The 72089-nt window shown below is 41.1% G+C and overlaps 2 protein-coding genes across 2 annotated transcripts; both read left to right on the forward strand.

Annotated features, from left to right (window-relative positions):
• Nucleotides 1-26014: 26014 nt before the first annotated feature.
• Nucleotides 26015-27412, forward strand: LOC127101396 (uncharacterized). Its single transcript, XM_051038798.1, has one exon. It carries the CDS (start codon nt 26015-26017, stop codon nt 27410-27412), a length of 1398 nt encoding a protein of 465 aa, XP_050894755.1.
• A 32763-nt stretch (nt 27413-60175) lies between these two features.
• Nucleotides 60176-60895, forward strand: LOC127101400 (uncharacterized). Its single transcript, XM_051038811.1, has 2 exons — nt 60176-60375; nt 60532-60895. The coding sequence occupies exons 1-2, from the start codon at nt 60176-60178 to the stop codon at nt 60893-60895; spliced, it is 564 nt and encodes a 187-aa protein (XP_050894768.1).
• Nucleotides 60896-72089: the final 11194 nt, after the last annotated feature.

Genomic DNA, 72089 nt, shown 5'->3' on the forward strand with positions numbered 1-72089 from the left:
GGAAAACTCTGGTCGTCTTCTCCGATGAGCTCTCATAAGAGTTTCATCGTTTGGTAAATTCAAGACATGGGACCGCCACCATTGTGATCCTCTTCTCATCCCGAATTCAACCTCATACTCCAAATTCATTTATATGAACTGAGCAAAGGGAATTTCAGAGAAGTTTCATAAACAAACAAGCCATAAAAAATTAAATTAAATGGCGAACATAATTAATCAACACTAGATAAGTTAAGGGAAAGCATCAGAGTGTGAAGGACTACATTGTGGTAACTTGTTTGAGTTCAAATTATGCTCAGAACTACCTTGTTTAGATGGTGATCAAAAGTTGATGAAGCTCGATCGGGTTAGAGCACTTCAGAAGGTCTCTGAGCTTGGGAATTGTTACAAAAGTTTCAAAGGATGCCGATGGAGCTAATGGAATCAAGAAATTGGATTAAAACAGACTGAAACTCAAAACACGATAGTTAAAGTTTTTGGAAAAATTTCAAGTTGCAGCAGGGATTTCTTGGCTTGCCAAAGCTTGCAAATGAAGGCAATAAATTCCTTTATTTATAGGGAATGAGTTTGGATCCAAATACATGTTGAATGATGCATAATTCATGCAAAATGAATTTGATCCAAGTGTGTTAAAACCTGCAAAAGCTTGTCTTCCTGATCGAAATCAAGGTTAGAAGAAATAATAACAAGGAGTTTTTCATTAGTCTCCAAATAAGCGTATTTCAGGTTTTCAGGGAGCTGTTTCAGCTCTAAAGACGGGGGTTGCTCGATGGATGGAATGCTTGGGGCATCCGGGATGTCAAGAGCATCAACTGCAAAAACAACTTCATCGGCAACAACTTCACCTGTAGGAAATGTATCAGGCTGCAAGGCAGCATCAATCTTAGCACACACAACACAAAGGTTAGTGTCAGTACAATCAACACATGAGTAAATATCATCGACACCAGATAAAGATGAAAAATCAAGTGAAAATAAATCAGAACAAGTGTCCTCAACCAGCTCAGATATCAATTCCATATGAAAAACGGAATGCTCTTCCAAGGGGTGTTTCATGGCATTGAAAATGTTAAATTTTGCGACAATGTCACCAAATTCCATGGACATGGTTCCATCGTCAACATCAATTTTTGTCTTCGCCGTTTTCATGAACGATCTGCCTAAAATGATGGGAGCTCTACTTGTCTTAGTCTCTCCTTCCATGTCTAGAATGTAAAAATCTGCAGGAAAAATTAAATCGTTAACTTGGACAAGAACATCTTCCACTACGCCAGTCGGGTGTGCATTGCTCCTGTTCGCCAGTTGGACGATCAAACCTGTATGCTGCAAAGGACCAAGATTAAGGTTATTATAAATATAAGTAGGCATAACATTAATGTCCGCTCCCAAATCAAGCATGCAATTCTCGAATTTACTATCCCCGATGGTACAAGGGACAGTAAAAGTTCTCAGATCCTTATGCTTTTGTGGCAAGAGCTGAGTGATGGCTAAAACATTTTTCTCGCCTGTAACTTTTTCAGATGAAGGCTTGGGCTGAATAAAAGAAGAAATATTTCTTCCCAAGTTAACTCTCTCACTTCCTTTAATCCTCCTCTTATTTGTACATAAATCCTTCAGAAAATTTGCATACTTAGGAACCTGTTTAATTACGTCAAGAAGCGAAATATTTATCGCAACTTTTCTAAAAACATCCAATATTTCTCTTTCCTTGTCTCCCTCCTCAATTCTTTTATTTTTCATAACTCTATGTGGGAAGGGGACTGGTGGCACATACTCCTTTTCTTTAATTTTTTCAGATGAAACAGGTTCAGATGGAGTAGGTTCAGGCTCAGATGTTACCTCAATAATTTTTTTATTTTTTTAGGGGATGTTTCTGTAACCTTTCCAGATCTCAATGAAATCGCACTCACATTAGCATTAGAATCCCTTGGATTGACAACTGTTTGGACTGGAAGCTGGTTCGACCCTTGGGCTTGCATGTTATTTATTTGAGTAGCAAGTTGTCTCATTTGCATGTTCAAGGTCTGAATGCTAGAATCGGTCCTTTGTTGGAATTGGAGATTGTTGGCGGCCATTTGTTTTACAAGATCTTCTAAGGATGGTCCGGAAGGTGCAGGGGCAGCCACTTGAGGTGGGTTCTGTTGTGGGTTTCCATATCGAAGGTTGGGATGGTTCCTCCAATTGGGATGGTATTTGTTGGTGGACAGGTCAGGAGTATTATTGTACCTGTTTTGATTGTAAAGGTTGGCTGCATAAGCTTGAGGCAGCTCAGTAATGGACTCGTCTCTCAGAATAGGACAAGTATCGGTCGGGTGCTCATGAGAAGTACAAATACCACACAACTTTGCTGTTTGAGGTTTACTCATTGTCATTTGTTTCACTAAAGAAGTAAGCTCTTCAATTCTGGTTTCTAAAGCCTTGTTGGAAGAGGAAACCTGAATGTCATTCACACCTTTTGTTTGGACCATATAATTATTTCTGGTTGTGAATTGTTGGGAGTTGAGTGACATGTTCTCAATTAGGGCTTTAGCAGCAACTGGAGTTTTATCGACAAGTGCTCCACCACTAGCAGCATCAAGAATGTTTCTATCCATTGGTAACAATCCCTCATAGAAATACTGAATAAGCAGTTGTTCGGTAATTTGATGTTGAAGGCAGTTGGATACTAATTGTTTGAATCTCTCCTAATACTCAGCCAATGACTCATTTCCCTGTCTAATACCACATATATCTTTTCGGGTTGATGCATCCCTGGAGGCAGAAAGTATCTCTCTAGGAAGACTCTCTTCAAATCATTCCAAGTCATGATAGAATTCGACTCAAGATAATATAACCAATCCTTGGGAGCACCCTGTAGTGAAAACGGGAAGGCTCTCAGCTTGATGTGATCTTCGGTGATTCCTTCAGGTCTCAATGGTGTATAGAAAACAACCTGTAATTCCTTAAGATGCTTATGCGGATCCTCACCTGCAAGACCACTAAACCTTGGCAACAAGTGTATTAAAGCAGATTTCAACTCAAAAGGAATAGTAACATCAACATATTCAATACATAAACCATTGTAATTCATATCAGGAGCAACAAGTTCTCTCAAAGTTCTTTGGTCAGCCATATTAAACTCAATAGAATTTTTTTTAACAAACAATGAGAAAACACAACTAATTCAGCAATGCAGCAACAAATAGGAAAAGATCGACAATGTCCTTATTAAGTAAAAACAATTGAAATACGAAAAAAAACGATTAAAATAAAAGGAAAAAAAATACAAAAACATAAAAATTAATCTAATAACGTAAATTAAAATTTTTGAGAATTTATTCGGAATTTTATGAAACTATCAAAATAGAAAAAAAATCATAAAAAATAGAAAAATAAGGAATTTCGGGTTTTTATGATGACTTCCACTATTTAGTTTCAAATAAAGGCTTTTGATCCTTGATTTTTTCCTAGTTAATCGACAAAGATCGAAATAATTTGAGACGATTTTCTTAAAAAAAACAGATTTTTTTTTATCCTAAAACACAAAAACACCAGAACACAAGAAAGTTAGGGAAAAAATGTTAAAACACGACACCTATGACTATAATAATAGTTAGACTATAATAATGGTTAAAATCTACAAGAATCCCCGGCAACGGCGCCAATTTGATCCACTGTCGCGCGCGGATCATAACGAGTGTTTTTCAAAAACGTAGTACGGCGACAATTTTAACTCGGATATCGTTCTCACAAGGATTCTTGATTATTATTATCCAAAGGTAAATCGAATTAGGGGGGGTTGTTTGGTTTGGTGTTTGATTAAGAAAAAGTGATTATTAAAAGCAATTCTTGAAATAAGCTGTTATGAAATAAGTGATTAGGAATTAATTCAATCTACCGACTCAGTTCCTACTATCATCGCTTAATATAATTTTAATACCCTAAGCGGATTGTCTATTCCTATTTGGGTACAAACTCAATGACAAGCGCGATGAAGTTTGTGAGATGTATGATCCTATTGTCCGAATTAAGCAAACGAGATAAGTTTTCATGGATTAAGCAAACATGATTGATCAGACACAAAAACGAATTAAGCAAACGTGACATGCCTATGTTAGGATCATACAATCAACCAAATTGAATCAATATATTTCATGCAATCGAATTAAGCATACAAGAACACAAAATATCATTGAAAGGAATTAAACTAAAATTAACATTATAATAATCTCAAGTTTTGGAACCTGAATTACGGCAGATCGAATCAGAGGGATTAGTTCTCCATGGAATTCGTACAAGCTTCCAAATTTTCGTGAATAGTGATACCGTGTACTGTTTTCGGCTGCTTAGGTTATAGGAAAAGTAGAATAACCCTAATTTGGTCAAAACATAACCCATGCCCAAACTAAATAACCCAACACAAAATATAAATCTAGTGTTGAAGGCTTCAACGGATTTTTCAACCATGCTACATTCCAAATTAGCTTCTGACTTCTTCATGAAAGTCGTAGCTCTTTCTCTTAGCTTTCCAACGACTAGTAGCACGCCTCGATCCGATACTCCTAGCATTAGTTATGAATTTATTCTTACAGACTGAATTTGATCCAAGTGTATGAAAAGTGTGACTTGAAACTCACCAAAACTCAGCCAAATGATGCGTTTTAAGTGTCAATTAAATTTTGGATACTTGTTAAAACATATTTAGGACCAAAACACATGCTAATTTGGCTTGGAATTGAGATTAGTCATGATCAAATTGTAGGCAATGGTGATTTCTTCAGTTCCAAGTGTTGTACCCCAAAATTTACCCTCTTCTTTTAAACCCTAATTGGCTTATGTCTCTTTACCATACATACTCATGCATATCATTGGTTCTATGGTTATGGGATCAAGGTATCTTATTCTTTTGTTTTATTTCAAGTAAGAGAGAAGAAAGATAGGTACTCAAGTCAATGATGAAGATATTTCCTCAATCTCATTGTTCACTCAAGCCACAAGGGTTCCATATGCCTCAATAGGTTTAAAAATGTTCTTTGTATCCTCAAATGATTGAGATTGGCAAGGGATTAGAAGATGATCATCATTCTCCCATCTTTTGGATATCAACTAGGGTTGTTTGTCAAAGTTAGTTTGTGACTAACTTTTTGAGCAAAACTTATTTCCATAGTCCTATATATATCTCAAAGCATTCATGTGCAAAGTATTGGTCATTGGATTTAATCATAAGAAGTTCAATTGATCAAGAGAGAAGATGAATTGATTGTGTAGAACAAAAGTCAACTGTGCAACCAAAAAGTTAACTCCTAACTTTTTAAGGTTAAACTTGTGTCTCATGAGTCAAATATGGCCAATGGTTGATATTTGTCAAAGTGGAATCACAAGAATCAAGAAAATCAAGAGTTTTGTCAAAATTGCCTAATTTCGGAATTAGGATTTTTAAGAAATTGCTATTTTTGGCAAATTTTATGTGAATGATCAACCGTTTTCATTGCCAATTTACCCTATGATCAAGGTTTCAAATCAAGTTGGCCTTAGCAGGAAACTCTTTCTCCTTTTTTCAAGCTTTAAGGAGATACCATGTTTGTAGCATTTGGAGCATCAGGGTGCAAGTTATGATCATTTGAAGGTGGGTGTTTCAAATTCATCAAAAGTTCAACACTTAGAAAAATTTCTAAGTGTTTCTAGTCAGAATTGGCAAGCAAGTTCATGACAATTTTAAGGTGTGTTAGAGGCTTCATTTAAAAATACTTTCAACATGAAAAATGTTCCTTGGTCTCCCCTCTTTCCATTGGTGCCAAGTTTGTGAAGATTGGTTGAACATGCATCAAGTGGTGGTCGTGCCAAGATGGTTGCATGGTCATGCATCAAACTTAAGATCAAAACATGCATCAATCTAATTTTGCACATTTTTCTTCAAATGGCCAAGCAAGTTTCATTCCAATCACACATACCATTTTGTCATTTCCCTAAATGGCCGAAACAAAAGGATTTTCATGCATGACCTTATTCCCATGCCTTTCGCAAAAAGAAGGAAATGTTTAAGTGTGCACCATGTTGAATCCACTCCTCTCATGTGCCATCCTGCTCAGGATTTCTTCACCCCATTCCTTTTATCCCAAAATGCACCAAACTTTCCATGGAATCAACATGAAACTCAACATTGCACCTCACTCTCATTTTTCACTCAAACTTCCAAACATGCCCCTCAACAGATTTTTAACCTTGGTCAGCACTGCACCTCACTCCATACACTCTATATAAGACCATCGTGCTCCTATTTCACACACACACGCCATTGAAGAGAGAGAAACCAGATATGCAAATTGAAGCTCCCAAGCATTTTTTCCATCTTGAAGCTCTCCTCTCTTCATTTCTCCTACTTCATTCTTCTCATTTAAAGACCATAGAGTATTTTTGGTGGGTTTCTGAAGATGAGAGCAAGCACAAGAGGAAGTGGACCTTATCCACTAGGTAAGCTTCTCCTTTCTTCATCTCCTTCATTTAGGATCTAAACATGCCATGAACAGTTTACATACATTGCATATGGTTGGTTTAAAATGATAGTTTTGCTTGATTTTTTGGATGTTGGATGTTTGAAGTTGCTGAAACTTTTGAAAACATTTTATTTTGCTTGACTTTCATGCTAATTTTCTCCATGATTAATCCATATTTTTTAGACTTGCTTGGCATGGTTGTGTTCTACTCTATGAGATCTGCATTTTTGTTTTTTATTTCATTTGATTTCATGGATTATGGATAAAGTTGTATGGGTGTGAAGTTATTGGGTAGAGATTTCATGAAGCCAGGGTTTATGTCGTGCATGGTTTTGGTCCGAGGTTGAAGATGATGCATGTCATGGTTTGATTGGTTGGGCGTGTGTTTTGTCGTTTCTGACTTAAGTGATTGTGACCAATTGATATAAGGTTAACATGATTTATTTGTTTTATTTTAGTTTTCATGCTTTTAAAATCAGATTTAAGTGGAATTGGACCATTGGGCCATGCACATTCTCTTTTCCCACCCCCGTTTTTTAGCCCTTGTGTGTGTTTAACTTATTTTCAATTCATTTCCATTTTTACTTATGCACCCCCTTGCCATGTGACCTCATTTTATTTATTTTGTTTTTATTTTTATTTTCTGATTATATTTTAATACTTCTAATACTCCAAAAATTCCCCAAAAATTCATGAACATATTTTAGTATGTTATTTAATTTTTTATATTTTTTATTTTATTTTTCTAATTATTTTGGTATTTTATTTTAGTTTTACCATAAAATGTGTTTGGTATGACCTAGTTTGTGAGTTAGGGTTTAATTCTTCATGCTTCCCTTTGATTTTTAATCCCAACTTTTGCACACACTTAGGGATATGTATGTAGGACCTTTGAGATTTAATTGGATGGTTTGATAATTTATTTTGGTCCATGTTTAAACTTGTTTTTGATGCTTAACTTGTACGATCAACAATGGTTTGTGATGCTTGATGATTATTACCATTTTGAACTTGTTCTTGAGCCAATCTTTTGGGCATTTTTATACACCTATATGCTTAGGGTTTAAGTGTGTATTTGAGGTCTTTTGATGTCAAATTGATGCATGTCTATTGTGTTTTTTATGAGCCTCGATTGCATGCTTATTTATTAAGATACTTATGGACAATTGTTGATTGCTTGAGTTGCTTCTTGACCACACTCTTAGACATATGTTAGGAAATTTGTAAGTGGATAACTTAATTTTGCTTTGTTGATTTCTCACCTATTTTTGGGACCTCGTGGATATTTCTTTTGTATGATACAATGCATGCCTATTTGATTGGTTGTTATTTGCTTTGTTTTTTTTAGAGAATGCACTTGTGCAACCATTTAGGGTTTGGTGTTCTCTATTGTTCTTGATTGAGATACCATGAGGTAGAGCCCCTTTACTCTATTTGATAAGTCATTCCATGCCTTTTTGTTTGTGTTTACAATTGAGTGCCTCTTCTAGTATTTGTTTGCCTATCTTGTGATCTTTCCTTGAGCATACCTTATGTTATGGCTTCTTAATGAGTTTGTATGATTGTTATAGCATGCCATTTTCTTCTGACCTGTGGGTTTTGATACCTCATTTCCATGTTCCATTCTCATTTTGGCTTAACATGGTGCTTTGTTCCATTTAAAGGCATGTTTATGTTTCACTATGTCCACCTTTTGCTCTTACCTTTGAGTATGGTTTGATATGATACTTTGTGATGATTATAGGTCTTTTATGTATGATTATTCCATGTCTAAGCTACTTACCTCTCTTTTTTAATTTCCTAATTCCATTCCTTGTGCATTTTCTTCCTTGTTAGAAATTGTTGACTTGGATGAATGTTTGTTTACTTTGATGCTTATGCCTTTGAACTCAATTCTTGTTTCAATTTTTAATATGCCATAGTGTATCGGTAAATTCATGACCATTAAGCTATGGATAAACTTAACGCCAATTAAACCAGAGTCGCCACCTCACTTTTATTGTTTCCAAAGGAAAAGGGAAAAGTACGAACAAAACCCAAAAATAAGAAGTTTTCAAATAAAAAATAATAAAATGGCAGAGATTACAAGTAAAGGGGTTGGTTACACAGAGGAAAGGTGTTAGCACCCAAAGTGTCCTATGTACTACTAGAGTGTGGGAATGAGAAAAGAATTCATTAATTATATTTCTGTGTTTGACAAGACCTTTGGACTTGTGCCTACGTACCAACATAAAATGAGGGATCAAAACATCGTAGTTTATGGTAACAATTTTAAAGTGAGTGAATTGCTTTAAAAAAAATTAAGTTTAAAAGAGGCACAAAAGGCCTAAAAGAGTTTGAATGAGTGTTAGTTCTTTTTATCTTTTGAAATTTTAAGTCAAGTATGGTTAAGTTCAATTACAAGTTTGATTGAGAAAAATAAGTTTAAAAATGCAATGGCATAAGGCCAAAGTTTCTAATTTACAATAAAGTCTAAGTTTAGAAATCACAAGCAAAGAAGTTTTTTGAAAGGGGGAGATATTTGAAATTAAAGAAGCGGGAGGAGATGAAGAGACTAATCCTAAGCAAAAATTTAAAAGTTAAGAGTTGAAAATATCTGACCAATGGGATGCACTCCAATAGACAAGAATGTCATATAGAAACACAATTTTCCCTTGGACTTTAGAATCAAGCAATATAGATAAACAAATAGCAAGGTGAAGAGTAAGGCATCAAATAAAGATACCCACATCCAAGCTAGAAACTTCATGATCGTCTTCTTAAGCTTTCATGCATCAGATGACATACTCCTTGAATGGCTCAGAAATATGCATTAGACACAGGTTCAAAATAACATTTGCATTAAGACCATGTAGCAGATGAACTCAAGTGGGATCCCAATACTTGCTTCATATGAAAGTTCAATTCACAATGACTGGCTTCAGAAAAGTTGGCATTGGCCAAGTCCTTTTTGCATAGGGAATGTTGCCTAATTCTAAGTCTAATGTCTTAGATCAAATCCAACAGTCCACACAAATCTTTTTTAGGGTTTTTGTTGTTATTATGTACATTAAGGTCAAAAGACCACAAACACAAACAAAATACACAAACAAGTATAATCACAAGATATGGCTCAAGTGAGAAAAATGAGAATGGCATTAAAATAAACAAGTTAAATGGTATGAATAATGGAAAATGATAAAGACTTGAATTTAAAGTGCATAAAGTACATGACTCGAAATTAAAAGTTAGTCAAATGTTAGTTGATTAGAAGTTAGTATTTGCATTTGCTTTTCAATTGTTTAAATCATTCTTTGGAGGACACTCAACCCTATATTCACAAGCATGGATCCTTGAACCAAGTCATCTTCCAAAGGTAGGAAAAAAGGTCAAGTTTCCATACAATACCATGAAAGGGGGAGACTTACAATCTCACTTACTAGAATGCTATGCTTTTTGGTCAAAATTTAGCGCTATGTTAAGCAATCGTAATTGGACTTATGTAGAAGTCACAACTATTTGGGGCCGGAAAATAGAAATTTTAGTGTTAATGCATGTTAGAGATATGGTATAATGAGCCATACTCCTAAAACATACCACACTTAAAATAAAATGGCAAAAGGGTGGACCTAATCTCATCCATACTTATATTGGTTTATGAACCAATTAGCCTTAGGATATAGAGATATCATAGGTCAATGAAATGGATGGGATAGAAAGGGATTGAAGATGAAGAGGGAGGGGAAATGAGACAAACACAAATTGGTCATGGGAGGACTTTTATCAAATTAAAACCATTCATTCATTTTGGGAGATGAAATGTACATTTCATCAATCCCCTGAATCCAATGACTTTAATCCAACAAAGTCAAATCAACGTTGACCAAGGCCCAAACAACATAATCAAACTCAACAAGTCAACACAAATGGCTCAACACAATTTATTTACAATTAAACAATTAAAAATTAATTAAAAATGCAATAAATTAAATTATGATTAATCAAAATCCTAAAACCTCTTCAAAACACCAAATAAATGGCCAAGATATTTATCATAGGTCAAACAAGGTCAAAGGATCTTGGATACAAAATTTCATAATTTTTAGAAACATAAAAGTATTTTTAAACGATTAAAAATATGCACAAAAACAATTAAATCATGAAAAATATTAATATTGGTCCAAAAAATAATTTTAATTTAGAAAATGAAAGATAAAAATATTTGATTTTTTTTTGGTGAATGTCCCATATTTTTTGGATCAATATTAAAATTAATATGAATTAATGAAAATAAAGCAATTAAAACATAAATAAAAAAATACAAAAAAATGTGGACCACTTGATCTCCCTCATTAATTGAGGTGGCAGATCAAATGGATCAGAGCGTGCTATCCTTGGTGAAACTTAGTCAATGTTCCACATGCATGGTAATCAATTTAGATGCTCAAGATTAAAACAAAATAGAAGGATCATGTGGTTTGAAGACATGCCAACACATCGCCGGAGCCAGAGCTCCAATCTTCTTCTCCGGTGGACCTCACCGGATTGGTCCACCTTCAACCATCACCAAAATAAAAAAAGGAAGATGGGTGAGTTGTTCAACGTCATGCAAGGGTTCGCCTTGGGGCAGAAAGCAATCTTCGAGAGGTTGGAGAGGATTGAAAACTGGCTGAGAATGGGGGAAATACAGGGAAATGCTCCGTTGTCTGGAGTGAAGAAGATTTCTGGTAATGGTCAGCGCGAGAAGGAGGGTGAATCAAGTGAGGTGTATGCCCGAAGGGAACACGGTGGGGATCGTCACCACCCGTATGTTGCTATAGTGACTATTCCTGCTGGTGATCAATCTGTACAACAGCAACAACAGCCGCCTCAACAGAGAGCACAGAAAGCTGGGTGCCAAGTGAGAAAAGGGAAGACAGATCGTCAGTTTGACAAGCCACCCGTGACTTATGCCTTTCTATTTAGGAGGTTGAAGGATCTTGGATTGGTACAGCCAAGGATGTTGGTTCCGGTAGGACTAGGTCAGAGGCCTGCAGATTATGATGAGAACGTCAGGTGCGAGTTCCATTCTGGGGCACCCGGACATCACATTGAGGGTTGTACAGCTTTTAAGCATGTCATCCAAGATTTGGTGGATTCTAAAGCCATCAATTTCGCACCGACGCCGAATGTTAATGTTGACCCCGTGCCAATGCATGATCCTATGGGGGTGAACGTGATGTCAAAGTACAAGAGAAAAATGGAGGAGACGAATGCGGATCAGTTAAGAACTCCAATGTCTGTGGTCCAGAGACATCTGATGAAGAGTGGAGTTTTCCCTGGTTGTGATAATTGTTGTGCGGCTGTCGCTATAAATGGGTGTGCAATGATGAGGGAAACGGTTCAGAGAATGGTGGAGGTGGAAATGGATGGTGAACCATGTGAAACACCATGTCAGGCGTTTGAAACCGTCAAGGTGGAGAATGCCACTTTTGCTAAAAAAGAAGATAAAAGGCCATCCATTTCTTCTTACAAACAGGCCATGGAAGTGGTGAAGAATGGAAAAGCCCAAGGCTGGGGAAGAATGGTAGACATTGCGGTGAAAGCAGATAGGTTTGGGGTTGGCTATCAATCAGGCCAGGGCTTGTCTGGACAAAACAGAGGACGTCGTCAACCGTTCACGTTCATCGGTGCTGGAATGCTAGATCCAGATCGCGTCTGTGCGGTGGGTGAAGAGATCGACAGTGACTGCGAGCTTGACTCGTGGATAAAATCGTGCGTACCAGGGATGGAGGTCCAGAACTGGAAGGCCTAAAAGATCATCACTGTCACTCTACGTGAAGAGTAATATTTCTGTTTTTCAATTTTGTTTGCATGAAAGCCATATGTTTTGCACGAAACGTAATGGTCCATTGTAAGGGCCACCTCATGTGTTTCATTTTGCAACATTTTGCATCATTAATAAATGGATGTTTTTTGTAGTAAAAGCGGTGTTCCCTGTTTTTCATTTATTTTTGCAGTTTAAAAAAATAAAAATGGCAATGTTTGTTTTCATTTTCCTTTTAATTTTCTTCATTCCGGTTCTAAAAGCAATGCATGAATCAACATTCATGCAGATGCGATCATCCTCCGGATCTCAGTGATAACAATCCTGTTACACCCTCATATGACTTCGACAATACGATCTATCATGCCGAAGAAGAGGCGAAGAAGATTGTGAACTGCCGGAGGAATTAGCCAGGTTGTTGAATCCAGAGGAGAAGGTGATTCGACCGCATGAGGAACGAGTTGAGCTTGTTAACCTGTGTACCGAGGAGGTCAGAAAGGAAGTAAAGGTTGGGGCCGCTTTGGGGATGAGTGTCAAGAGCCGAAGAAGGATGGAATGGTGAGGATGTGTGTGGACTTCCGGGATTTGAACAGAGCTAGCCCGAAGGATAATTTCCCATTACCTCACATCGATGTGTTGGTAGATAATACAGCTCAATTCTCGGTGTTTTCCTTCATGGATGTATTTTTGGGCTATAATCAAATCAAAATGTCGCCAGATGATATGGAGAAAACAACGTTCATCACACCATGGGGCACCTTTTGTTATAAGGTGATGCCATTCGGTCTCAAGAATGCCAGTGCCACGAATCAGAGAGCTATGGTGACTTTGTTTCATGATATGATTCATCATGAAATCGAATGATATGTTGATGACATGATAGCAAAGTCCCAAACAGAAGAGGGGAATCTGACAGATCTGGCCAAGTTGTTTGACCGGTTGAGACAACTCAGACTGAGGTTGAATCCGAATAAGTGCACTTTCGGAGTGCGGTCCGGTAAGTGGCTGGGGCTTATTATGAGCGAAAGAGGAATCGAGGTTGATCCGGCTAAAAAAAAAAAAAAAAAAAGCAATACAAGAAATGCCTGAACCGAGAACAGAAAAAGAGGTTCGTGGTTTCTTAGGTAGATTGAACTGCATCTCACGGTTCATATCTCATCTAACAGCCACGTGTGAACCCATATTAAAAAAAAAAGAGATCAAACGGTCAGGTGGAATGATGATTTCCAGGAGGCATTTGAAAAAATAAAAGAATATTTGCAGGAGCCTCCGATTCTATTGCCTCCCATGGAGGGACGACCATTAATTTTGTACTTGACAGCCCTCGAGGGGTCTATGAGGTGTGTACTGGGGCAGCATGACGAGTCTGGTCGAAAAGAGCATGCAAATTACTACCTTAGCAAAAAGTTTACCGACTGTGAAACAAGATATTCACTGCTCAAGAAAACTTGCTGTGCTTTGGCATAGGCTGCTCGCCGACTGAGACAGTATATGCTGGTTCATACCACTTTGTTGATTCCCAAGATGGATCCGATCAAGTATATATTTGAGAAGCCAACATTGACCGGACGGGTTGCGAGATGGCAAATGATTTTGACTGAATACGATATTCAGTATACTTCTCAAAAAGCAATCAAGGGGAGTGTATTGTCTGATTACCTCGCCCAACAACCCACTGAGGATTATCAACCGATGAAGTTTGAGTTCCCTGATGAGGACATCATGTTTCTCAGATTGAAAGATTGTGAGGAACCAATCCCGGAGGAGGGGCCTGACCCTGAATCCGAACGGATTCTGATGTTTGATGGGGCCGTTAACGTGGATGGTAGTGGAGTTGGAGGTGTTTTGGTTATGCCGAAAGGATCCCACATTCCTTTTGCTGCTCGGCTAACATTTGAATGCACCAACAGCGTGGCTGAATACGAAGCTTGTATCCTGGGTATCGAACCTCGGTGCGTACATCTACTAGGGCAATGCCTTTCTCGCTGGTGTATAAGATGGAAGTTGTGCTGCCAGTTGAGGTCTAGATCCCGTCATTGAGAGTCCCGATGGATGTAATTGGAAGAGACTGAGTGGATAAGGACTCGGTATGAAGAGTTGAGCATGATTGAGGGAAAGAGGCTGGCAACCATTCGTCATGGGCAGTTGTACCAACAGCGAATGAAGCGTGCTTTGACCGAGAGGTACGACCTCGTGTGTATCATGTGGGAGATATGGTGTTGAAAAGGATCCTTCCTCCTCAGAACGATCGTCGGGGCAAGTGGACACCCAATTATGAAGGTCCATACGTGGTCGAGAAGGTTTTCTCTGGTGGAGCCTTGTTGTTGACGACCATGGATGGCGAGGATTCTCCGTCCCATGTGAATGCGGACGCAGTTAAAAAATACTTCATATAAGAGACCCGCTGGACGAAAAGAATAAAATAGTCCAGGCAAAAAAGGGCATCCCGGCGAACCAAGAGAAAAAGAAAAAGGTTCGGGCAAAAATTAGGGATAAAAAGAAAAAAACTGTACACCCGGCAAGTCGAAAACCCCACGAGGGCGGCTTGGGCAAAAAAGGGTATCCAGGTGGACTGAAAACCCGAAAGGGCGGTCCAGGAAAAAGAGGGAATGAAACGAACAACTGCGTTTGGCATGATCGTTCGTGCTTTGGATATGACATGGATAATTCCCGACAGAGATCGGTCGGAAGCGTCTTGTTCAGAAGGCAGAAAGCACGGAGAGTCTTGAGGACATATCTGGTGTAACCGAGTTGGAACTCGATGAGATCACGGGTTCACATTGCCATTAGGATAGATTTTCCTTTTGTGCGCAATTACCTCATTTCAGGGATTGCTTCCTGTGCTTCTCAGTTACGAGCCACCTTTTTCAACCAATAAAATGCATATTCAGTCAAATAATTTTGTTTTTGTTTTCATTACCGCTTTGATTGCGAAAACATCCGTTTATTTTGATAAAGAATCTTTGCATTTTGAGACATAGGGGTCCCTTCCAATGCATGTTCATAAGATTGAAAACCGGAAATCTTATTCCGGAAGGTTGAGTGACCTAGGTGTTGAAATTTTGGCACGCCTGGGGCACGTTTTTATCTAACGATCTTTTTTGCAGGTGTTGTTAGATATTTTCACTCACTTGCAGGTTGTGATGTGAAGCGTTTTGACAAGAGATCCCCGCAGAGTACAATCAGGGACGAGGGATAGAAGAACGGTGAAAAGACGACGAAAGAATGGCGACGATCCTAGAAGGTAATCAAGAAGACTCTTCAAAGTCTGAGGATTAGAGGGTTGGCCCGGATCTGAGGAGATCGATTGTCTCGAAATAGAGAAAAGTCGAGAATACAAGGCGATGAATCAGGAGAGACCAGATGAGTCTGAGAGCCCTCAAAAGTGGAAAGTTGACGTTGTGGTTGGATGGTGAATGCCAGGGTTCGACGAGTCGACAGGTGTTCCATGTCAATTTCGTACCTCCCCAGCAGGGTTGAGAGTGTTATCTCCCCAGCGGGTTCGAGATCGGTGTTTCCTCAGCAGCCAGGCTTGAGGTTGGTCATTTCCCCTAGCAGGGTTGAGAGTGTTATCTCCCCAGCGGATTCGAGATCAGTGTTTCCTCAGCAGCCAGGCCTGAAGTTTGCTGTAATCCCCAGCAGGGTTGAGAGTGTTATTTCCCCAGCAAGTCTGAAGGTCACTGTTTCCCCAACGAAGGTTTGCGTTGGTAGTTTTTCCCCAGCGAAGTCCCCAAGCAGATCAGGTTCGGTGGAGATCGTCCCCAGTGAGGATTATCATTTCCCCAGCAGCAGTGCTATTCCCCAGCAGGGTGGAGATTGGAGTGATATTGAGTTCCTCAGCAGAGTGGCTCGTGCAGCCCCCGGAGGGGGATATCTTTTATGCATTCATCATTTAGAGAAGCATAGCATATTGCATCATTAATTGCGTAGCATTTCCATGGTTATGGAGCATTACGCTGTAAAACTCATACATCCGCATTGCAAGCATTAGCCCCAAGCCGTGGTTACCATTCAAGGATTGGTTTAGCTGGTTGGTGAAGATGTTATTCCGAGGAGTTTAGCATCGCGACGTTGGGTCATCTGGTTCGATTTCAGAATCTGTTTCTCCAACATGGTCGAGAGGTTGGTGTGTCCCCAACAAGTGACTCCCTAGTTGAGTGGGTTTCTCTGCCGTTTCGAGAATGACAGATCAGCAAGCATCCCCAACAGTGCTACTCCCCACAGAGTTGGGAGATCGAATCGGGAATTGTGTGCCCAGCAAAGTGATCATTTGCTTTCCCAGCAGGAGTTTTCCTCCCCTTGCATCTTGTAGGCTTGGACCATTTCCCCAGCAGAGGTGGATCATTGTTCAACATCTGTATGGTACATTTGCAGCGGTTGCTCTTGACAGCATTCAGAATTGACAATCCCCAGAGAGGTTTATTTCCTCACCCGTTCGTGAAAGGAAAGCCTGATTCTCCCCAGTTTAGTCCCTGGCAAATGTCTGCCTTGTTTTGACATATATAGATGTCATCCTTACGATACCGGTGAGTGTCGTGTTGATCCCCGTGTGGGTCCTTTCTTTTGGTGTCAGTAGACATCATCTCTCAGTGGTCGATAAGAATCGAGTTTCTTCCCATTCATCCGTTGATGTCTGGTCGTGGTTTCTTTCTTCCCATTCATCCGTTGATGTCTGGTAGTGGTTTCTCTCTTCCCATTCATCCGTTGATGTCTGGTCGTGGTTCCTTCTATTCCCATTCATCTGTTGATGTCTGGTCATGGTTTCTCTCTTCCCATTCATCCGTTGATGTCTGGTCGTGGTTTCTCTCTTCCCATTCATCCGTTGATGTCTGGTCGTGGTTTCTCTCTTCCCATTCATCCGTTGATGTCTGGTCGTGGTTTCTCTCTTCCCATTCATCGAGAGATGTCTGGTCGTGGTTTCTCTCTTCCCATTCATCCGTTGATGTCTGGTCGTGGTTTCTTTCTTCCCATTCATCTGTTGATGTCTGGTCGTGGTTTCTTTCTTCCCATTCATCTGTTGATGTCTGGTCGTGGTTTCTTTCTTCCCATTCATCCGTTGATGTCTGGTCGTGGTTTCTTTCTTCCCATTCATCCGTTGATGTCTGGTCGTGGTTTCTCTCTTCCCATTCATCCGTTGATGTCTGGTCATGGTTTCTCTCTTCCCATTCATCGGTAGATGTCTGGTCGTGGTTTCTCTCTTCCCATTCATCCGTTGATGTCTGGTCGTGGTTTCTCTCTTCTCATTCATCGAGAGATGTCTGGTCGTGGTTTCTTTCTTTCCATTCATCCGTTGATGTCTGGTCGTGGTTTCTCTCTTCCCATTCATCCGTTGATGTCTGGTCGTGGTTTCTCTCTTCCCATTCATCCGTTGATGTCTGGTCGTGGTTTCTCTCTTCCCATTCATCGAGAGATGTCTGGTCGTGGTTTCTCTCTTCCCATTCATCCGTTGATGTCTGGTCGTGGTTTCTTTCTTCCCATTCATCTGTTGATGTCTGGTCGTGGTTTCTTTCTTCCCATTCATCCGTTGATGTCTGGTCGTGGTTTCTTTCTTCCCATTCATCCGTTGATGTCTGGTCGTGGTTTCTCTCTTCCCATTCATCCGTTGATGTCTGGTCATGGTTTCTCTCTTCCCATTCATCGGTAGATGTCTGGTCGTGGTTTCTCTCTTCCCATTCATCCGTTGATGTCTGGTCGTGGTTTCTCTCTTCTCATTCATCGAGAGATGTCTGGTCGTGGTTTCTTTCTTTCCATTCATCCGTTGATGTCTGGTCGTGGTTTCTCTCTTCCCATTCATCCGTTGATGTCTGGTCGTGGTTTCTTTCTTCCCATTCATCCGTTGATGTCTGGTCGTGGTTTCTTTCTTCCCATTCATCCAGAGATGTCTGGTCGTGGTTTCTTTCTTCCCATTCATCGAGAGATGTCTGGTCGTGGTTTCTTTCTTCCCATTCATCCGTTGATGTCTGGTCGTGGTTTCTTTCTTCTCATTCATCCGTTGAATATCTGGTCGTGGTTTCTTTCTTCCCATTCATCGAGAGATGTTTGGTCGTGGTTTCTTTCTTCCCATTCATCCGTTGATGTCTGGTCGTGGTTTCTCTCTGCCCATTCATCGGTAGATGTCTGGTCGTGGCTTCTCTCTTCCCATTCATTGGTAGATGTCTGGTCGTGGTTTCCTCGCTTTCCTTGGTTCGTCACCTGCAGAGTGCAAATTTTACGGTTCTTTTGGTATTCAATCCCTGTTTACCTTGACAGTATGATAGCCGTTGCTTTCATCCGTTCAGGTTCTAAGTTGATTGAACAGGGGCAGCTGTAGCACCTCAAATTTGCACCCCCCATTCATGCATTCATTTCATTTTTTAGGTCATTAACATTACATATTGCATTGCATCTTGGCAGTCAGCACTAGCATCAAGAGAATTCCTCAGTGCAAAAGAGCAAGTATTTCCTTGATATGAAGGCCACGTGATTATTCTAAAGAGCTTATATGAGCCAAGGTTCATTTTGAAGCAACTTTGCCAAGTGGTAGAGGTCCAAAGTCATCAGTGTATTCCCAGGTCATCTGAGGCCCATACAAGTCAACTGAAAGTCAACTAAGGGCTTTGAGTTGGGGAAGTGAGTGGAAGCATCTCATTCATGTTCATACAAGGCCTATTCATCATTACAAACATATACCTTGAAGATTTTGAAGTCAAATCAAAAGTTTCCAAAAATGGAAAGTGACCTGTAATTTCAAGTTTCCAAAAATGGCAAGTTTTTGGACCACATTCAACTTAACTTTCCAACATCAAAGAAGCTTCAAATGAATTTTTGGTCAACATGAAAGTTGAATATCTTTCTCTCCCCTTTTCAAAAAGTCAAAGATCATGATCATCTGATGAATGGTTGAGAAGTTATGGTCCAATGATTGCAAAGTGTACATGGAGGTTCAACATGCCATAACTTTTGATCCAAGACTCCAATTTGAGTCACTCTTTTTGCAAAATGCTTCTTGTGACCAATATTTTCCAAATCCATCATTGCATTGCATGAAATAATATCACATGATCATTTGGCCATGCATGAACATTTTGGAGGGAAATTGCCTAATTCAAATTTGGTGCATCATACATACAAAATTCCAAGCCAATTATGCTCATGAGCTGATTTTAAGTGGATATGAATCATAATATGGCACTGTTCACGTGCATTTTTGCCATGCAAGGGTGAATTTGCCAAATTGGTCATACACCTCTTTTCTCATTAAGTTTCCATTAGCCAAGCTTAATTTGGATTAGCATGGTAATTAACACAACATATAAAAGCTTAATTCTAACTGTTTTGCACAGATTACACATTCTAGATCTAGAAATTCCATTTCCCTCCAAAAACTCTCTCAAATCAAACTTGAATTTTCTTCACATAACTCATTAATTTTACTGCATAATCGTGTTCATTGAGCATCATTGAGTATGAATCGAGCATTGGATTGAAGAATTTGGCCAAGATTCGTGCACATCCAAAGCTTGAAGATGAAGATGGTGTTCTGAAATTTATCAAGATCTAAACCATCTCAGCTGATATTTCGTGCATAAAGCTTCACCACGAGGTTGATAGAAGAGATCTGGAGCATTTGAGGCCTTGGACACACTGTTTCATCACACTGCATAACAGGTTGGTGAAAATTCGAATCTCATTATTTGCCAATTCATTGCCATGATCTTGTAGTGCGTGCTCCACTGACGATTCTGATATGAATATTATTGATTTTGGCTGGATATTGAGTGAGTTATGATGAATTAAAGTTTGTATGCTAAATTTGTTCTTGCTCGATCCATGAGATATATGATGATTTAGAGTGAATTAGGCATGGATTTGGAATGTACATTAGATAAGCTTTGGATTGGTATAATTTTCATGTGTTTCTGGAAAATTTTGATGAATGTTGCCGTGAAACCGCCGGAGAAGACGGTGGAAAACACCTCCCTCCGCCGTCTGCAATTAATGGCTTATGGTTTACTGTTCACGCGCTAGCAACCTCTGTATCCTGAGTTCGAGTCAGTGCGCTAACATTTTATTTTCCATTTATTTCATTTCCCTTGCCAAACGGTGCGTTTTGAGCTAGCGCACTTGCCACCTTGAGAACCACGGTTCGATCCTGGCCTGGTTTATTTCCTTTATATTCCATTTGTTTTCTGATTAAGCGCTTCTTGTGACTTGCCTTGCCATGGTTCGATTCCTGCTGGTGTCATTTTGGATTATTTCATTTGTTTTGTGAAGTGCTCTTTTGACTGTACATGCCTTGGTTCGATTCCAACGCGTATCATTTTCCAATTTGATTTTCGTGCTTAAGCGCCTATGACCTTGATGACCTGGGTTCAACTCCTGGCTTTTGCATTGTGCCAATTCCAATTCACATTCCATTTTCCATATGATTTTCATTATTTCCTATTTTTTGTTCATCAAATTACAAAAACCATAAAAAATAGAAAACTTGTCCAAATTGAATGCAACTTTTTTCCACATGATTGTTGTGATGTCTATTATTTTTTTGATGCCATTTGCCTAATTTTATTGTGGCTGGATTTTTAAATGTGCTTGAGTGTTTGAACATGATACAAATTTGACATGTTGTGCTAATTGATTTATGAAATTCTCATTGTTTGTCCAGTTAACTTGAGATTTAACATGCTTATTCATAACATGTTGTAGGATTTTTGAGCTTTTGTTTGGCATTTTTAGCACATTCCATCTCTGTTTTAGACACATGAATACATGGTGTGACAATTTGTGTCACACATTTGGATGATGCTTTTGTTCATTTTTATTGACATGCCATTCGATCTCTTCTGGTCCTAAATTTTGACATGGGCATGTGTTTAACATGTTGATATCACATAAAAAAATTTATGATCATTGGATTCATTTCTGTTTTAATATGGAATTTCTCTTCTTGATGTCCAATTTTGATCACCTTTGCTTGCTCTTGCCTTATCTTGCTCACTTGAAGCCTTTGCCTTATGATTTGAGTTTGATCCTTTTTAGGACATGTTCTCATTTGATTAAATATGCTTCATGTGGAATATCAACTTCTGTTTTGACTTTTTGCTTTTCCTTTGACCCTAGTCTTTGCACTAGTGGTTTGTACTCACCTTTTGAGCTTTGTATTTAAGGTTCAAGCAATTAGCTCTAGTGGTTGATGTGACCTCATTACTTGGGATACAGGTTTGCTTTGTCCACTAACCTTTGTTGTGTTGTAGGTCCCTTGGTGATGAACTCACTTGAGTTGTTTACACATAGGACTTGTATTGTGTACATATTGAGGAACCACTGTTGATTGTCTGTTTGGTTTTCTGAATGTAAATATTTACTGTTTGGCTTTTGTACAGGTACATTAGTCGCTTTTAGCTCATAGCCTGAGCTTTGCTTTGCTTGTGGTTGGTTTACCACATAGGTAATCACTCTCTAACTCCATGTAGTCTGGAAGCCCTGTCGTTTCTTTTGGCAGGCATTTGGCTGAAGTCCTCCTTAAGAGGCAATGACTGTGATTGTTTACTTTTGTGCTAAAGACCTCCTTGTCGAGGCATGTTACTTAAGTCCTCCTAAGTGAAGAGGCAATTGGCAGATAAAAGGGATTAGCAATCAATCCCCTACTAATCGTTTGAGTCATTCATTATGCTCGCACTACGTGTTGATGCTCTTGAACCTAACCCAAGATCCTTGTATATAGAGTCAGTCAAGTGGAGTAGGGTCCCTCATTTTGGATCCCCACGTTTCCATTGATTCAAGCCCACCCAGGCCAGGGTTAAGAGCTATGAGGTCTTATCCTCATTACCTTTCATCTGCTCACTCTGATGGTCAATGTCAGCGGTTAAGAGCTCCTCAGCACACCCCTGCAGTGTTGGCTTGTTTGTCGAGGTTGATATGACCCCTTGACTAAAGCCCAGCCTTGTATGAGCCGCTTGTTTGCATATAGAGTGTGTTGCTTGATTGCTTGTTTGCTTATCTGTGAAGCTTTCATATGTTTGCTTTTCATGCATGTTTGTTTGTTTGAGGAGTCAGATGTAAGACCATCGATTCGCTATCTGTTTCCTGTTTTGTTTGTGGAGTTGGATGTAAGACCATTGGTTGGCTTTCTGTTTCCAATTTTGTTGTTCTCTTTTCAGACTTGCTTATTGTATCCCAAAGGTTTGCTAGACTTCGTATAGTCTCTCGTTTGCATGTCAATTAAGGTAGCACGGTTCCTCCGTCTAGGACTTTCTTTCTTGCGTGAGCATTCCTAAAACACAAACAAACTCTATCTTCTTTTAAGGACACGTTGACTCCTTCTACTACAGGTGAGTAAGTCTCCAAAGGTCGAGCATCCGGTAGATTGCGTAGTAATGTCGGTCATCTAAAAAACACAAAACAAACAGAAATAGCTTAGCCGAACTACGGCAACTCTGATTCTCATGTTCAGATGAGATACGTAGGCACGAGACGCGATGTCTTGCCGAGTTTGACTGACGACTAACAATTAATCCTTGCTGGTTTTCGCCCTCGTTGCGATTCTTTTCTCTCGCCCCCGTTGCGATCGAGACCTTCCTTTTCTCTTGCCCTCGTTGCAATCGAGACCCTTTTTTTCCTTTTCGTGTGTGTTTGGAGTTGGATGTAAGTCCATTTATTGGCATTCTGTTTCCTGTTTGCGTTTGTTTGTTTGGAGTCAGATGTAAGACCATTGATTGGCATTCTGTTTCCTGTTGTGTGTTTGCTTTGGCATCTCAGCGTCTATTTCAGCGTTCTGTTTCGGCGTGCGTTAGCCGAGCTACGAGTGCTCTGATTCTTACTCTGGTTAGAGAAGATACGTATGCATAGGATGCGATGTCCTAGCGAGCATGTTTCCCATTTCCCCGAACTACGTCGACTCTGATGTTTGTTTCTGACAAACTACGTAGGCCTAGGATGCGACATCCTGCCGAGTCCCCTTCTTCCGTCTTTCACTCGTGTTTTATTCCAGTTTTGTGTAGTTTTTGAGCAGTTTGTGAGCAACCTTATTCTATTCTTTTCGAGCGTGGATCCCGTCGAGTACGACGGACGTGAGGGGTGCTAATACCTTCCCCTTGCGTAACCGACTCCCGTACCTTGCAATCTCTGATCGTAAGACCATTCCTTTCCTTTCCAGGTTTACTTCAAGCATTTCCTTTCCCTCCTTTGGGATAAATAACGCACGGTGGCGGCTCTGTGTGCTTTTCCCGCCGGTTGTTTTTCGCGTATGCGACAGATACCATAGGGTTTGGGTTGCCGAGATCGTACTGTTATCCATGAAGAACCCAAAACCCGCAGGCATTTGCTGGGCGAGCCTGCAGCGAAGCTTCGCTAAACGAAGCAGCAGCGATCGCGACAGCAGTTGCTTTTCTGTTTGCTCTCATCCGTTTTGTGTTTGTCATGACATTGTTTTCTGCTGATTCCATCTTGTCTTCTCTAACCTGTTTGTTGAGTTTTTTGAGGGCTCACATGACTTTAGAAGAGATGGCTTGCTTGGTATTCCACTTTATTTGTGGGATACCATTTGGGAGATTTATTCTGATTGCCTTGCTGACTGGTTTCTTTGATGGTGCTAGCCTGAGAGATCTCTGGGTTTCTTATTTCTCTAATTGTTGTTGCTTCAGATCTTTATCCGTGTGGTAGATCTCTTGATCCCTTTATTTTTCCCGCATTTTTACCACTTTCTTAGTTGGAAGACCTCGATAGGAGGCAATGTTTTTGTGTGTTTACTTTTGTGCCCAAAGACCTCCAAGAAGAGGCACCAGTGCTAAAGACCTCCATGAAGAGGCAATTGACGGATAAAAGGGACTAGTAGTCAATCCCCCGTTATTCAATGCGTCGTTCTTTAAGATTACACTACGTGTCGATGCTTCAGAACAAAAGCTCAAGATCTTTTGTCCGGCCGGTCAGTGGAGAGGGTTCCATCTTTCTGAACCCCCACGCCTTGTCATGAGCTTACCCTGTCCAGGGTTAAGAGCTATGAGGTCTTATCCTCATCACCCTTTTGATCTGCTCACCCTGACGTTCATTGTCAGTGGTTAAGAGCCCATTTGATTACCTTTCCATGGCTTGTTTGTCGAGGCTGATATGACCCCTCTTGACTAAAGCCCTACCCATGTATGTTTGAGCCCCTTTGTCGGCGTGTTTACTTTATGCATGTTTGTTTTGTATGGTGTGATTGTCTCTCCATAGGATTGCTAGGCTTCGTATAGTCTCCCGTTTGCATGTCAAGTAAGGTAGTGCGGTTCCTTCGTCTAGGACTGCCTTTTTGCATGAGCATCCCTAAAACACAAACAACTCATTGATTTTTCTTCTCCTAAGAACACGTTTACTCCTTCTACTACAGGTGAGTAAGTCTCCAAAGGTCGAGCATCCGATAGATTGCGTAGTAACGTCGTTCGCCCAAAACACAACCCTTAACCCGTAGTTAGCCGAACTATGTTTTGCTCTGATTCTCATTCCAGATGAGATACGTAGGCATAAGACGCGACGTCTTACCGAGCACACATCCCCCTAACCCATAGGTAGCCGAGCTACGAAGACTCTGATTCTCATATTCATATGAGATACGTATGCAGTGGATGCGACATCCGCACGAGTCATTTTCTTTTGACCCGTCTCTTTTAATAAATGGTACATTAGATAAACCCACACCCTTTAGACAAGAACAACAAGAGTGGATTCCGTAGAGTACTACGGATGCGTAGGGGTGCTAATACCTTCCCTTCGCATAATCGACTCCCGAACCCAAGATTTGGTTGCGAGACATTGTCTTTTCCTTTCCTTTTCCCAGATTTACTTCGAGCATTTCCTTTCCCTCCTTTGGGATAAATAACGCACGGTGGCGACTCTTCTGTCTTCTCCTTCTTCGCCGGTTATTTTTTTCGCACTCCTGTTTTTTCGCAGGTTGCGACAGCTGGCGACTCTGTTAGGGAAACCGGGTCTCCCTAAGCGAGTCCCTCCTAGATTTTATAGGTTTCTTGTTTGTTGGGTGTTTATTCTTTTGTACAGTTATTTATTTTTCAGCACTTGTGTACATATCATTGCTGTGTCTGTTGGCTCTGTTGGGTTGTTTGTTTGTGGGAGTGGGATGTTCTGTGTGAGATAGGCCCAATACACAGGCCTGAGTGCACTTAGGATTAGCGTGGTTTCACATACCCTCACGTTCCGTCTCGGTCCGATGTTGGAATATGAAAACACAATTCGGATGTGGATCTTTCTAGAGAATTTTGTGTTGTGGATCTCTTACAGTGCTAGAGCAATCTGGGAGAACTGTTAAGTCTGGATGACCTTTAGGATGACCTTTACCTTACTTTCATGGGAACTTGGCTGAGACACTCCTCTTATAGTGGTAATTCCAAACCGGAAACGGTGGACGTATTATTACTATTCGGCCTGAGAGCCCGTGATATCAATGTCTCTACCCTTTAGCCTCCGCATGTGAGCTGGGTGGGTTGTTTACAGGTGTGCAGGAACCCTTGACCTCATCATACCCTGATATCTTATACCTGGTACCTGATCATCATGGTTCTATTTCCTGGATCCGAACTTCTGGCGTTGGTTTTATTTTTGGACCTGGACTGCCGACTTTTGAGGACTTCTTCACAGAGAACAGCCCGTGGTTCAGTATGTGGCCGGAGCCGGTCACATGTCCTTTGCATTGCATAACATCATCTGCATATTTGCATCCTACATCTCATGCTTATTCATTTGCAGGGTATCCCCTTTCTCGGTTTGGTTTGGCTGATATGTGCTTATTATGGAGGCTCCCAGGAAGAGTAATGTGACCTATCATTTCTTCGATACTAAGATCGGCCCATTGCGTCAGATAAAAGCTTTGATTACTCCTGACCATGTGGGTTTATTCCGGGACACTTATGGCAACATCTTGCCTATGGTTGAAGACTTGGATGCTTCTCAGAGGAGTTTAATACATACTTGCTTGCAGTTTTATGATCATCAGTTGTGTTGCTTCACTTTTCAAGATTTCCAGTTGGCTCCTCTATTGGAAGAGTATGCTATGATCTTGGGTGTTCCTCTACAGCATTGTGTCCCTTTCAACTCCGATATACCTCCTCCAGAGCATAAGGATATTGCTAAGGCTCTTCATCTGGAAGTGTTTGTTGTAAAGGAAAATCTCTCTTCTAAGGGAGGCATATCTGGTTTCCATCTGGATTTTTTGGTAGACAAAGCCGAAGAGTGTGCCGCTCAAGGCAATTGGGAGGCTGTGTGTGCTCTGTTAGTGTTAAGTGTTTATGGTATTATGCTATTCGCCGATGAACCGAAGTTCGTGAGTATGAGTGCTATTCATATCTTTCTGCTAAAGAACCCGGTTCCCACCCTTCTTGGTGATTTCTATTTTTCGGTGCACAATAATAATGAGAAGAGACGAGGGAGATTGGTCAGATGTTGCGCTCCATTGTTCCATAAGTGGCTCATGGGGCACTTTCCAAATGACAATGCTTTTCTGAATTCGCATCAAGCCAGGAATTGGGCTAGAAGGTTGGTTGTCTTGACTGCTAAAGACATCAGATGGTGTAATCAGAATACCAAAGGTGGCGATTTTGTGGTTAGCTGTGGGAAATACCCTAATGTACCATTGTTGGGTATGAAGGGTTATATCAACTATAACCCGATTCTTTTGAGAAGACAATTAGGGTATGCCTTGACTCACGCTCCTAAGGATCAAGATCTGGTGGAATCTTTCTACTTCCCAGTGCAAGATAATCTAGAATTGGTTAAGCAAGCTACTGGAGCTTGGAGGAATATTCAGACTAAAGGTGCTACTGTCTATGGAAGATGTAACAACATCTCTTCTTCCCAGTATGATAGTTGGTTGCGAGAAAGAGCTCAGATTACTCTTCTACCTTTCTCTATGGGAGAACCATTTGATCCGGTTATTGTTGAGTCTGTCAGTATGGTTGAGTACAACAGTTTGAAGCAAGAAAAGGGAAAAGCCGATAAGTTGAATGCGAAGCTGAGTGAAGGCCTCAGGAAAACTTTGTGCGATAAGAAAGAAGCTGAGAGAGAAGTTCAAAGATTGAATGAGCTGCAAAGACAAAGCAATGAGAGGATTGCTGAAGATGTTGTTTATATCCGTAAAGTCTGTTCAGGTGAGGATATACTGAAGAAAGCTTGCAAGGCTGCTAAGGAATAGTTAGGAAAAGCTGAATATAGGCTTATTGAGCTCCAGCAAAGGTGGGAAGAATTGTCTGATCGCCGGAGACAGGTTGAGATAGGAATCAGAGCAGAAAATGAACGGTTGAAGAGTAGGGAGAACGAGCAGCATGAAGCACTTCGATTGGCTGAACAAGAGATCGTCGAACTAAAGATTCAAGCAGGGGTCAAGAGAACAAAAAAACAAACAAGTATAGGAAATTGGAAGAAGCGGTCAAAACGAGGAATTTGTTGATTCAAGGCCTTACAGAACACCCTAACGACCTGGTTATAAAGGCACTTCTTAAGGAAGTTCGAGAAGACTCGTTTGGGTTAGGTGTTTGACTCCTTTTGTTTTTGTAGAGTTCACCATCAGGCTTGTTGATGGGTTCTCATTTCTTTGTTCATCGCTCCGCACAGCTTGTATTTTGACTATGACACCTTTCGAATGTTTCATGCTCTTTGATTATTTCGGTATTGTTATTTGCACGTTCGATTGCGGTCGTACACATTGTTCTGGAAGGTCAAGCCGGAATTGAGAAGGGGGGCCTTAAAATTGAATAAGCAGCACATCGCATACCATGCATATTAACCCTTGTTTGTTTTGCAGGTGTCACCACAGTGTCTAATGTTTGTTCCCTGTTTCAGGCATTATTGGTGCCAAGAGAGTCCACAGGTACCCGACAAAGGAAAATCGTCTTCAACTAGCGATGGACCAGGTACAAAAAGAGTTGGCTGATATGCGTGAAAGGATGGATCAGTTCATGACATTGATGACTGGTATGGCAGAAGGCCAGGAAAAGCTGAGGGAATTGGTTGAGCAACCGAGGCCCGATCTAGAGGTGGAGATACCAAATGCTGACGGAAACCCTGGTAACCCTGGGAACGCTGATAACCCTGTGAACACTGGTAACGCGGGTAACGCAAATGCTGATGGAAACCCGGGTAATGTTGGCAACACAGGGAATGTTGGAAATGGTATTGGCGGAAGGTACGATGTGAATCAAGGAATTCGGATTAACGGGCGCCCCGTTACTGAAGATTATCAGTATGATCAATTCTCTTTGCACGACGAAGCCCATGAGACCACTCGCCGTATGGATGAGCTTGCTGAGAAGCTCAAATCTTTGGAGTCTCAAAATTCCTTAGGTTTTGATGTCACGAACTTGGTCTGGTTCAGGGAGTAAGGATTCCTCACAAGTTCAAACCCCCTACTTTTGAGAAATACAACGGGGCTTCTTTCCCACACACTCATCTCCAATCTTATTTGGGATGGTTGGGAGCTCACACGGAAGATGAAAAGTTGTGGATGTACTATTTTGAAGACAGTCTAACTGGAGCTTCTCGTGAATGGTATTCTCATTTGTCTCGTACTACCATCAAGAGCTGGAAAGACTTGGCAGAGGCTTTTGTCAAGCAATATCAATACAACTTGGACATGGCTCCAAATCGGACCTTGTTGCAAGGAATGTTTCAGACTGCCAAGGAGACCTTTAGAGAATATGCTCAGCGTTGGAGACAAATTGTTGTGTCCATCCAACCCCCTATGTTTGAAAGGGAGATGGCGGACATGTTCATGAACACTCTTCAAGGCAATTATATTGAGAGATTGGCTGCTTGCCCGTCAATCAGCTTTGCAGAGATAGTAATTGCTGGAGAAAGAATCGAGAGTCTGTTGAAGATGGGCCGAATTCAAGACAATAGTGCTTCCAGCTTATCAGGTCCCAAGAAACCGTTTGCTGGTAACGGTCAGCGAAGAAGAGAAGGCGAGATAAGCGTTGTGTATGCCGACAGAGGCAGGGGCAGAGGACGCCTTAATTATTATCAAGATCAAGTGGCCGCAGTCACTATTCCAACACCTGCTCCTCAACAGCAATAACAACCGCAGTATCATCCGCAACAGCAACCCAGGTACAACAATCAACAACAAGGAGGTAATCCGGGTCAGCAGAGACACTATCAACAACATCCAAGGCAGACGGATCGGGTCATTGAGCCAATCCCAATGCCTTATTCTATGTTACTTCCCAGGCTGATTGACCTGCATCTGGTTACATTAAGAACTCTGGCCCCACCAATCGATCCCAATAATTTGCCTAGGGGTTATGATGTCAACGCCAAATGTGCTTTTCACTCCAACGCACCTGGCCATACTACAGACAATTGCAAGGCTTTCCAGCTAAAGGTACAAGATTTGAGAGATGCCCAGGCTATCAATTTTTCTCCGGTGCCAAATGTTATCCAAAACCCGATGCCAGCCCACGGCGGGCAGAGGATTAATGTTGTTGATAGTGGGGAAACTTTGAATTTGGTTTCTGATGTGACTAAAGTGAAGACTTCGCTATCAGTGGTCAAAAACCGACTCTTGAAAGGACAGATTTTCTCGGGCTGTGGGGAAGAGTGCAGAAATTGTCAAGCTGCCGAGAACGGATGTGATAGTTTGAGAAGGGGTATTCAAGAACTGATGGATGAAGGTTGTCTTCAGTTCGATCAGACCCGTCCAGTGAAGAATGATGTGTCGACAGTGACGATTTATTTCACTCCTGAAGAAATATATGTTCTCGAGAGACCCGCTCCGACAACAATATATTCCCTAGAAAGTACAGAACCAGCAACGGTGAACATCGAAAGCCCATCACCAATTATAATTTACTCTGACAGCCCTCAACCGGCTTTGGTTATTCCGGTCACCATCACGATACTAGGACCTGTTCCGTATGAGAAAGACAGTGCTATCCTGTGGCACTATGGGGCTGATATCTACTTCCAGGGGTGGAAAGTTGACGATGAAGACATTGACATTGGTAGCTCCACTGTAGACAATGTTGGAGGGGTTGGTGGCTTCACTCGCAGTGGACGCCTATTTGCACCATCAACATTGCGCACGAATACTGAAGCTGAGGCAGCTGCCAAGGCTAAAGGAAAATAGGTAGCCACCGAAGAGGTTACTACTGAGGAAGCTCCTCCTAAGACCGCATTCGAGAAGGAAGTGGATGAGTTTATGAGGATTATCAAGAAAAGTGACTACAAGGTAGTCGACCAGCTAAATCAGACACCCTCAAAGATCTCCATTCTCTCACTATTGATGTGCTCTGAGGCGCACAGAGCAGCCTTGTTGAAAGTACTGAATATGGCCTATGTTCCACCAGAGATAACTGTTAACCAGCTGGAGTCGGTAGTTTCAAATGTAAACGCTAGCCATGGGCTAGGTTTCACCGACTATGACCTGACATCTGAGGGCAGGAATCACAACAAGGCTTTACATATCACAATGGAATGCAAAGGGATGGTGCTTTCCCATGTTTTGGTTGATACAGGCTCTTTTCTTAATGTTCTTCCAAAGAAAACCTTAATGAAGTTGGATTGCGATGGCATCATCCTGAAGCCAAGTAATTTAGTTGTGAGGGCTTTTGATGGCTCTAAGAGATCTGTCTTTGGCGAAGTTGAGTTGCTAGTTAAGATTGGACCGCAGGTGTTCAAGAGCACCTTTTATGTGATGGATATCCAGCCTGCCTATAGTTGTCTGCTAGGGCGGCCCTGGATTCATGCTGCCGGTGATGTTACTTCTACTCTCCAGCAGAAGCTCAAATATGAACTAGAAGGTTAGGTCGTCACTGTCTGTGGTGAAGAGGATACTTTTTTTTAGCCACCTGTCTACATTTAAGTATGTGGAGATGGATGGCGAGATGCATGAGATGTTGTGTCAGGGCTTTGAAGCCGTAAACATCAGTGAGGTCGCGCCCGAAGCTGTCTTTTCACCTAAGTCCGAGAAGGTCGGGACTTCTATCTCTTCATATAAGCAAGTTGTTGAAGTGGTTAAAGCTAGTAATGCCCAAGGCTGGGGCAAATTTGTGGAGCCAATCATCAAAGAAGACAAGTTTGGATTGGGGTTTACTCCAGGGTCTCAGAAGAATGAAGCCGGTACTTTCTCCAGCGGGGGTTTGGTTTCTCCCCACATCGTCAATGTTGCAGATGAAGACAAGGCTGACAGCGACTGTGACTTAGATAGCTGGTTTCGCCCGTGTGTCCCGGGAGAAAAGCTCAACAATTGGTCGTCTGAAAAAGTCGTCCGGGTTACTCAACTGAAAGAGTAATTTTTATTGTTTTCCTTTTATTACATGCATAATAAAGTCTTACCCTTTGCCCAAGGTGTAATGACTCATCTGTAGGGCCATCCATTTAGTTACATTTCGCAATTATTTTCATCATCAATAAAGGACAGCTTTTGCAAACAATTTTGTGTTCTCTTTCTTTCAATTATTTTTACTTTTACAGAAAAAAACAAAAAAAATGGCAATGTTCCTTTTTCGTTTTTCTTTCCAAAAAAAATCTCTCGTTCTAAGGTAAAGCATGATCCTCCATCATGCAGAGATGATCACCCGGATCTTACTGCTAACGACACTGCTATGGCCAAGTATGACTTCGACAATCCTATCTATCAAGCCGAAGAAGGGGTTGAGGAAGATTGTGAATTGCCTGAAGAGTTAGCCAGGTTGTTGAAATAGGAGGACCAAGCTATTACACCTTATCAGGAGGTGATTGAGACCGTCAACATTGGTACCGAAGGCGACAAGAAAGAGATCAAGATCGGGGCCAGTCTACAGGCCAAAGTGAAAGAACAGTTGATCAGTTTGCTTCGCGAGTACGTCGACATCTTTGCTTGGTCCTATCAAGATATGCCAGGTTTGGATACAGACATCGTTGTGCACAGGTTACCGTTGAATGAAGATATGCCGCCGGTGAAGCAGAAGTTACGTCGAACTCATCCTGACATGGCAATGAAAATCAAAGAAGAAGTTCAGAAACAGTGGGACGCAGGGTTTCTCGCTGTGGCCAGTTACCCACCATGGGTTGCGAATATCGTACCGGTACCCAAGAAGGATGGCAAAGTACGGATGTGCGTCGATTACAGAGATCTGAATAGAGCTAGTCCGAAAGACGACTTCCCATTACCTCACATCGATGTTTTAGTTGATAACACAGCTTAGTTCTCCGTATATTCTTTCATGGATGGTTTCTCCAGTTATAATCAGATCAACATGGCACCGGAAGACATGGAGAAAACGACATTCGTCACACCGTAGGGTACCTTCTGTTACAAGGTCATGCCTTTTGGGTTGAAGAACGCAGGGGCAACGTACCAACGGGCTATGGTAACACTTTTTCATGATATGATTCACAAAGAGATCGAATGTTATGTGGATGATATGATTGCCATGTCCCGAACAGAAGAAGAACATCTGGACAATCTGCAGAAGTTGTTTGAACGTCTGAGAAAGTTCAAGTTAAGGCTGAATCCGAACAAGTGCACTTTTGGAGTGCGAACTGGTAAGCTGTTAGGTTTCATTGTAAGTGAAAGAGGGATAGAGGTAGATCCTGCGAAAGTAAAAGCTATTCAAGAAATGCCTGCACCTAAAACAGAAAGAGAGGTTCGTGGCTTCTTGGGCCAATTGAACTACATTTCAAGGTTCATATCTAATCTTACAGCCACATGCGAGCCATTGTTCAAAATGCTGAGAAAAGAACAAGAGGTCAGGTGGAATGATGATTGTCAAAAAGCCTTTGAAAGAATAAAAAAGTATTTGTAGGAGCCCCCGATTCTAATGCCTCCAGTAGAGGGAAGACCATTGATCATGTACTTGACGGTGTTAGAAAGGTCAATGGGTTGTGTGCTCGGTCAGCATGACGAGTCAGGTCGAAAAGAGCATGCAATATACTACCTTAGCAAAAAGTTTACCGACTATGAACAAAGATACTCACTGCTCAAGAAAACTTGTTGCGCTTTGGCATGGGCTGCTCGCCAATTAAGACAGTATATGTTGACTCACACGACTCTATTGATATCAAAGATGGATCCAGTCAAGTATATTTTTGAAAAGTCAGCGCTTACTGGAAGGGTTGCTAGGTGGCAGATGATACTCACAGAGTATGACATTCAATACACTTCACAAAAAGCCATCAAAGGAAGTGTCTTATCAGACTATCTTGCAGAGCAATCGATTGATGATTACCAACCTATGAGGTTCGACTTTCCCGATGAGGACATCATGTTTCTCAAATCGAAAGATTGTGAGGAACCACTCCCGGAGGAGGGGCCTGACCCTGAATCCAAATGGATTATGATGTTTGATGGGGCGGTCAATGTCAATGGTCGCGAAGTTGGTGCAGTGTTGATCATGCCGGAGGGGGTTCATATGCCATTTTGTGCCAGAATAACTTTTCCCTGCACCAACAATGAAGCCGAATACGAAGCTTGTATCCTAGGACTTGAGGAAGCCATCAACCTACGGATTAAAACCCTGGATGTATACGGGGATTCAACTTTGGTCATGAATCAAACCAACGGGAAATGGTATACACATCAGCCTCATTTGGCTCCTTACAGAGACTATACGTAAAGATTGTTGACTTTCTTTACGACGGTGAAGCTGCATTACGTTCCTCGTGAAGAAAACTGATTTTGCTGATGCTTTGGCTACCTTGTCTTCAATGATTAAGGTGTTATGTTGGAACTACGTACCCAGAATTGATGTATCTCGACTTGACATACCCGTCTATGTGTTTGCTGCCGATGCAATATCTGATGATAAGATGTGGTATCATGACATCAAGCGTTTCCTGAAGGGTCAAGAGTACCCAGTTGGGGCATCTTCGAACGATAAGAAGACATTGAGGAGGTTAGCCGGTAGCTTCTTTCTGAACTCAGATGATACTCTGTACAAGCGAAATTTTGACATGGTCTTGCTCAGATGTGTGGACAAGCAGGAAGCGAACATGTTAATGCAAGAAGTACATGAGGGATCTTTCGGTACCCATGCCGGAGGACATGTAATGGCTAAGAAGTTGTTAAGATCGGGGTATTATTGGTTAGCAATGGAGGATGACTGTTGCGCATACGCCCGAAAGTGTCACAAGTGCCAGGTTTACGCAGATAAAGTGCATATCCCTCCAAGCCCATTGAATGTCATGTCGCCACCTTGGCCTTTTGCAATGTGGGGCATTGATATGATTGGCAAGATCGAGCCGACTGCTTCCAACGGCCATAGATTCATTTTGGTCGCTATTGATTACTTCACCAAGTGGGTGGAAGCAGCATCCTATGCGAATGTTACGAAGCAGGTGGTAGCCAGATTTCTGAAAAGAGATATCATCTGCAGATACGGAGTTCCCGAGCGGATCATTACTGATAATGGTTCGAATCTCAATAACAAAATGATGGCAGAGCTTTGCCGGGACTTCAAAATCGAGCATCACAATTCTTCCCCTTACAGGCCAAAGATGAATGGCGTTGTTGAGGCAGCTAACAAGAATATTAAGAAGATTGTGCAAAAGATGGTGGTAACATACAAGGACTGGCATGAGATGTTACCGTTTGCATTACATGGGTATCGAACTTCAATTAGAACATCCACCGGGGCAACACCTTATCAGCTTGTATACGGCATGGAAGCAGTTCTTCTGGTTGAAGTCGAAATTCCTTCTTTGCGGGTCATGATGGATGTTAAGCTGGACGAAGCAGAATGGGTCCGTTCTCGATACAATCAGTTGAGCCTAGTTGAGGAAAAGAGACTAGCAGCCATATGCCATGGCCAACTATATCAGAGACGAATGAAGAGAGCATTTGATCAGAAGGTGCGCCCTCGGGAGTATCAAGTCGGTGAATTGGTACTCAAAAGAATTCTTCCTCCCAACACAAATCATAGGGGCAAATGGACACCGAACTATGAGGGTCCATACGTGGTTAAAAGGGTTTTCTCGGGCGGAGCTTTGATGCTAACAACCATGGATGGAGAAGACTTCCCATCCCCTGTCAACTCAGACGCAGTTAAAAAATACTTCGCATAATTGACCCGCTGGACAAAAGAAAAAGAGTCCAGGCAAAAAAGGGCATCCCGACGAACCAAAAAACAGAATAAAGAGGTTCGGGCAAAAATTAGGGATATAAAAAAAAATGTACACCTGGTGAGTCGAAAACCCGAAAGGGCGACTCAAGAAAAAAAGGGTATCCCGGTGGATTGAAAACCCAAAAGGGCGGTCCACGCAAAAGAGGGAATAAGCGAATGACTGCGATCTGAGTTCATCCGTGTTATATCACCGTTTCATTCAATCCGGCAATCTTCAAAGGTTAAAGATCGACTAATCATCCACTTCAGAAAGCAAGATGAGCAGAGCGTCTTGGGGTCATACGAGCCATAGCAGAGTCGAAACTCAGTGGGACCCCGTATCCACATTGCCATTAGGATAGTTTCCTTTTGTTCAATTTATAGCGATCGGCGCTTTTCAGGGATCAGCTTCCTGATGTACTCGCCTATTCCTGGCACAAATTTTTTCAACCAATAAAAGTCGAATAATTCAGTTAAAAAGCCTCTTTATTTTTCATTTATCAGTTTGTTTGCAAAAGATGTCTGAATCTTTGACGAAACATATTGCATCTGAACATAATGGTGGCTTTTGCAGATGATTTGCACAGGAAAACATTTAAAATTGCTTTGAATGTGCTTAATCCCGGACGGTGAATTCAGACCGAGTAATTCCCCCGGGACATACGTGTGTGATTGCAGGTCATAGGAACCGGATGCCAAGTCATGAATCCTCATCCCCAAGCGATTGACAAAGTCTCTCCTCAGCAGAGCATGTCCCCCAGTAGAGTTGCACCTTGTATCCCTAGCAACAGCGGAGTAGTTGCATACCCAACAGACAAGAGGGTGGTGTTCCCAGTGTTCATCCCATTTCCCAACAGATTATTTTTAATAGATTTGTTTTGATCCTCAGCCTGAGGATGATCAGCAAGTTCATATTCCCAGCAAAGGTCGATTCCTACGACATCTCCCCAGGAAGTGCTTTCCCCACAGACTCACCTCACAGAGTCTCGTCAAGCAAAGTTCTCATGGTTGATACTCCCCCCAGCAAGGTCAACGTTTCAAAAAGCCAATTTATTTTTGGTGGCTCACCGGTCCCGGCAGACGGATCATTCCCCACAGAGCATTCAAGGATTGATACAGCGATCCGTTCCCTACCGGAGTTTGCTTCCCCAAGCAGATTTCTTTTTTTGCACCATGCATAACATTTGCATTTGCATGCATATCAAGCATACACATAAGCTGATAAACAGGTTCTTCAAAGCAGACTGAAGAATTGCTTTACAACCAAAGTCATGAGATTCAGCCAGAGGATCAAGTGTGTGTGATCCAGCACGAGGGTCATTTCGAAGATTAAGCCTGAAATCGTTTTCCAATGAGCCAGCCTAAGGTTCAATTTGAAGATTCAGCCAGAGAGTCGCCTACAAGCGTTATTTCCCCAGCAAGCCAGTTAGAGGAGTAGATTGACAGCTCAACAGAAAATCAACCTACAAGAGGATCCAGGCCGCGGATCGCAATTTACAAAAATCTAATTGAAGAGTCGTTACAACATGTTCTAGCCTGAAGAATATGTACGAAGCCCAAAAAGTGGAATATTCTCGAAGCTGCATATCTAACATGAAGATTGGGTGTAGATTTCGAAAGAGGGTCAACCAGCGCATGCCTCAGATGCGAGATCCTGATGATGGGAATTTATCATCAAAACAATCCAGATCTAGCCAGAAGATCGGAGTCAGGTCTAGCCCGAAGACCGAGAATAGATTCAGCCAGAGAATCAAAGAGAATAGATTCAGCCAGAGAATCGGAACAAAGAAGGTCTAGCCAGAAGATCGAAGAAGATCTAGCCAGAAGGTCTAGCCAGAAGATCGAAAATAGATTCAGCCAGAGAATCAAAGAGAGTAGATTCAGCCAGAGAATCAAAGAGAGTAGATTCAGCCAGAGAATCGGAACAAAGAAGATCTAGCCAGAAGATCGAAGTAGATCTAGCCAGAAGATCGAAGTCAGGTCTAGCCCGAAGACCGATAATAGATTCAGCAAGAGAATCAAAGAGAATAGATTCAGCCAGAGAATCGAAACTCCGGATTAAGTCAGAAGACTGATTCAGATTCAGCCAGAGGATCGGAAGAAAAATAAACAGCGCTGTGTATTACAACATTTTTGTGGTGTTCTTAGAGCGCAAATTTTTGGTCTGTCTTTGGTATTCAATCACAGCTCACCCTGTTGGTCTGATAAGCTGTTCGCTTTCATCCTGCTCGGGTTAGCTGATGATTGAATAGGGGCAGCTGTAACACCCCAAAATTTTCCCTCCTCATTCATGCATTCATCTTTAGGTCATTTAATATTTCATATTGCATTTCATCATGTCAATCAGAATCAGATCCAAGAAGCTTGAACATCATCCAAGACACTTTGTGGGTTCTATCCGGGTGATCAGTCAACATAAGGGAAAGACTTGAGTTACTTCCAACAGGTTCAAATGGGGTCTATTCATCATTCAAAACGCCAATCTTGAAGGAGCAAAAATATGTTCCTGAGTTGTCATGCTCGCTAGGCGAGCAACGTGGTTCGCCTAGCGAACCTTGAAATGTCATGCTCGCTAGGCGAGAAAATCCTTCGCTAGGCGAAGCGCACGTGTTTTCAGCAAATAACAGAAATTCATGGGCCTGAGTTGCCCTCATTTGAGCCCACCAAGCCACGAAAATCAGGTTATAAATTCAGAACTTCATTGAGCCAAACCCGGATTCTATTCCTATTTACCCTGGCAGAAGAGAAAAGCTTACAGAATTCAGAGCAGCCTCCAGACAGCTCTGAAAAGTTCACTCTGACTCACACACTTTTTCACCTCCATCTCACACAAACCCTAACATTGCTTTGCAAACCCAGTCGTTCCATTCGATTTTAATCGATCTCTCCAATCAGGTTTGCCCTTATTCCCATTACTCTATGCTTTCAATTTGAATTCTCTGAATGTATGAGGTATCATTAGGCTTTGCCCACGGGTTTAGATATGCATGAATGTGTAAACAATACCTTGAATGTTTAATCGTTTCCTTGCTGATGGATACCATAGGGTTTAGGTTACCGAGATCGTACTGTTATCCATGAAGAACCCAAAACCCGTAGGCATTCGCTAGCCGCTTCGCTGGGCGAGCCTGCAGCGAAGCAGCAGCGATCACGACAGCAGTTGCTTTTCTGTTTGCTCTCATCCATTTTGTGTTTGTCATGACATTGTTTTCTCCTGATTCCATCTTGTCTTCTCTAACCTGTTTGTTGAGTTTTTGTGAGGGCTTACATGACTTTAGAAGAGATGGCTTGCTTGGTATTTCACTTTATTTGTGGGATACCATTTGGGAGATTTATTCTGATTGCCTTGCTGATTGGTTTCTTTGATGGTGCTAGCCTGAGAGATCTCCGAGTTTCTTATTTCTCTAATTGTTGTTGCTTCGGATCTTTATCCGTGTGGTAGATCTCTTGATCCCTTTTTTTTCCCGCATTTTTACCGCTTTCTTAGATGGAAGACCTCGATAGGAGGCAATGCTTTTGTGTGCCCAAAGCTCAGTGCGTCGTTCTTTAAGATCACACTACGTGTCGATGCTTCAGAACAAAAGCTCAAGATCTTTTGTACGGTCGGTCAGTGGAGAGGGTTCCATCTTTCTGAACCCCCACGCCTTGTCATGAGCTCACCCTGACATTCATTGTCAGTGGTTAAGATCCCATTCAATTACCTTTCCGTGGCTTGTTTGTCGAGGTTGATATGACCCCTCTTGACTAAAGCCCTACCCATGTATGTTTGAGCCCCTTTGTCGGCGTGTTTACTTTATGCATGTTTGTTTTGTATGGTGTGATTGTCTCCCCATAGGATTGCTAGGCTCGTATAGTCTCCCATTTGCATGTCAAGTAAGGTAGCGCGGTTCCTTCGTCTAGGACTGCCTTTTTGCATGAGCATCCCTAAAACACAAACAACTCATTGATTTTTCTTCTCCTAAGAACACATTTACTCCTTCTACTACAGGCGAGTAAGTCTCCAAAGGTCGAGCACCCGGTAGATTGCGTAGTAACGTCGTTCGCCCAAAACACAACCCTCAACCCGTAGTTAGCCGAACTACGTTTTGCTATGATTCTCATTCCAGATGAGATACGTAGGCATAAGACGCGACGTCTTACCGAGCACACATCCCCCTAACCCATAGGTAGCGGAGCTACGAAGACTCTGATTCTCATATTCAAATGAGATACGTATGCAGTGGATGCGACATCCGCGCGAGTCATTTTCTTTTGACCCCTCTCTTTTAATAAACGTTACATTAGATAAACCCACACCCTTTAGACAAGAACAACAAGAGTGGATCCCGTAGAGTACTACGGATGCGTAGGGGTGCTAATACCTTCCCTTCGTATAATCGACTCCCGAACCCAAGATTTGGTTGCGAGACCTTGTATTTTCCTTTCCTTTTCCCAGGTTTACTTCGAGCGTTTCCTTTCCCTCCTTTGGGATAAATAACGCACGATGGCGACTCTTCTGTCTTTTCCTTCTTCACCGGTTATTTTTTTCGCACTCCTATTTTTTCGCAGGTTGCGACAGGTGGTTCTTAACCGAGACTCCATGCTCGTGACTTGCAAAAAACCCTTGATTCATGGTTGATCCGTTCATGTATCCTTAATATCAATAGAACTTGGGTGTTGATAAGGTGTAAACCATAATCCACCAAAATGGATGATTGATATTAAGGATGACATGATCCATCCCATGACCTTTGTTTGGTGTGCTTTGCTTGATCCTTAAGTGTGATTGTTGCATTCATGCACCCATTTGCATCCATATCATCAAAATAATAAGAAAATTTTCAAGGAACTTAAAGAGGTCTATTTGCAAATTTTCAGACATGGAAAGACAAAGAAGGAATACAAAGAAGTACAGTTTCAGAAAGCCCGACTTGAAAGAGTTAAGGAATTTGACATCCTATGTACTAGATCCCTTGGGTTTCAAGGCTTGTTTTGGGAAGCTTCTTTCTCTTCTGACTACTCAAGTGGACGAAGGATTGATGAGTGTATTGGTGCAATTTTATGATCCCTTGTACCGTTGCTTCACTTTTCCGGATTTCCAGCTTTTGCCTACGCTTGAGGAGTATGCCTACCTTGTGGGTATACCTATTCTAGACCAGTTGTCGTTCAATGGCTTAGAGAGTGTTCCTACTTCTCAGGAGATAGCTGAGATGTTGCATATAGATGAATCTCTGGTTGGTGCACATATGACTACCAAAGGTGGAATTCAAGGTCTCCCTTCTGAGTTCCTCATTACTCGAGCTACTATGTATGGGAAGGCCATGAGTGAGGACGCCTTTGAAGCCATATTTGTACTTCTCATCTATGGGCTAGTGTTATTCCCCAACATCGACAAGTTTGTAGACGTGAACGCTATCAGGATTTTCTCTACTCTTAATCCCGTTCCGACTCTGTTGGGTGACACTTACTTTTCTTTGCATATGAGGAATGCAAAGGGTGGTGGTGTCATTGTGTGTTGTTTGCCTCTGTTGTACAAGTGGTTTATTTCTCACTTGCCGCAGACGGTCGCCTTCAAGGAGAATAAAGGATGTCTACGGTGGTCCACGAGACTCGTGTCTCTCACTAATGATGATATCTTTTGGTAAAACCGTGTGTATGATGGTGTGCAGATTATTGACTCTTGTGGTGAATTCTCCAATGTGCCTCTTTTTGGTACATGTGGTGGGATTAGCTACAACCCTATCTTGGCACGTCGTCAGCTTGGGTTCCCCCTAAAAGATAAACCCAATAACATTCTATTAGAGGGTGTGTTCTTTCAGAAGGGTAAAGATCTGCAAGGCTTGAAAGGCAGGATGGCCCGCGCTTGGCGCAAGATCCATAGGAAAGGAAGGAAGGAGCTAGGTCCGAAGAATTATATTGCTTTGGAACCTTATACTTCTTGGGTTAGGAGGAGAGCTGCTGAATACCTCATGCCTTACGAGTATCCGAGACCTACACCTTTGGTTCTGGTTGGGCCTTCAACCCTCCCTGACCAAGGAGTAGAGGAGTTGAGAGATGAAGACCGTTCACGTGCTTGGATCCGTGAACGAGAAGAGTTGCTTCAACAGATCAAGGAGAAGGATGCTTTGATAGAATTCCTCGAGCATCAGGTTATTGATGATCCTAGTGATACGTGGACTTCTCTACTTCCTCAGTCTTCCAGGTTTTGGAAGAGGAAGTACGATCGACTTGCCAAAGAGAAGGCAGATATGGAGGCAGCCTACGAGGAGGAAGTGAAGAGGCTTCGCGCATCTTATCTTCCAGTCTCTCGAGCTTTAGATGATTGTTTCTAAGGATCCATAGGATGATCATTTTCCTTCTCTCTTGTATTATATTTGGTTACCAAAGTTGTACTTCTTTGATGTAAAAATATTTTCCAGATATTATGTTCCATATGAGATAAATGTTTAATATTTCCCAAAATTTGCAAATAAAACTCTAAAGTTCCTCTGATATAAAAACAAATCATATGCACAAGCATTGCATGCATCATGTGCATAAGCATGTTTTGCTCTGGGCTTCTTGTCCTATGGGCTAACTCTGTGTTCTTCATTTATTTTGAAGACAAGTTGACTCACCGGTACTACACCAGAGCCAACTCTTCAAAACTGATGGATCATTTGGAACAAGAGAACCGCGAGCTGAAGGAAGAAGTAGCCAGATTGACTGCCCTGATGGAGTCATTCATTGCTGCCCAGAGCCAGTCTTCCCCAACACCTACAACTCCTCCCTAGAGGACGGTTATTTCTGAGATCGTGACTTCTACTGTGCCTGCTGCAACAGCCCACTTTGTGCCATCTACACCGGCCGGGTTCCCGTGGGGAATGCCCGCCAATTTCATGCCAGAGGGTTTCGCTCCTACTCTTGCTTCTTTGCTGGCATCTAGCCCGATCCTTTCAGTGCCACCTCCCGTTGTGCACACATTACCAAGAGTTGAAGATACCATCTACCATTCTGAACCATCTAAAGGTCCAAATGTTTATGAGAAGACGGATGATATGAAAGACCAATTCCTTGAGCTTCGCAAGGAACTGAAAACTCTGAGGGGGAAAGACCTTTTTGGTAAAAGTGTCGTTGAGTTGTGCCTTGTACCCAACGTGAAAATCCCTATTAAATTCAAATTACCTGACTTTGAGAAGTATAAGGGAAACACATGGCCTCTCAGCCATCTTGTGATGTATGCTCTCAAGATGTCGACGCAAGCTGACAATGACCAATTGCTCATCCACTATTTTCAGGACAGTCTGTCCGATGCCGTTCTCCGGTGGTAGATGGGTCTGGAAAGTTCAAACATCCTCTCTTTCAACGATATTGGCGAGGCCTTCGTCAAGCAGTATAAGTATAATGTGGATATGGCTCCTTATAGGGACCAGCTGAGGGCAATGTCCCAGAAAGAGAAAGAGACCTTCAAAGAATACGCCCAGAGGTGGCGCGAGTTGGCAGCTCAGATAGTACCACCCCTTGAGGAGAAAGAGATGACTAAGATCTTTTTGAAGACCTTGAGTTCATTTTACTATGAGAAAATGATAGCCAGTGCTCCCTCAGACTTCACCGAGATGGTGAATATGGGAATGAGACTGGTAGAGGGGGTCCGTGAAGGACGTTTAACTAGAGATGAAGGCTCTTCAGCAAAGAGATATGGAAGCCTTGCAAAGAAGAAGGAGGGAGAGGCACATGCCGTGTATTCCCATATTAAGAGAAGACCCTCTGTGAAGAGGAAGATTTCCCGCCCCAATAACAACCAACATCAGGTGGCTCACATAGCACCTGTTTTCAGAGAAGCCCAACAATATCAACAACAACAATCTCAGCATTATCAGCAACAATAGCAGCGTCCATAACAACAGGCTTACCAGCCTCGAAAAAATATCAACAATACCAACACCAACTATGAGAGGAAGAGGGTCACCTTTGATCCAATTCCGATGACTTATGCTAAACTTTATCCATCTTTGATTGATAGAAAGTTAATCACTCCACGAGACCCTCCTGCTGTACCTGCTAACCCCCAATGGTGGTACAAGCCTGAGCTTCATTGCGTATATCATTCCGGTGCTCCCGGACATGACGTGGAGAATTGTTATCCCTTGAAGACCAACGTGCAAGACATTGTGAGAAGTGGGATTTTGTTTTTCGAGGACGTAGGTCCGAATGTGAAGAAGAACCCATTGCCCGAGCATGGGAAATCTGTCAATATGGTCCAGGGCTGTCCTGGCAAGTATAAAGTCAAATACGTCAGTCATATCCGACAATCTCTGGTTGAGATGTATCGTCTGCTATGTGATTATAGCTATTATGAGCATGACCACGATAGATGTCGAGTCTGTTCTGTTAATCGGAGAGGTTGTCACCAGGTGCGCAAGGATGTTTAGGAAATGCTGGATGAGGGAGTCATTGAGATCCTTCAAAACAGAAATGTTGATGAAGATGCTGTCGAAGTCAATGTAATTTCTCCGGTATTTCGGATACCTGAGCCTGTTGTCATCAAGTATGATGGTACCAAGCAAAAGGTTTCTCTTGCTATGACTATTAAGCCGGCCGGTCCTATACCATACTCTTCCGAGAAGGCAGTTCCCTATCGCTACAATGATGTAGCATTGGAAAATGGGAAAGAGGTACCCTTGCCCTCTTCGTCTGTTAATATTGCCGACGTCAGCGGCCTGACCCGCAGCGATCGTGTTTTTTCGGCTCCGTTGAAGCCGCAAGCTGACGCTCGAAGGAATGACAATGCTGATTATGCTGAAAGCCCGATGGGGAATACTGTGAATGCTTCGAATCCGACACTTGTTGCTAAATCTACCTCTACATTAAGAACTCCTGCTTCTGCTGGCCTGAGTGGCAACGCGAAAAAAGACTGTGATGAGATGCTAAGGCTCATCAAGAGAAGTGAGTACAACGTGGTAGATCAGCTTCTACAAACGCCATCCAAAATCTCTGTTTTATTATTGCTGATGAATTCAGAACCACACCGAGAAGCTCTACAGAAGGTGTTGGATGTGGCGTACATGGACCACGACGTCACGATAGAGCAATTTGATAGTATTGTTGCAAACATCACCGCTTGTAACAATTTGAGTTTTTGTGATGCTGATCTCCCCGATGAGGGAAGAGACCACAACTTGGCATTACACATATCCATGAGCTGCAAGGAGGATGCCATGTCCAATGTGCTGGTGGACACTCGGTCATCATTGAATGTATTGCCAAAGTCCACTCTTACGAAGTTATCATATTAGGGGCCTCCCATGAGGCAGAGTGGAGTAGTCGTGAAGGCTTTCGATGGGTCTCGCAAAACTGTGATTGGTGAGGTTGATCTCCCAGTTAAAATCGGACCAAGTGATTTCCAGATTACCTTCCAGGTTATAGACATTCACCCATCGTATAGCTGTCTCCTAGGCAGACCATGGATTCACGAGGCTGGCACCGTGACAGCCACCTTACACCAGAAATTGAAATTTGTAAAGAATAAGAAGCTGGTAGTGGTAGGGGGAGAAAAGGCTCTCCTGGTTAGCCATTTGTATTCCTTCTCTTATATAGATGTTGAGGATGAAGTTGGAACTCCCTTCCAAGCTTTATCTATTGCTGAACCTATTAAGAAGGGAACTCTTTCATTTGCTTCCTATAAAGATGCAAAGTTGGCCATTGAGCATGGTGCAACTGCTGGTTTGGGACAAATGATTGAGTTGGAAGACAATAAATCCCGGGCTGGAATAGGCTATTCTTCTGGGGTCTTCAACAAACAAGGTTTGTTCAAAAGTGGAGGTTTCATCCACACGGGTCAAGATGAAGAGGCTGCAGCCATTCTGGAAGAAGACGAAGAGGATTCAGGAAATTTCATCATCCCTGGAGGGATCTGCAATAATTGGGTCGCTGTTGATATTCCGACAATTATCCATAAGTCAAAGTAATGTTCATTGTGTTAAAAAACCCTTCTCCCATGCCAAAAGGAGAAGTGATGACATTGTTGGCGCATAAATACAATGATATTTTCATTCAATAAACTCATGTTAAATGTTTGTTTTTCCAATTATTTTCCCTTTTCGCTTTTGCATGAAATTGGTGATCACATAAAACCCTAAATAAGAATAAAATCAATCTTTTCATCTGCATAATGATTTGCCTTGTTTGAATTCTAAAATCTTTTCATATCCAAAACCATTATGCAGGTTGATCAAACCCATTGAACATAATGATCCAACACCATCTCCCAACTTTGAATTCCCTGTATTTGAGGCAGAAGAAGATGATGTTGAAGAGATTCCTGATGAGATTACCCGTTTACTTGAGCATGAAGAGAAGATCATACAGCCGCATCTTGAGAATCTGGAAACAATCAACTTGGGGTCTGAAGATTGTGTGCGAGAAGTAAAGATTGGGGCACTCCTGGAAGAATCTGTTAAGAAGGGGTTGATTGAATTGCTACGAGAATATGCCGACGTCTTTGCCTGGTCATATGAAGACATGCCTGGTCTAGATATAGATATTGTGCAACATTTCCTACCTTTGAAGCCTGAGTGCGTGCCTGTGAAGCAGAAGCTCAGAAGAACTCATCCCGATATGGTAGTGAAGATCAAGGAAGAAGTTCAGAAGCAAATTGATGCGGGGTTTCTGGTGACTTCTACGTATCCTCAATGGGTGGCCAATATTGTGCCCGTGCCTAAGAAAGATGGAAAAGTCCGAATGTGTGTGGACTATAGAGACTTGAATAAAGCTAGTCAGAAAGATGATTTCCCTCTACCACATATTGATATGTTGGTAGACAATACATCTAAATTCAATGGCACCCGAGGATATGGAGAAGACAACATTCATCACACCTTGGGGAACATTCTGTTATCGAGTGATGCCCTTCGGTTTGAAGAACGCCAGAGCCACGTATCAACGAGCTATGAGTACCTTGTTTCATGATATGATGCATAAGGAGATCGAGGTATATGATTGCAAAGTCAAGAATGGAAGTTGAGCATGTAGAGCACTTGTTGAAGCTCTTTCAGCGTTTGAGGAAGTATAAGCTTCGTCCGAATCCCAACAAGTGTACATTTGGAGTCCGTTCCGGCAAGCTATTGGGCTTCATCGTTAGTGAAAGAGGTATTGAGGTTGGTCCTGCAAAGGTCAAAGCAATACAAGAGATGCCTGCACCCAAAACTGAGAAGCAAGTCCGAGGTTTTCTTGGCCGCTTGATTATATTTCCAGGTTCATATCCCACATGACTGCCACATGCGCACCAATATTCAAGCCCCTTCGGAAAGATCAGTCTCATGATTGGACCGAGGATTTCCAAAAGGCTTTTGACAACATTAAAGAGTATTTGTCTGAACCTCCAATTCTGTCTCCACCTGTGGAAGGGAGACCATTGATTATGTATCTGACAGTTTTTGAAGACTCAATGGGTTGTGTCCTTGGTCAGCAAGATGAATCTGGGAAGAAAGAATATGCTATCTACTACTTGAGTAAGAAGTTCACTGATTGTGAGTCTCGATACTCAATGCTTGAGAAGACATGTTGTGCTTTGGTTTGGGCTGCTAAGCGCTTACGCCAATATATGTTGAATCATACGAGTTGGTTGATATCCAAAATGGACCCAATCAAGTATATCTTTGAGAAGCCTGCTTTAACTGGGAGGATTGCCCGTTGGCAGATGTTGTATCTGAGTATGATATTGAGTATCGGGCGTAGAAGGCCATTAAAGGTAGTATTTTGGCAGACCATTTGGCAATCAACCGATCGAGGATTATCAGTCAGTTCAGTATGACTTCCCGGATGAGGAGATTCTGTATTTGAAAATGAAAGATTGCGATGAGCCTACGCTCGATGAAGGGCCAGAACCTGGTTCCAGATGGAGTATGGTGTTTGATGGCGCTGTAAATCAATATGGAAATGGTATTGGGGCAGTGATTATTACCCCTCAGGGCACACATTTTCCGTTTACAGCAAGGCTAACTTTCAAATGCACGAATAATATGGATGAATATGAGGCCTGTATCATGGGATTGGAAGAATGTATTGATCTTAGGATCAAACATCTTGATGTGTATGGTGATTCGGCCCTCGTTGTTAATCAGATTAAGGGTGAGTGGGAAACGAATCAGTCTGACCTCATTCCATACAGAGATTACGCGAGGAGGATTTCGATGTTCTTTACTGAGGTCGACTTCCATCATATTCCTCGAGAAGAGAATCGGATGGCAGACGCTCTCGCTACACTTGCTTCGATGATTGTGGTAAGACTTTGGAATGAAGTTCCCAATATCACTGTGATGCGCTTGGACAGACCAGCTCATGTATTTGCAGAGAAGGAGGTGCAAGATGATAAGCCGTGGTATTATGATATTAAGTGTTTCCTTCAGAGCCAGATTTACCTGCCTGGGGCATCTGTGAAAGATAGGAGGACTTTGAGGAAATTGTCAGGCAGTTTCTACCTCAATGGCGATGTGCTTTACAAGAGAAATTTTGATATGGTGTTGCTCAGATGCGTGGATAGACACGAAGCAGACCTGTTGATGATTGAGGTCCATGAGGGTCATTTGGTACTCATTCCAATGGACATGCCATGGCTAGAAAGATGTTGAGAGTAGGCTACTATTGGCTGACAATGGAGTCTGACTGCTGCAAATACGTGAAGAAATGCCATTAGTGTCAGATTTATGCGGATAAGATTCATATTCCTCCGACACTTCTGAATGTGATTTCATCACCATGGCCTTTTTCTATGTGGGGAATTGACATGATTGGCATGATAGAGCCAAAAGCGTCCAACGGTCACAAATTCATTCTCGTAGCAATTGATTACTTTACCAAATGGGTTGAAGCGGCATCATATGCGAACGTGACCAGGCAGGTGGTCGTGAAATTTATCAAGAATCAACTCATATGCCGGTATGGTGTGCCAGATAAGATCATTACTGATAATGGATCTAATTTGAACAACAAGATGATGAAAGAGCTGTGTAGCGAGTTCAAGATTGTGCATCATAATTCTTCTCCTTACATACCCAAGATGAATGGGGTCGTTGAAGCTACTAATAAGAATATCAAGAAGATTATCCAGAAGATGGTTGTTACGTATAAAGATTGGCATGAGATGCTGCCATTTGCTTTGCATGGATATCGTACGTCTGTCCGCACTTCAACAGGGGCGACCCCTTTTTCTCTTGTTTACAGCATGGAGGTTGTACTCCCAGTAGAGGTGGAGATCCCATCAATGAGAGTCTTGATGGAAGCCAAGTTGACTGATGCTGAATCGGTTCAGAGTCGTTATGACCAGCTGAATTTGATTGAAGAGAAGAGATTGAATGCCATGTGCCACGGTCAATTATATCAGCAAAGGATGAAGAAAGCCTTTGATAAGAAGGTCAAGCCTCGTGTGTTCCGAGAGGGTGACCTTGTGCTCAAGAAAGTCTTGTCTTTCGCGCCCGATTCCAGGGCAAGTGGACTCCAAACTATGAAGGTCCATATGTTGTCAAGAGAGCCTTTTCAGGCGGTGCTTTGATACTTACAACTATGGATGGGGAGGATTTCACTCGTCCTGTGAATTCAGATGCAGTCAAGAAATACTTTGCCTAAAGAAAAAAACAGAATAGCTCGCTAGGTTGAAAACCCGAAAGGGCGGCTTAGGCAAAAATGAGCCTCTCGGTGGATTGAAAACCCAAAAGGGCGATCCAGGCAAAAGTTAGAGACATAAAAAAATAATGGATATGTATCCCGCTAGATTGAGTACCTCACCCTGGGGAAATCTTAGCAAAAAATAGGGATTTGGCAAGTAACTGTATCCTGACAAGACTTTGTTCTAAAAACCGTCATCCGTCAGAGATTCTCGCTCAGTCATCATCAACCGAAGCTTCAAATACATCGGATTCAGAGTTGGTGGAGAAATGGTCATTATGTTCAATCTAGCCCTTTCCCAATATATATTACCAATTTCAAATTTGTAAAGATCCATGGAGTCTTGCCATTTGCAGACTACCATTCCATCAAATAAATTTTTAGCCTTTATCCAATTATTTGCACTCTTATTTGTTTCTATTCAACAAATGTTTTGCATGTTTTAATTGAGAAATATCATTGTTTTTAAATAATTAAACTTTTCATAACTAGTTCTTAAACAAAGTGAACATTCACAATGATGAAAGGATACTGGGATGTCTTCAGCGCTCTCCCAAGGATGGTAGGATTCTCGACAGGGTAAGACATTTGTTCATATTCCTGGCATGTTTGTATCCTCTTCCTCCGGAGCCTTTTGTGGTTTCCTCTCCCGAGCAGAGTGTGTGTTAAAGATATGCAGCTCCCTTTCCTCCTCAGCAGATGTGATCTTGGGTGGGGATAATATTTGGTTGACCCTTGGAAGCTTCTGATTGATGGTTGTATCCCCACGAAGATCCATCATCCCCTTTGATAATTTCCCCGACGGAGTGGCTTCCCCAGTAGAACTTATCTGTGCCATGATCCTGTTCCCGATTGGATTGGTTGTTGTTCATTCCCCTGCAAAAGTCTTTGTTTCCTGGTACCCCTGATCCCCAGCGGATGGGATGTTCTCCACTAAGCTTGGCTTTCTCTCTTGAGATGTAGTACCAGATGTTTGTTCAAATAATCAGTGGACTTGTTTGCGTTAGATATGTCTGTTCTATCAGCATTCATCATACATAAACCATGCATATATGCATATTCTTTTTTAACATTCAGATATTCATGTTGCATCCTTTGCCATATATCTTTGTTTGTTATCCCCGACTTGCTGGTAATATATTCCACCAAGCAGGTTGTTTGTATCTGATCTCTCCATGAAGAGTCATCCCCATAAGTAGAAAATGTTTATCCTTTCTTCCATATTCCCCACTGAGTTATGTCTTCGTGGATGATGGTTGTTTCTGTTTCCTCCCAACACATATATTGGGATGGAATTCCCCATTGAGTTATATCCTCATGGGGACAAGTCTTGTTTCATCATGCCTCTCTGGTTTGATCCCAGATTGGCTTCTTGTGTCCGCTTCCCGCGCTTCCCCATAGTTTAGATGAATAGTTGCTCATTAACCAGTAATTATCCATCTTTTCCCCGACGGAGTCTGTGGCCTTCTACCCTCATATCGGTAGTTATAAGTCCCATTTCTTTGGTTTTCTACCCTCATACCGGTAGTTGTAAACCCTATTTTTGTCCCCTTGGCAGAGTTAGCCTTTTATTCATCCTAACCAATGACGGTTACTTTTCCGTGGTTTTCTACCCAGTATTTTGTAGATGTAATCCCCTCCTTGACGACTATCATTATCCAATATTCGGTATTGATAGTCCTTCACCCTTTTTGAGTTTGTCTCTCGGATCATTGTCTTTGTCAATGTATCCCCGGCGAGTTATCTTCCATTTGTTGTTTATCGGTAATGATCGGTCATCATTTTATACCTAGTTTTTGGTATTCCCGATGTCCTTTCTATTCGGTCGATTTATCCTTTAATAACCCAGTAACCGGTTGTGGATAATATTCCATGAGAGTATGTTATCTATGTTCTGACGGTAATAGATAATATATCTCATGCACTCTTCGGTCGAAGTCCTTGTTCTTCCCCAGTCGAGTAAGATTCGTACCCCTTTTTGCGGAGTCGAATGCCCATTTTGTTATCGAGTTTGCTTTTTAGCCCTCTTTTGGATGATGAGTTTCTTGGGAATATTCCCCAATTTATGCCCTGGTCGGTCACCTATTATATGCCCAGTAACCGGTATCCCTGGTGTTCCTTCCTCTCTGCTCCCTATTATGACTTTTGCCCCCGTGGAGTCAGATTTTCCTGAGTTGAAATATACCTTTTAGGTTTTCCTCAGATGATTCTGGATGTTTGATATCTCTCACCCTTATGCCGGTCTTAGATGTTCATTCTCCCCGAGCATGTTGTTCGCTCACCCTTATACCGGTGTTTTGATCACATGTCTCCTTGAGCTTATTACCCAGTAACCGGTAATACCTCATCCTGTTGCTTCCCCCAGAGGAATCCTGTTTGGATGTTCCCCAACGAGGTCCTTTAGTGGATTCTCCCATCTGAGTCCGGATTTTCATCCGGAGTATCCTTTGTGGATAATTTCGCTGTATTGGCATATTCCCCAATACATGCGCCTTTGAGTCAGCTCAGGTCTCTCCATCGATTTATTCTTTTGGGATTCTTCTCCCCAAGTTCTAAGTCGTGACCTGCTCACGCAATTTACCTTTTTTCTATCCCTATAAGAGTCCCAGAGTCTCTATCCCATTGAGTGTGTTACTCATATGGATTGACAGTTTCTCCTGACTTCTTTTCTCTTTGTGGGCACATATTCCCCCCACGAAGTATTACCCTTTTGCATACATACATCCGCATCATGAGGTCTCGTAGGGACCAAAATTCGTCTCTTTGTTATTATTTAAGCCCATTCTACCTCGTCGAGACGAAGATTTTAACCTTCATATCTCCGGCTAGAATGACCTTAAATAAGGGCATCTGTAAGACCCCAATTTTGGCCCTAAGATCCCTCATGGCATCATAACATTGCATTTGCAAAGCCTTAAGGATCATGAGCATCTGAGTTCCCTTTGCCTTTGGGTGGGACCTCTTGCGAGTGGTTTGAGATCACCAAGCATGCTTGAATTGTATATCATTGCTTTTCTCATTTTATTTATTAACCAAAAACACAAAAATATGTCACTAACATCTTTTGTTTGCAGCTTGAGCAATCATAAGGTCTAGAAGCTTATAGGAGATCCTATGTGCAATGATAAGGCCAAGAGAAGATGAAAGCAAGCATGGCAATGGTTCCCAAAGCTCTCATCCATAAAATATGCCTCCCTAGTATCTCAATTCATCATTTTGATCAAAGCAAGTCAAGGGGTTTGAGGTTTGTCTCCCAAGGAAACCCTAGTACATCTGATCATCAACAATGCCTTGCTCATGAAGCAACCTCAACCCATGGTAAAATACAATTAAGGGAAGTTCTTTAATAAATTATTTCATGCATATTTGAACTTATTTGAGTGCCCTCAATCATCAATTCATCAAGATTTGAGGCATGGACTTGAGAAGTTGATCAGCCAATTCATCTGACTATTTTGAAATGCACTAAGACCTAACTTTTGATGTGTTGGTCAAATGGATATGATACCAAGAGAAACAAATGTTATTAAGGACAATATGAACAACTTTCATGTTCATCAAAAATTGATTTGAGGCTTGGAAGATCATCATCCATTCCAAGACATTATAGGTCATTTTGACTGAAACCCTAATCTTAGGTCAACTTCCCAAGAACAGAACTCATTCATTTTTTATGATTTTAAGGTGGAACCAAATTATTTGGAAAGCCTATTATGTCTACTTCAAATGTTATGTTGAGAAAAATTTCAAAATCTCAAAAGAAATACATGTGATAATGCAAAACGTTATAGGTCATTTTGGACCAAAGTCATTGAAATGGAAAAAAGTCCAACTTCAAGTGCCCATAACTTCTTCATCAAAAATCCAAATGATGCAAAATTTAAGTCCAAATTGATTGTATTTAAAAGATATACAACGTTGATGTTGGAGGTTTTTCCATTTGGAGCTTGCATCATCAAAACAGAAGGGCTTGAAGTTGGTTCATTTTGACAAAATTCTCAAAAGCATATTTTATGCATTGAACTTCATGGCCTGTTTTCATAAATTTCCACACTCCAAATGAGTTTTTGTTCAACATAACTTTTGTTCCTTATGTCAAGACCTTTCCAACCATTACCCACATGCCTATGTTTGGATTTTTCAAAGGGGACTTTCGAAGACTTGAAGTTTCATGACCAATTATGCATTTCATGATAAATCTCCACGCACACGCCATTGCAACTCAGAGCGCACGTCCATTTCAATTTGGTATGATATCAGCTTGCATTTGCACTTGATTTTGGGCCTCACATGCGCCTGTACAGGCCCATGCATGGAGGACCCAACTTCATGCACACACGAGTTCTTCACTTGCGTGCATCCATCTCAGCTATAAATACATGCCTTGCCTCATTCAAATATCATCCTTGAATCAACCTGAAGCTCTGCAGAAATTATTCCAAGCCATACTTAAAGGAATTTTCACTTTCTTCTTAAAAATTCAGATATGAATTTCAACTACCTTGGTTGATTTCCAGACCTATAATTCCTTGACCTCATCTCCTCTCCATCTCCAGAGCAAGCTGCAAGCAAGAGTGTTGAAGGATCGTGCTCCATAGATCTGCATTTAGAAGGTTGATGTTCAAACTTTTTTCCATCGAAACTCCCTAATTATTGCTTGTTCCTTGTGTCTCTATGCTTGGCTGAAGTCCTCTCAACAGAGGCAACTTGTTTGTGACCTTAATTTTGCAAATCCATGAAGTTCAGTATGAACACCATGATTTTCTCTCTCAGATTTCTCGCTCTATGAGGATCTAGAGGAGAAACCAATGGTACAGGGGTGATGTACATCACCCCAGCTTTCCAATAATATGAGGATCGTCCCTTTTGGTTAAGATTTTATGACCTGCAACTTTGGCCGGAAAATGCAAGCTCACCGGAGAAGACGGTGGCGCTGGCCACCGTCTCATTGCCAGATCAATCCTGAGCCGTTGGATGCATTTTCCACTTTATATCATAGCCTTTAGATCTATTGACTTTATTTAATTCCTTGTGTTTCTCATTGACCTGGGACTATGGTGCACGCGCAGCTCATGACCATTAGATCCTCCACGTCAATTAATGAGGATCCATCCAACGCCTCTCCTTTTTTGCTATTTTCTTATTTCTGATTTTATTTTCTTTATTTCCTTTTATTTCAAAAATTCATATCTCTTTTATTATTGGTCCAAAAAATATGGGACCAATTGCATTATTTCTCTTTTTAATTCTAGTTTCTAAAAATGATTTTTTATATTTTTTATTTTATCATTTGATATTTTTTGTGAATTTTCTCTTTTTCTGGTTATTTTTAATTTATTTTAAATAGTTTTTGATATCCAAAAAATACAAAAATATTTTCTCAACCTCTTTGAATGATGATAGATCTATGAAAAATATTCTCATCAATTTATTAATTGATTTGAGATTTTAGTTCAATTAGGTTATTTTTCTTCATTTTTAATTGATAAAAAATAGTTTCTGACTTTTAAAAATGCTGATTTTTTTGTCAAACTCTGTTTGACCTTGTTGAACTTAGGATAATTCACTTGGACTTTTTAAAGTTGATTTGAAGTGAATTTGAAGTTTGACCTTTCTTTAATATTTTAATTCAAGTTTATTTTTAAATATTAAAAATGCCAAAAATATTTTGTTTATTTCTTGACTTCCAATCTTCATCTCATTTCTGATTTTTGTGGTTTGACCTTGATCTCCCCTATCTTTGGTCAACATTTATGGATTGGTACATTCCTTATCATTTGATGCATTTTATTTTCTTCTTTTCCATTATCCATCTTCTTCTTTTTCTTCTTCTTCTTCTCCTTCTTTTCTATTTGATCAATGAGTTAAAGGTTGATAAGTTAGCATTGATTAGGGAGGTTTAATCTTCCTTGATTCAAATCTAATTCATCTTGATCAAATGATCAAGTGAATGACTTTGCATTAAGGATAGATTGCTTCTTAAATCATGCAAAGGACTTAAACCAATACAAGATCATTCCTCTTCCTCTTTTTGGCATGGCAAGTTGCTGGAACTTGGTTCACTAATCAAGACTTCTAACTTGTGTTGTTGCCTACATTATTATTGATCGGTCTCATATAGGTGTGACTTCTACATAAGTCCAATTACGATTGCTTAACATAGCGCTAAATTTGCCTTATGGCACACTAACTACTAACATTAACCATTAACAATTAACATTTACTTTTCGCCCCTTTACTTTTATGCAATTTATTATTCTTGTACATATTATTCATTTGCTTTTTTTTCCTTTTGCTCACTTGAGAACATGTTTATGTTAATGCAATTTGCCTTTTGCTCACTTGAGCATATATTTGTGTTTATATCATTGTGCTTGTGTTTTGTTTTGATTGTTGTGGACCAAATGCAAAGAAATGGACAAAATGGACTTAGACTTTAGGACTTTCCCTATGCAAATTTGGAGTCAAAGAGCAACTAGGCATTGGGCCTTTAGAGTGCTATAAAAGTCAAAGAGCAACTAGGCATTGGGCCTTTAGAATGCTATAAATATGGAAGAGAACTTTGAAAGGACCAATCTCTAAAACTCCTTCTTGTTCATTCTTGATTGTTTGATGGAACTTTTTAATGTGTGTGTTCTTGTGCTAGGGATTCCAACATTGAGTCTAAGTGAGAAACCATTGCCATGAGCTTCTAAGAGAGAGAGATCTAAGAGCCATTGAGGATCTTTCCAAGAGCTAAATTGATTGTTGATTGCTTGAGCTTACTATTATTTTGCTTGCACATTCCAAAGGATGGGAGCTACTTGGGTCATCAATATGATCTCAAGAGAGGAACTCCATTTGTGGTCTTGTTCTCTTATCCCTTATCTCTTGTATGATTAGGACTTTAGCCATTCTTCTTCTTCCCTCCACTCTAACCCAAGCCAAAACTTTTGTGCAAACATTTAACACTTCTTTTTCAAACATTAGAAACCTAAGCGTTATGCTTTTCATTTTCAAGCTTACTTTTCATAACACTTATTTTGAATTGATCTTCTAAGACAACTTTGACCATATTTTGTACATACTTTTCATTGGTAAATATAACCCACTCATATGTCTTTTTGTGGTTTCAATGGCCACTTTCTTAAGCAAATTTTTCATAACCTTTAGCTATTAGGTTTGAGTTATCCTTGAGGTAGATGTAATACTCACCTATATCCTTAGTGATGGACAATGAGTCTTCCATGCTTATTATAGGGTTAACCCCTCACTAGCATGTTGAAGCTATCCTCACATGGTGGATTTGTGGTTTTAGGTTGAGTTTTCTCCCTTGGATAACAAAAGACCTTAAGGCTTTTGGACCAATCAATTCACCAACTCATTTTTTTGAGATTTTTACCCCGAACTACGAGGTTTTGATCCTAATCTTTTTTAAGATGGTACGTAGGCAATGGGTTTATCCATCCAAACACAAAATGTAAATAACTTGTATATTCTCTTCTCATCTCTTTAATCATGTTTGCACAAATAAACTTTCACAAAATACCAACCTTACAACAAGTGTGAAAAGGGCTCCCTAGGAGTACCTAGGATGTTTTGGGTGCTTAAAACCTTCCCATTACATAACCAACCCCCTTACCCAGATCTCTGACATTTTTACTAGTTTTTGATTTGATAAAACTTTTAGGTTTTTGTTTGCTTTCTAACCATTCCTTTGGATAAATAGAAGTGCGGTGGCGACTCGACTTGTATGGTTTACCTTGGATTTAATCAATATCTCTAATGGTAACGAATACCCCACTACAGGTGGCAACTCTGTTTTTGTGTGTGTGTTTCTCCTAGATGCGACAACTGGCAACTTTGCTAGGGAATCCCTAAGCAAGTCAGTCCTAGCTCTTGTTTGTTTGCTTTTTCATTGGGTGTTGTTTGTCTATTGCTCTGTTTCTATTACTCTTTTTATTTGTTTGCATGCATTTTCATCTGGATGATTGGTTTTATCATTCTGTGTTGTTGTTTCTTTGGAGGGTGGGTGTTACATTGTGGTAAAAGACCCACTACCCAGGACAATGTACACATAGGATTAGAGTGGATACTCATGTCAACTTTAGTGGCCCTTGACATGTATGAGAATGCATGAGATACCACACCCAGATGAGGTTTTCTTGAGAATGCTTTTATCCTTCACCCTTTGTGCATAAGACAAGGTGTTGTTTATTGAGGACTCACGACTCGGGTGGCCATTAGGAACATTTGTTTCTGTCCAAGACTAGAACCTACCTATGAGTTGGGGTGGGGTTTACAAGAAAACAAGCTTTCATCATACCTGGTTTTCTCAGAATCAAAAATAACGTCGAACCTTTGATCCTGTTACATTTGACCCGGTTCTGTTGTCAGCACAACAGTTGCTCAGTTTTATGGAATACTTGATCCCATTGCATTCATAAGCATTTGTTGACCTTATTTTGACATGCATGTTCTTTTATTTCTAGGTTTTCTAGTCTTTGAGTCTTGTTGTTAAGCCATCTTCGAAGATGAACACTGTTAAGAAGGTCAACTACATATACAACATCATCTACAAGTTCCCAAGCCCAGTTCTAGATGATCTTCTCAAGCTAGCTAAGAGGTTTTTCCCTAACAATCTTGATGTCTTCAGAAAAGGATTATGGAAGGATTTTGGGTTACCTGGAAGCTTCTCTTAATGAATACCAGAGGGATGCCATTCATACTTTGCTACATGGTATGCCATTCATACTTTGCTACAGTTTTATGATCGCACTCTGAGATATTTCATTTTCCTGGATTATCTGCTAGCACCTACTTTGGAATAGTACTCCAGTATCTTGGATATCCCTATATTGCATCAAGTACCTTTTCATGCTTACATGAAGAAACCTGATTCTACTCAGGTTGTTGCTGCTCTTTATTTGAGCGAATCTATTGTGAAGGCTAACTTTAAGAAGAAGGGAAGTGTCTATGGTTATCATTTTAGTTTTTTGTTGAAAGAAGTTGGTGGTATGGATGACAAGGAAGATTGGAAAGCTTTCAATGCTGTTCTAGCTTGTTGTATCTATGGGATGGTGTTGTTTCTTAATAAAGTGAAGTTCATTGATGAGAATATTGTTGATATATTTATTCAAAGGAATCCTATGCCAACTCTCCTAGGAGATGTTTATCATTCCATACATTCTAGGAGTTATAAAGGGAAAGATGGCGTCGTTCATTGTTATGCGCCACTGTTATACCATTGGTTTAGAAGTCATATCCATTACCAAGGTGCTTTTATGGATACCCAAGACACCTTGAAGTGGTCCCAAAGGCTGATGGGACTCACCTCTAAGGACATTAACTGGTACAAGCATAGTTTGAGTGAACTGGAAAATAAAGAAGTGATCTTTATCTGTGGGAAGTTTCCCAATGTGCCTCTCATGGGGATGAGGGGTGGCATTAATTACAACCCAACTCTTTCTCGAAGACAATTAGGGTATACTTTGAAAGATGCCCCTGAGGATAGAGATGTGCAAGAATCCTTATTTTATGATGTACCTGATAGTACTTGATGGATGGAAAGAGCTGCCAAAGCATGGGGGAGCATTAATCTGAAAGGAGGGACATATTTTGGGAAGAAAGATTACGTAGTCTATTCACCTTATATTAAGTGGATTGAGGAGAGGAACAAATATTGTCACTAGCCTTTTGCTCTGGAGGCTCCTTTATATCCACAAGAGCCTGATTATCCAGATGTTGTACCTAAGGGATCATATGACCAGATTAAAGCTCAGAATCTCCTACTACTTGCAAAGAATGAAAGTTAGGGGTAAAGCTTCTTGTGGCCAGTCAAGGGAAAGCTCAATTGTCTCACAAGCTTAAGAAGGTTCAAAGAGAAATGAATGGGATTGTGAAAGTTAAGAAGAGATCGAGGTTTGAAGATGATCGAGGAAGCACATTTGTTTCTGTTGAAGTTCATAAGAAGGTCCTTGAAGAAGCTGAGGAGAAGATCAAGTGAAAGCGTCGAGCTTATGAATTTCTTAAAGCATCCATAGCCAAGATGGAGAAAAGATACAGAGCCAAGATTGAAGAGTTAGAGAAGCGACTCTGAACTAAAGATGTCCAGTTTGAAGAGAACACTCATAGTCTAGGGGTGGAAACTCAACTCAAAGGAAGTAACTTTAAGTTGGGAAAATTTGTAGAAGAAGTTGCAAGTCTCAAGGTTCAGTTGGAAGGAAAAGATGATGATCAAATTCTGCTTCCAGAATGCAATGAGTTTGAGAAGTTCATTGAGCAATGTCAATACTTGGATGGCATGATCTTCTGAAAGGATATGGTTATTTAAGGTCTTGTTCTAAGGCGTGATCAAGAGGGAACAAGGAAGTTGTTCAAGGAGTCCAAGAGGTGGAGTTTGAAGTATTTCAAGAATGGAGGGACGTTGACCTATGTAGAGTGGGAAGATTAGATTTTGTCTTATATTTTTCATGTGGTGATCACCATCAGGGTGATTGACGGTGTCTTTTTATTTTGTATTGTTGCCTTTGGTTAGTTATTTCTTTTGTGCGAATTGCTTGTATTACAATTTATTTCGATTTAATGAGTATGATGGTCAGTTTATCAATGTTCACTATTTATATTCTTTTCTCTCACAATTTATTTCTATTTATATTTGAACATGTCATTGCATACATTGCATGCATTCACACATTCATATCCCATGTATAACAGGTTTTTTGTCTGGTCTTCTTATCTTCATTCTACTTTTCTTAGCAGGGATGGTAAATCCAACTTTCCACCGGTATTCCAATAGAAGCAACCAACATCACCAGATGGAGCAGATTCAGGCTGATCTTGCAGATATGAGAACTCAGGTAGGCACCAGAATGGCGCAATTTATGGAGGTTATCACCAACTTGGCTCGTGGTCAAGAGGACCCGAGGGCTCTTGTTGAGAGACCTCGAGTGGTTCAGAATGAGAATGAACATCCTGAGTTTATATTTTAAGATATTTATATGGGGAAACCTAGTCCCAATGCCACTATGAATTTCCCTTATCAACATGCCAATGGTTATCAGAATGTCATTCGTAACCAGGGTTTGCATGGCAACCAAGGCCTTTTTCCACAACCTCCACCATATAATCATGGACCACATCTCATTACTGAAGAGATGCCAGGACATCCAAATGTGAGAGGGAATCCTCAAGTACAAGAATTGGAGATGGATCATAATGAAGACATGTACTCTATGCACAACAATGATTTGGGTTTTCCTGTTGAAGATAGGAAGTAACACATGCTGGAAAAGAGATTGAAAGTAGTAGAAGGCCAAGGAGTTTTGGGGATGAATGTTAATGACCTGGGGCTGGTAGCAGAAGTGGGAGTTCCACCAAAATTCAAAGTTCCTATTCTTGACAAGTACAACGGAACAACTTGTCCTAAAACTCATGTGAAAGCTTACTACTATAAGATGTCTATGTATTCGAAAGATGAAAGGTTGTTGATGCATTTCTTCCAAGACAACTTATTGGGGCGTCCCTAGAGTGGTATATGCATTTGGAAAGATCCTATATCTGGAACTAAATTGATTTGGTCGAGGAATTTATGAGGCGTTGTCAATACAACATCAACATGGCTCCTAATAGGACCCAGCTGCAAAGTCTGGACCCAGGGCCCAAATGAGTATTTCAAAGAGTACGCCCATAAATGGCATGAATTAGCTGCTCGGGTTCAACCTCCGATGATGGAAAGGGAACTCGTTGATATGTTCATGGGCACTCTGCAAGGTCCATATTATGATAGAATGGTGGGGAGTACCTCCGTTGGGTTTTCTGAATTAGTAATGTCGGGAGAAAGAATTGAAGTTGGTCTTAAGATGAGCAAAATCCAGTCTACTAATGCTGGTAGTTCTACAGGAAGAAGTGCTAAGAAACCGTTCGGTGGGTATCCCAAGAAGAAAGAGGGTGAATCTAGTGCTATGTATTCTCAAAGGGGTCAAGAAAGAACTCAACAATAACAACAAGTGAATGTTGTAACTATACCGGTTCCTGCAGCTCCTCAACCACAACAACCCCAGTATCAGCAGCAACAGAATACTCCTCGGTGTAACTACAATCAGCAGAGATAACCCATACCTAAGAAGGTGTTTGATCCGATTCCTATGTTTTATTCTCAAGTGCTCCAGCATCTACTTCAACTCGAGTTGGTTAACCTGAGGAATATGCCAGCTCCTCCTAAGAGGCTTCTTATAAATTAAAATCCAAATGCTCGATGTGAATTTCATTCCGCTGGTATAGGTCATGATGTGGAAAATTGTTTGGCGCTTAAGTATGTAGTACACAATTTTTTGGATTCAAAGGCCATCCAGTTCACCCCAGATAATTGACCCAATGTTATCCAGAATCTGATGCCTGCTCATAATCAACCAGCTGTTAATGCTATTGAAAATGATGAAAGTTAGAATTTGATAATGGATATGAATTTGGTGACTACCCCGTTGCCATTTGTTAAAGAGTATTTGTTTAAGAATGATGTTTATCCTGGTTGTTTTCCCGAATGCTGTAAATACAAGAATCAATCGGAAGGTTGTGATGATCTGAAAGCAGAAATTCAAAATTTGATTACTGAAGGTTTTCTACAGTTTGATAGAATTTTGAAAGATAAGAAGATTGAGGAGACAAATCTTATTGTGGTCTCTATCCCATATACTCTAATTAATATTCCAGCTCTAGCTAGACCAACTCCCTTGACTATTACTTTGCCTGGTCCAATTCCCTACTCCAATGAGAAGGTTGTACCGTGGCATTATGGTTCTGATGTTTACTATCATGGGGTAAAGCAAGAGGAGAAGCCTTCTGAAGAGAAGTCATTTGTGGATGACAGTTTGAATGTTGATAATCTTGCTGGTATGTGTATAATTACAAGAAGTGGTTGGGTATTCCCTTCACCAAGTACTCAAGATAATGTTGATGCATTGGCGAAAGCTAAGGGTAAACAATTGATGGAAGATAACCAGGAACCTGTGCATATTAATGTTCCTGAGTGAGGTGTAGTGCCCAGTGCTTCCTCCTCCTAGGAAGTTGAAGAGTTGTTGAGGATAATCAGAAAGAGAGACTACAAAGTGGTGGTTCAATTATGTCAAACATCGTCCAAGATTTTGATTTTGTCTTTGCTATTATGTTCTGAGACCCATATAAATGCTCCCATGAAGTTGTTGAGTTCTACTTTTGTTCCTTAGAACATTACTATTAATCAGTTAAAAGGGGTTGTGGCTAGCATATCAGAAGATAATGGTATGGACTTCACAAATTTCAATCTCCTACCCGAAGGACGAAACCATAATAAAGATCTACACATTTCAATGGAATGTAAAGGTACTACTTTATCCTGTGTGCTGGTGGACACTGGTTCATCTCTGAATGTGCTACCCAAGTCAGCCTTGGTGAAGATAAATTATGCGGGTGGGGTTTTTTCCTACAAGTCATATTTAACTTCAAAAGGCCATATCTCTCAAACCATTTGGCCAAATTTGGTGGGGTTTTTTCCTACAAGTCATATTTAACCTCCTCTTTCCAAAAATGTGACCTTCATGCACCAAAACATTACCAATCAAAACGGCATTTTTGAACCTACTTGAATTAATTTTAAGTGTGGTGCAAAAGTGAAATTTTGATTTAACCACTTTTAAACACTTTGGCCAATTGGAAATGTTCAGAAATGTCATTTTGGTCATGCTTGTAAGCCCAAATTCGTGCACCAGCCACTACACCTCCACATGTGAACCAAAACCACCATTTAGCAAAAACTTACCATTAATCAAATTGTGTTTAGCTCTTACTAATGCAACCTTAAACATAAGTATTTAAGCACATTTTCTGCACAATTAAACCACAGAATATTTCATTTTCTCTCAAATCACCATTTTCTCATTTTTGCATTTTCTAACCAAACTTCCAAAGAACTCGAGCAACCCTTTGTGGTTTCATCACCTGACCATCATTGTGAGCCATTTCCAAGCATCAATCACCAACTGGAACAGCATTCTCGATTCTGATTTTCCAAGCTCCAACAATGGCAGATTCCGATTTGGACCTCTTCAAGCATCACTGAGCTAAATTGCTTCAAGTATCCATCATTCCAAACCACAAGGAGCACCTGTTTCAAGCCAAAGCACTCAAACATCACTGTTTTCACAAATTTCTTCAAGAACAAGTAAATATTCGAATCTCATATTTCATTAAACTTTGCCATGCTTTAGTTAGATCTTAGATTGCTGATTCCATTGAACTTTATATTGCATGAAATGGTTGAGTATTCACTGATTTCTATGGATTTAAAGTTTACTACATGAACATGTTCTTGCATGCTGCTCTCCTGTTAGGTCGATTTAGTTCAAATGCTTGCTGGATTTATGATGTATGTTGATTACTGATTCTATTGGTATGGCTAATTTCGAATTCTGGGCGATTTAATTTTTCATGATTGAATGAACAAGATGATGTTGGTACTGTATGCGCAAACCCTAAAATTTCCCAGAACCATTGAAATGCGTTTGGTTGCTGTCCCGTGTTTCTGCATGAGAAATTTCAATGTGCTATTGCCATGTTCCTATTGCTGCTTGACACATCACCGGGTGCTACGCACCGTTTCATTTAAGTGAACCAACAATTACAAAAATGCCATCCACGGTTTATTTAATCCATTTAAAATCAATTCATTTCAATTTTTTATTTCATTTTGGTTCATCATCTTCTAAAATTCATAACATCATCACCTTTGATCCAAATTTCATGGAAATTTTTGCATTATGCTCTGCTTGATATCTAGTTTTTTATCATGATTTTTGCTGATTTTTTGGATGATCGAATTTTTAATGATGCTAGGGTTTGTGACATGCATGCATATTTTGTACATTTTGCCAAATCATTTATGAAATAGTGATGCATTATCCAATGGCCCTGAATTGTTTTGTGCTCAAACTAGACACACTCATGGTGATTTTGATATAGAGTTTGTGAATTTATCTTATCTGGTCATTGAGTTATGAATTTTTGAATTAGGGTGTGACAATTTGTGTCACACCATTGATATGCAATTTCATGATTTTCTTTACCATGCCTCTTGACCTCCAATTGATGTGAATTTTTGCATGAACCTACTCTTGTATGTCTAGTTTATGTGTGAATTTTCTTGGAATTATTTGTGGCATTTTCTAATTGTTTGAGATTTTCTCCCCTGTTTGACCAAAATGTTGACTTTTGTGATACATGTTGCCATTTCCTTTGTGAAATTCTCATACTTTATTAGATGAACTTGAAATTTGACATGTGATTAGTAGACATCCTAAGCTTTGTCATGGTGTTGATCCCATTCATTTATCATTTGTTATCACTGACTTATGAATTTTTCAAGTTGATACATGTTTGGTTGACTTCTTTGAGCATGCTTAAAATTACTTTGACTTTCTGATTTTCATTGACTATCTTCCCATGATCCAATTGAGCTGAAATTTGATATGCGTGTCATGTTATGGATTATGATTGATCATGAATTATGTGATGATTTTTGGAATTGATTATGATTGGTTTTGAGCTAAGTCTTGCTGTTGACCTCTATGAGCTTTCATTTGCCATGTTTTGACTTCTTTTGCTTATGAAATCATGATGATGAATGATATGAATGTGGGACCAATTGAGTTTGCTTCTTGATTGTTTAAACTTGATTTTGGTTGACTTTCATTTGCTGTTTTGACTTTCTCATCCTCTTTTGACCCTAGGCTTGTCCTAGTGGTCTCATTGCTTATGTTTGAGCTCATTGTTTCAGGTTAAGCAACAATTGCCTCAAAGAAATTTATACAACTTGGTTGAGCTTGATTTGTTTATCATGAGCTAACCTCTTTGTTTTGTAGGTGGCTTGACTCATATGATTTGAGTCTTGTGCTTTGCACATTCATCTGATTATGTTGACTGTTAATTCTATTCTCATTTTGCTTTGACTTTTGAACTGTGTACTGATTCTGTTTGACTATTTCAGGTACCATTAGTTGCTTAGTTCTTTGAACTTGCTTTGCTTTGCTTTATAGCAATTTGCATTGAGGTATAATCCCTTTTCTTCATGTAGTCTGGAAGACCTGGCCTGTTACTTGGCCAGGCAACTGTCTGAAGTCCTCCTTAAGAGGCAATGCTTGTGTGTGTTTACTTTTGTCCCAAGCAGGAAAAGTCCTTTTAATAAGGCAATTGGTAGATCAAAGAGATAAGCAATCTATCTCCTACTATTCTGTGAGTCTTCTCTTTGCTCCCATTACATGGTTGTAGCATTGAGATCCAAGCCCAAGATCTATAGAGTCTTATCTGTGGAGAGAGTTCCTACTTTCTGAACTCCCACACTTTCTGATATTCAATGCTCTCCCTGACCAGGGATAAGAGCAATGAGGCACACCCCTCATATCCTTTCATCTGCTTCACCTTTGCCCCTCAATGGCAAGGTTAAGAGCACCATTGAACCTATTCCAGTTGGCTTCAATGCCTGACCCTTTGAATGAGCCTCCTTGTTTGGTTATAGTGTGTGCTGATTGCTTTCATTGATTGATCAATTGTTTCATATACACATGTTTGCTTGTATGCTCTATGCATTTATCATCATTTATTGCTCATCAATGCATAATCATCTCATTTGTCTTTGTGACATTATCATTGTTGTTTACCCATTGAGGACAATTGTAAGACCATCCATTGGCCATTGCTCCTATGATATGGAAGTGAGTATAAGACCATCACCTTGGCCACTCATCTTATCTTTGCTTGATGCATTTGATTGTATGTGAGGATGCAACTGTAAGTCCCTGCAAGTTGGCATTTGCTTTCCTATGATCACATGTTGTTTTGTTTGTTGTATGTGAGGATACAACTGTAAGTCCCTGTAAGTTGGCATTTGTATTCCTAGGACCATGCTGTGGAGGTTAGAGTAAGCCCAGACAGATTGGCATCTGACATCCATGTTTTGTTTTTCTTTGTTTATGTGAGGATGCAATTGTAAGTCCCTGCAAGTTGGCATTTGCTTTCCTAGGATCATATGTTGGATATTGGTATAAGTCCAGACAGATTGGCATCCGGTATCCAAGTTTCTTTTTGTTTGAGGAGATTAGTGTAAGACCATTGAGTGGCCTCTGATATCCCGTTCTGTTTTAGGAGATTGGTATAAGCCCAATGATTGGCATCCGATATCCGCTTTTGTTGACTTTCCTGTTTGTTTGTTATTATCGATTGCCCATTCCAAAGGACACACTTGAATCATCCCCTATATGATTTCAAGAAGTGAACCTTCTAAGAAGTTTTACAATCCATCTCCATCCATTCATCCCCATTATGTCCTAAACCTTTTCACACTTTGATCTCAAACTTGACATAGATATTGTGCAAACATCTTCATGTTTTTTTTCAAACTAAAAACCTGGACCCAAGTCCTTGACTTTTTCCAAACCCATTTCATAACACTTCTTTTGAATCAATCTTAATCATACTTTGACTCCACTTTCATAATCACAATTAATTAACTTCACCCATTCACTTGTTTTGGCTTTGTCCATTGTTAATCTTTTCATGCATTAGCCATAGGTTTCAATTATCATTGTGGTTGATGTAAACCTCACCTTATCTTTAGTGAGTCGACAGTAAGACTTCCGTACTGAAAACAGGGTTAACCCCTCTAGTACGTCGAAGCTATCCTCGCATGGTGGATGTTGGTCTTGGTCGAGTTTTCTCCCATTGATAATGAAGAGCCTCAGTGCTATTGTTTAAAATTGAATCCACCAACTTTTGGAAATCTTTTAGCCGAACTACGGCGTTTTGATCCTTACCTTTGATGGAAGGTACGTAGGCAACGGGTTCATCCGTTCAAACCCAATAAAAATTGTATATTCTTTTCTCATCTTCCCAATCATGTTTGCACAATACTTATGTCATAACAAATAACAATCCTTATACAACAAGTGTGAAAAGGGCTCCCTAGGAGTACCTAGGACGTAGTGGGTGCCTAACACCTTCCCATTGCGTAATTTACCCCTTACCCAGACTCTCTGATCTTTTTATTAGTTTTCTACGTGTAAAACTTCTTAGGCTTTTGATCGCTTTTTAGCCAGTCCTTTGGATAAATAAAAGTGCGGTGGCGACTCGAAATTCATTGTATACCTTGCTTATGATTTAATCGATAGATCATATAGCGACGAATACACCGCTACAGAAAAGTGGCGACTCTGCTGGGGATTCACTGATCCCTGGTTGGTATTGCCTACTTTTCACCCTTGTTGTGTTATATTGTTATTTGTTATATGACATATTTTTGTACAATTTGGGATCACTGTATTGATTGTAATGTGTGAATTGCTTGATATACAATTGCTGTTTGCTTTGGTGATCTGTGAGATGAGTTCTATACCCGAACTCGAGTGCACTCTAGGATAGGAGAATGGCATAGTCTTGTTGACTGGTGTGGAGTATTCCTTAGCCAGTTGACTTGCGAGCCCATTCACTTGGTGGAGGTCATGTTGAACTAATAATGTCACACAAGTTATTTGTGGTTAGGCATTATTCTTTCAATCATGTGCCGCAGAAGCCAAGGACCTTAGTTTACCAAACCCACCTTGGCCTATTTTTAGGACCGTAGTGCGGAGGTCGTTCAGATGTCAGTTCTGATACGATTGTCACGCGATACTACACTCATAAGAGTTTCTCTTTAGAATATTCTTGGAATACGAGTATTCGTTCCTCCGATAATATTCAAAAGATGGAACGATGATTATGGGAACCTCTGGTAGAACATGTCTGGCAGGTTTAAACCCTAGTACACTCCCTTTGGGTGGTTCTTAACCGAGACTCCATGCTCGTGACTCTCAGCAAACCCGTGATTCGTGGTTGAGTCGTTCAAACATTGTTAATATCAATGGAACCCGGATCAGGTGTAAAACCTAAATCCACCAAAGCGGCTGGTTGATATTAAGGATGTTCGAACCGGTTCATGTACCGTTAATATCAATGGAACTTGGGTGTCGATAAGGTGAAAACCTAAATCCACCAAAATGGATGATTGATATTAGGGATACAATGAGCTTTCCCACGACCTTTGTTTGGTGTGCTTTGCTTGATCCTTGAGTGTGTTTGTTGCATTCATGCATTCACGCATTCATCCGCATTCATGTCATCAGAGAGAGAAAATTTTCAAGGAACTTAAAGGGTTTATTTGCAAAATTTTCAGACATGGAAAGACCAAAAAGGCATACAAAGAAGTACAGCTTCAAACAGCCCGATGTAAAAGAGTTAAGGAATCTGACATCATATGTATTAGATCCCTTGGGTTTCAAAGCTCGCTATGGGAAGCTTCTACCTCTGCTCACCACTCAGGTTGACGAAGGGTTGATGAGTACCTTGGCTCAGTTCTACGATCCGTTGCATCATTGCTTCTTATTTCCGGACTTCCAGTTATTGCCGACTTTGGAAGAATACTCTCATCTCATTGGGATTCCGATTCTGGATCAAGTGCCGTTCAGTGGCCTAGAGAGTATTCCATCTGCTCGAGAGATTGCAAGTCTGTTGCATATAGATGAAGATCTGATTAGAGCTAATCTGACTACCAAAGGCGGAATTCAAGGTTTTCCTTCTGAGTTCCTCATTGCTCAAGCTACCTTTTATGGGAAGGCCATGAGTGAGGATGCCTTTGAGGCTCTATTTGTGCTGCTCATCTATGGATTGGTGTTGTTTCCCAACTTCGACAAGTTTGTGGACATGAACGCTATTAGGATCTTCTCAGTTCTTAATCCCGTTCCGACTTTGTTGGGCGATGCCTATGTCTCTTTGCACCTGAGAAATATGAAGAATGGAGGAGTTATTGTCTGCTGTTTACCCCTGCTGTACAAGTGGTTTATTTCGCACTTGCCGCAGACAGTTGCTTTTAAGGAGAACAAGGGATGTCTACGGTGGTCTCAGAGACTCATGTCTCTCACCAATGATGATATCACCTGGTATGATCGCGTGTATGATACCGTTCAGATCATCGACTATTGTGGTGAATTCCCTAATGTGCCTCTTCTTGGCACATGTGGTGGGATTACCTACAATCCTATTCTTGCACGTCGTCAGCTTGGGTTCCCCCTAAAGGATAAACCTAATAGCATTCTGTTAGAAGGTGTGTTCTTTCAGGAGGGTAAAGATCCCCAAGGCCTGAAAGCCAGATTTGTCCGCGCTTGGCGCAGTATTCACAAGAAGGGTAGGAACGAGTTGGGTCCAAAGAACTGCATTGCTTTGGAGCCATACACCTCTTGGGTCAGACAGAGAGCTGCCACTTACTTGATGTCATATGATCATCCGAGACCTACACCGTTGGATGTGGCTGGGCCTTCAACCCTCCCTACCCAACGTGTAGAGGAGTTGAGAGAAGAAGACCTTTCGCGTGCTTGGATCCGTGAAAGGGAGGAATTGTTGCAGCAGCTCAAGGAGAAGGACGCTATGATTGAGTTTCTCGAGCACCGAGTGATCGACGATTCGGACGACACTTGGACTTCTCTGCTTCCTCAGTCATCCAAATTCTGGAAGAGTAGGTATGATCGACTTGCTAAGGAGAAAGCTCATATGGAGGCTGCCTATGAGAGAGAGATCAAGAAGTTGTGCACTTCTCGTCTTCCAGCATCCCGAGCTTCTAGGGATCCATAGGATATCATTTACCTTTTCTCTTTGTAATAATTAAAAATGTTGTATTTCTTTGTTTTGATATATTGAATGAAATATTTTCCATGAGCAATTAAAATGTTTAAATATTCAAAATATTGCAAATAATACCCTAAGGGTTCCTTGAAAACAAAGCATTTGCACAAGCATTTCATGCATCATTCTTGCATAAACAGGTACCCTTTGTTTCTGGTCTTCTTGTCCTAACCTCTGTTCTTCATTTATTTTGAAGACAAGCTGACTCACCGGTATTATACGAGAGTCAACTCTGCAAGAGTCATGGAGCAATTGGAACAAGAGAACAGAGAATTGAAGGAAGAGGTCGCCAGACTTGGCGCTTTGATGGAGCAACTCCTCGCTGCTCAGAATCAGCCTGCTCAACAGCCAGCAACTCCTGTTCAGAGGACGGTTATATCCGAAGTAGCTACTTCAACGGTGCCAGTCAGTGCTCATCATCCTAATGATATGCCTCCCGGTTTTCCTTGGGGGATGCCTCCAGGCTTTATGCCTGATCTGCCAGCTCCAACATTTGCTCAAATGCCGGCATCTAGCCCGGTCCCTGTTCCCGCTCCTCCTGTCGTGCATACCATGCCTAGGGTAGACGACACCATCTATCACTCTGAGGCATCTGAGGGCTCAGACGTTCATGAGAAGATGGATGCTATGAACGATCAATTCCTCGAGCTGAGAAAGGAATTGAGGACCCTCCGTGGTAAAGACCTATTCGGCAAGTCTGCAGCCGAACTCTGCCTAGTTCCCGGTGTCAAGATACCGATCAAATTCAAGGTCCCGGACTTTGAAAAATACAAGGGGAACACCTGTCCACTTGCTCACCTGGTCATGTACGCCAGGAAGATGTCAACACAGACTGATAATGATCAACTTTTGATCCATTATTTCCAAGATAGTCTGTCTGGTGCCGCACTCAGATGGTACATGAGCCTGGACAGTGCCAACATCCGATCTTTCAATGACCTTGGCGAAGCTTTCGTCAAGCAATATAAGTACAACGTCGATATGGCGCCTGACCGAGATCGACTCAGGTCCATGTCACAGAAAGATAAGGAATCGTTCAAGGAGTACGCCCAGAGATGGCGAGAGCTGGCAGCTCAAATCACTCCACCGCTTGAGGAGAAGGAAATGACCAAGATCTTTCTGAAGACTCTTGGCTCATTTTATTATGAGCGGATGGTAGCCAGCGCTCCCTCTGATTTCACCGAGATGGTGAACATGGGGATGCGTCTCGAAGAAGGTGTCCGTGAAGGACGGTTGGCAAAGGATGATGGTTCTTCTTCTAAACGATATGGAGCGTTTAAGAGGAAAGAAGGCGAAGCACATGCCGTGCAATCTCAGCCTAAACATAGAAGACCCTCTGTTCAGAGGAAGCTTGCACGTCGTGCCGGTCATCAGCACCAGGTGGCTCATATAGCACCTGTATTCAAAGATAATGCTCAGCAATATCAACATCAACAGTATCAGCATCAGCAGCAATATCAACAACCGCAGTACCAACAACAACAGCAACGTCCACAGCAACAGGCTTACCAGCCTCGTGGATGTACAACCAATCAAGCTAACATGAATTATGATAGGAAGAGGGTCAGCTTCGATCCAATTCCTATGACATATGCAGAGCTTTATCCTTCCTTGTTGGAAAGGAAATTGGTTTCCCCCAAGGATCCTCCTGCCATTCCTGCAAATCCACAATGGTGGTATAAGCCAGACCAGCATTGTGTCTACCATTCCGGTGCTCCGGGCCATAATGTGGAAAACTGCTTTCCATTGAAGAATAAGGTTCAAGACCTTATGAGAAGTGGAATCCTGAGTTTTGAGGACTCAAGCCCGAACGTCACCAAAAACCCATTGCCTGCGCATGGGAAGTCTGTGAACATGATTCAGGAATGCCTTGGGAAGTACAAGGTTAGATATGTGAGCCATATCAGGCAGTCGTTGGTTGATTTACACCGGATGCTGTGTCAGTACAGCTATTTGGAGCATAACCACGACAAGTTCCGCGTCTGCTCAGTTAACCGCTTGGGTTGCGACCAGGTCCGCAGAGAGCTTCAGAAGATGTTGAATGAGGGTACCATTGAGATTCTGCAGAATCGCAATGTTGATGAAGTCGAACCTGAAGTGAATGTCATCTCACCAGTGTTCAAGCTGCCTGAGCCCGTTGTTATTCGTTACAATAGCAACAAGCCGAAGGTTTCCCCTTCTTTGGTCATTAAACCGGCAGGCCCTGTGCCTTACTCGTCTGATCGAGCTGTACCTTTCCGGTACAATCCTGTTGTTGTCCAGGATGGAGTCGAAGTGCCTTTGCCTTCCACTTCCGTGACCAATGTAGCTGATGTCAGTGGGTTAACCCGAAGTGGTCGTGTGTTTTCTGCGCCTGCCAAAGCCCCTGTTGCTTCTGAATCTGTTGAGCGTCCGGTTGGGATCGCCGTGAATGTTCAGAATCCGGCACTTGATGTTGCCAAACCCTCCTCCTCCGTACAA

The sequence above is a fragment of the Lathyrus oleraceus genome, chromosome 1 (assembly GCF_024323335.1).
Source record: "Lathyrus oleraceus cultivar Zhongwan6 chromosome 1, CAAS_Psat_ZW6_1.0, whole genome shotgun sequence".
Taxonomy (NCBI): Eukaryota; Viridiplantae; Streptophyta; class Magnoliopsida; order Fabales; family Fabaceae; genus Lathyrus; species Lathyrus oleraceus.

Excerpts from the sequence above, each read along its gene's own strand:
- LOC127101396 (XM_051038798.1), top strand. The coding sequence starts at position 26,015 with ATGGAGGCTCCCAGGAAGAGTAATGTGACCTATCATTTCTTCGATACT.
- LOC127101400 (XM_051038811.1), top strand. The coding sequence starts at position 60,176 with ATGCTGGAAAAGAGATTGAAAGTAGTAGAAGGCCAAGGAGTTTTGGGG. Across the intron at positions 60,376-60,531 it reads ATGTATTCGAAAGATGAAAG|CTGCAAAGTCTGGACCCAGG; the intron begins GTTGTTGATGCA and ends AATAGGACCCAG.